This window comes from Solanum dulcamara, chromosome 1 (assembly GCF_947179165.1).
Source record: "Solanum dulcamara chromosome 1, daSolDulc1.2, whole genome shotgun sequence".
NCBI lineage: Eukaryota > Viridiplantae > Streptophyta > Magnoliopsida > Solanales > Solanaceae > Solanum > Solanum dulcamara.
The window spans coordinates 86,998,922-87,071,010 of NC_077237.1; the positions used below are offsets into that span (position 1 = coordinate 86,998,922).

The following is a 72,089-nucleotide window of genomic DNA, read 5'->3' on the forward strand; positions in this document are numbered from 1 at the left end:
CTACAAATAATTTTCATGACAGTTATGTTGTTGGTAGAGGAGGTGTTGGGACAGTATACAAAGCCGTCATGCAATCTGGGCGAAAGATCGCTGTTAAGAAGCTCACATCTAACAGAGAGGGTAATAACATAGAAAAGAGTTTCCGAGCAGAGATTTCAACTCTGGGAAATATTAGGCATCGTAACATTGTAAAACTGTATGGTTTTTGCTATCATCAGGGTTCTAATCTACTTCTTTACGAGTACATGGACAAAGGTAGCTTGGGTGAATTGCTTCACGGTGTATCTTGTAGCTTGGATTGGCCTCAGCGCTTTATGATAGCACTTGGGGCAGCTGAAGGCCTTGCTTACTTACATCATGATTGCAAACCACAGATCATCCACCGCGATATAAAGTCCAATAATATTTTGCTTGATGAGAAGTTGGAAGGTCATGTTGGTGATTTTGGTCTTGCTAAAGTTTTTGACATGCCTCAGACTAAGTCGATGTCTGCAATTGCTGGATCATATGGCTACATAGCCCCTGGTACGTACATGTCATTATATTTTCATCAGAACTTTAGTAGTATAGCCCGTCTACTGTCTGGAACAATGTAGGAAACATATGACCGGGTAGATTGCTCTAACAAGGCTAATATATTTAAGATAAGCGATGATTATAACTCTTCACGGAAAATCAGTGAATGTACATGAGAAGTTTCACGTATAGTTCCTCCCATGAGCTGACTAGTGTTTGTTAATTTTCCTCGCACTTTGACTAGCAAACAGTATTTGTTTCCTTGGTGAATGTTTTTTCTTCTTTTTTTTGTATTCAACAACATACACAGTGAAATTCTCACAAAAAGGGATTTGGAGAGAGTAGAGTGTACACAAACCTTACCCTTACCTCTTGGAGGTAGAGAAGCTATTTCCAAAAGACCGTAGACTCAAGTGAAGCAAATAAAAAGAGTAATGGAAAGGAAAAATGACAGTGAGGAGAACATTACAACTAGTAGGAAAGAGTGCATCAACAACATAGTGCGATCACCTAAACATAGTAAACAACAGATGATAACAAATACCAAAAGTTAGAAACTACATGAATAAGTCTAATACTACGGCAAACACAGTGCTCTAGACTACCACCAAGCTCTATCCCGTTGAAAAGCAAGACAATGATACTGATATGTTTAAGCTGCGGTTGTAAACTCTTTCTTACACGTTTAGTCCTTGCCTCAAATAGTAAGGTACAGTTTTGATGTTCAATTTGAGTGTCACTCTAAAAGATTATATTCTTTTTCATGATATGAACAAATACTTTTAATTAGATAGAACTGTACATGACAAGTTTGTTTATTTGATGAACAATTTGAAGAGAGTAAGGAGACTCGTCTGCTTTGTTTAACGGTTCTGCTTTTCCCATTGCAGAATATGCTTACACCATGAAGGTAGCAGAAAAATGTGATATCTATAGTTACGGGGTAGTCCTTTTAGAGTTGCTAACCGGAAGAACACCGGTACAGCCACTAGATCAAGGAGGTGATCTTGTCACTTGTGTGAGGCATTATATTCAGGACAATTCGTTGACACCAGGGATACTCGATATCCGATTGGATTTGACAGATAAAACTACTGTTAGTCACATGCTTACAGTCTTGAAAATTGCTTTAGTATGCACTTGTTTGTCCCCGGCTGATCGTCCTTCAATGCGCGAAGTCGTGTTAATGTTGAAAGAGTCTGATGAGCAAGAAGGTAACTTTATCTTGTGTCAAATTTGATCTCCCTATGACAGAAACATAATAACTTTTCAAATGCTATGTTGTTCGGACTCTCCAAAAATGTTACAGAACCCATTTCCGATCCTCAAAAAATGCACTACTTTTAGAGGATTCGATATATGCACCTGGTGGCATTTTTGAAGAGTCCGAGCAACTTAGGTTAAATGTATAAAAAGTGCCTTCTCTAATAAGCTTTCTAGTGTTAGTTCTTGTATTGTATTATATTCTACAGTTGCATAATAGAAATTACCACATGTTTCTCAAAATGTAAATAATATATTGCTTGGACCCTCTAAACATTGCACCCTTGTCTGATCCTTCAAAAATGCATAGCTTTTGAAAGATCTGACATACACCGGTCAGTATTTTTGAAAAATTCGAACAACATACGATAATTAGGGCCTTCCTTGTTTTCCCTTTTTGTCTCTTCATTGTCATTTTGAACTTTCTAGTTAGTTTAGTTTTGAAGGAATCAAAACTGATAGGGAGCTAAAACTGAGTCACAAATACTCCAACAAACTATAGTCGGCTAAGGGTGGTCAGTTAAACTTTCTTGATCGAAAAATAATTGTGTATATATGTCAAATATGATGTTTGTTATGTATATATTATTACATCTTAACGCCTTTAAATGTCCTTATCGAAATTCCTAGATTCATCACTGAATACAACAATGTTGAGTATTGCCTCTTGGTTCATCATTAACCATGCTCTCTTCTTTCTCCCTAGATCTTCTTTTTTGTGTATTTATTTATTCACTTTTAAAATATTGACATCACTTGTAAAATTTTTGCATACATCGCTGATTTAATTGACAAGGAAAAAATGAAGATAATATTTTACGTCACCATAAGTTCTTTACTCCTCAATAAGAGTGCAAACGGGCGGGTCAGATATTGGCGAGTCAAAATAGGTTAAATAAAAATAAATAAAATATTTGATTCGCTCCTATTTAATACAGATAAAAAATGGATTAACCCATAAATAATATGAATATTCATATATCCATGACTTTTAGAACAATCATCTGAGACACAAGTTAAAAGTCAAAATAAGCTAGACTCCTAGAAAATAAAAATTATTTTTTATCTATATATATTACATATTGACACTCGACTTCTTCATGAATTTATTTTTTTATATTTTAATATTTTTTAGTGAAAATTTTGACTTTATCGCTAATTCGACCCATATCTAATGAGTTGGATTAAGGCATTAGTTAATTAAGAGTACCTTTACTCTAATTATAAACTAGATGCCTATAACTCTACCTTCTTTTTTTTTTCTTTTTAAATTGATATAGGACAAGTCACAAGTGACATAAAACTAAAATAAAGTTGTATATATCTTTGTGGAATATGGTAGCTGTTGCCAGAAAGCATTTGCATGTTTTACTTATCAAGATCAATTAAAATAAACTAAAATTGCTACTTTGGTGATGCATAAGTTAATAAACTTTTTGGCTTTAACACACTTTGAAAGGTAAATTGCACAAGTTGGAACTTGGAAGTTCTATTCAGAGAGACAGATTCAATATTTAAATTATTTCGAGTTTTTAGTACTCAATTTATTATATTTTTAAAATTGTGAGTTTAGACATAACAATTATTACTATTGAAATTTTAATGAAATTCTACTATCATCATATCTAAAAATATGGAGTTCAGATGAATCGCGTCACTGACTCTATGATTGAGAAAGGATAAAAGGAGAGTGTCAATTAATTAATTAATTTCCTTAATTAAATAAGCTTATCACTTAAAAAGAAAGCACTAGGAAAATTAATCAACTGGACTAATTAAATGGCCAAGTTGAAAAAAAAAGAAGGAAAAATTAGTAGGAAAAATACTTTTTAATAAATAATTACTGATTTTAGCGATACTTTCTATTTATTACCATTTATAGCAATATATAACAATATTATGATATATCTGTTATGTATTAAAAGTGATTATGCATGCAATATAAATGTATTATAAGTGTTTTAAAATATATTATACTTGTTTGGTAAGAAATTGACACAATGTATTATAAGTGTATTAAAGTATGTGATAAATATATTATCCATGCATAAAACTTGTATTATATGAGTTTTATAAATTATTCTCGCTAATATGTATTAAAATTGTATTATAATTATATTATAAGTGTTTAGTGAAAAATATTATTGCTATAAATGATAAATATTTTCTTAATGTAGTACATTTATTTAAATCCCCCCAAAAAAAGCTTTATTAGGAGTTTAGATACAAACAAAAAGTGTTGTCTTTTGTTTTCTTTTTAGTTTAAGTGGAATGCGTGACTACTTTATAACCGGCAATTTAATGAAAATATGATATCATATTTTTGGATAATTTAAATAAAATAGTATGTTTGTAGCTTTTAAGCTAATAGGGAGAATCAAATATAGAGCCCGTTTGGATAGGCTTTAAGTTGGTCAAAACCAACTTAAAATTCCTTTTTAGTTTTTGGACGTGTTTGCCTAATGCTAACTTTAAGCCATAAAATTTTTAAAGTCAGTCAAAAATGAAAAGTTAGGATTTCTAACTTTTTTTTTCTAAGTGCTTAAAGCCATTTTGTTTGACCATGAAAATTACTTTTATATCCCTTATATTTTAACTAAATTCTCAAACTACCCTTTTTATTCTTTTAACCCTAAAATTCAAACACTTATTTTCAATATAAGCACTTTTATCCAAACACTGAACTGCTTATTTAAAAAAATAACTTTCAACACTTCAAAATTCTAAAAGCACTTCATACATAAAAATTATTTTTTAAGCTCATCCACACGGGCTCATAATATATATTTATCTAAAAGAAAATCTGCTTTTCTCATTGAGTCCCACAAAGATCTTATGCTATCATAGGGCAGTAGTTTAGCTTTAAAAGAATTGTTTTAAAATAAATATCACTTTAAAAACTAACAAAATATAATAATTTATTTTTTTCCATTTTTCTCTTACTACTCGAGAAGGCATAGAGTTGTTAATTACCCAAATTTTAAATATATATATATATATATATACAGTTTAGTGTAAATAATATATACCTCAGAAGACGAGTGTTGTCAAATTATATTTTTAATATATGTGTTAAAAACTTAAACGACTGATAAAAGAACCAAAAAGAATATTATTATTGTTTTCATTACTTATTACTTATTGTATCGTTACTATTGTTGTTGTCAGTGGCGAAACATTTTTAACAAAGTGATCAACCTGGCGTAGCCACATAGGGTGAAAGAATGATCATCATCGATTGGTTAAAAATAATACACGATAAATATCAATTTAGTTTCTACCGATTAAAATTCAAACTCGTTTCAAATTGAATTATGACAATAGATAGATACACTTGTACAAAACCATGCCTACACACTTTGTTGCTATTGAATATTTGAAAATGACAAGAGTTATCACTAAAAATTGTGCCAATTTTGGAAGATTTTTTTGCCTCCCACAAGTTATATGAAAGCAAGGAAAGGAAAGAGATAGTTCATAAGAATGTTTTCCCAACATGTTGTCTAATTTCTTCAATGGGCAACGCATGCACTATCCTATGATTTAAATACAAAAAAAAAAAAAACCTTCAGTTCTTTTTTTTTCTTTTTCCTTTTTGGGCTAACTTTTAATTTTATATAGCCGCATTTCAATCAACATGTATTAATTAACTATTTTGAGAACTATATTTTAATTTATTTTGAAAAGTTGAATGTGATCATTATGTCCCATCCTACACTGAAACATAAGAAAAAGTACTAAAATTATTAGAAACTAATTGAAGTGGACTAGCAGAAGAGATGGTTGAAATAACAGACAATTTTTTAATTATTATTATTATTATTATTATTATTATTATTATTATTATTATTATTATTATTATTATTATTATATATTAACCAAGTGAAAATTTAGGTATTCAATCATGAGCTATTAAAATCCCTCAGATAACAGACGACTGACTATAGATTAATATGTTTATATTCGTGTCATATAAACTAAAATTATAAAAGTTCGACTTTGCTTGTACACAATTGACAGAAGTGAAATTAATATTTACATGGTCGTGGCAAAACTAGAACTTTCAATAAAAAAAATCAAAAACTCAAAATGTACACAAGTAATTAATTACAATAAATTAATAGGTTTTAACACATATATAGTAAATATACCTAACAAAAACATTTACCCGATCTACATGTAATGCGATTTTTCAGCAAAAAAGGCGTCAATTGACACCCCGACCTATGAACAAAGTTGGCTCCACCAGTAATATATATATAATTTTTTCACTTGTCATCTAAAAATATATTAATTTTTTTAACATGAAAACAATTTTTCAAAGTAAATGACTTTTGTCGTATCAAATACACTCTAAAAAGTTCTTGACGTTAATATAGTGCTTCTCATGAGTTGAAAATACACTCCAAAAAGTTCTTCACGTAAATATAGTGCTTCTCAGGAGTTGAAAACATAAAGAGCACAAGGAACAAAAAGTTGGATTCATTCACATATATATAAAGAATGAAATATTATAAAAAAGATTAATTTTATACAAACGATTGAGGTAAGTAACAAAGAAACATTGTAAAATTTTCAAATTTATGAAGTTTACTCTTCAAAAACTTGGCTTAACAACTCTCACCACAAAACTAGATATACTATCGATATATATAAGTTAAACTCATCCAAAAAATACAATCTCTTACCTTCGTTGACAAGATGAGAAAAAAAAAACACTTCCAAAAATACATCACATCAAATCCAAGAAAAATCCTTTTGCCAATATTTTTCATCATTACTAAAATAAAAACCATCTTCTTTCACCAACCAAAAACAATGCTTTGTAGGATTGCACCTTTGAACATCTCTATTTCCATGAAAAGCTTGAAATTTCCTCCTTTTTTGGTCCAATTTCATTGTACACAAGTACATAGTGTTCTTCCAAAATTTCGTTTCGACACTCCAACTAAAATCATCGCGTTCTTGAAGGGCACGTCCCCCAATGTCACCGGAGTCATCACCAGACGAGCACCACACGATCAACGGGAGGGATGAGTTGTTGGTGAAGCCATTGATAATGTGGATGTTGTAGATGTTGTTGCCAAAATAGTAGTAGTTATGATATGGTTGTTGTTTTAAAGAAATGATAGTAATGTAAGTAGCAAGGCCTAATATGAGGAGAAAAATGTTGTGTGCCTTCATGATTATTTTTATTTTTTGTGGTGTTTTTATTTGGTGATATCAACTGTGTAGTTGTAATAATATATATAGTGAATGGTTATGAAAAAAATTGAAGTTGTAGTGGCTATGTATAGATATATATATATAGGCAACTGGCTACATGATTCCTTTATGGTAAAGTAGTGTAGTATAGGAAAATCACACTTTTCAAGTATATGAAAATATCTGAAAAAGTTAGTATTAAAGGGTGTGATTTAGTGGTAAATGAAATGAATTTTAAGAATTTTAGGTGTCACAATTAAATTCCAGCAAAAATAAAAATATCTGACATTTATACTCGTGGGAGGTGAAAAATGATTATATCGTGTGAAGTCAATCGAATCACACACAAAAATACTAAATAATTTCTTTCTTCTATCCAAACTTTGATAAAGAGAATTAACTACTTACACCTGAATTTGTAAGAGGTAAAAAGTCATACCTCATAGAGTTGGTTAAGTTGCACATGACAAGTTAATTCAAACACCATTATTATACAAAAGGTAATTGGAATATTTATACAAAGAGTGTTGATTTTTGAATTTAATTAAGAAACCCCTTTAAGAAAAATAAATCATACAATTAGCACCTTATGATTTTTGAAGGTTTCAAATTTCTATTACCAACTCTTTGACCATGTCAAACTAGAATATATATCAGGTTTTATCACCTTTTGAGGGACCTTTTTGCAGCATTAACGATAGGTGAATCAGCCATGGTGACATGTCAAGTTAAACTTATCGATTCATCCTAACGCAATAATTCCAATTCAAATTTTATAAGTACATATTAAAAAATCACTCGAACAAGTGTAAAATAATTATTTCAAACCCAAAACATCAAATGAATTTTGATAGAAATCCAAATTCGAGTCACTAATGTTCAAATCTTGAATACATTTTTGATCACGTTAAGCTCTAATTTAAGAAATTAAAAAAATTATTATTTGGCTGAGAGTTTGAATAAAGTCATTTTATATTGATCGTTAATTTATGCCCCTTATAACAAATAATTTTTTTGTGGACATAAGTTTATGTTTTCTTATCTTAATATCTTATAAATAATGCTCGGATATGACTTTAGTGTTTAAGAAACTTATACCCCATCACGCATAAATTTAATTACTAAAAATGCAAAAATTAACGGTCTGCTCATTTAAAGGGAAAAACATGCAATTTTTGCAAAACCTTGAGGGCTACATTGCACATTATTTAGTCCAAGTTTTAGTTTCATTTCTTATTTTTTTTTAGGCGAAATCCATCGGTGGTTCCCTAAAGTTGGCATCAAAGTTTACTTAGACACCTAAACCAGGAGATGTTCATTTTAGACACCTCAAGTAAGGGTCGAATGTGTCATCTTGACACTTTTTACACAACTAGCACCTCGCGTGTTTTCCACCTATCTGAGGTGCGTAGAAGCTGTTTTTTTTTTGTTTTTCTTCTTCATCATTTTTTAATATTGTTACATGTATCCATCAGTTTTGCATCAAACGGAAAGCGACTGTGCTCACTAGTTCTTGTTACTTTTAAATTCTTAAGTTTATTTTTTATGCCCGAATTTCTGTCAAGATTTTTCGGCGACTTAACCATCTTTCGGAAAAAAAAAACTCGAACAACGAAGCATATCAATTTTGGAGAAGATAACGGCGGGGTGGGTGGTGTTGGAAGACCACTGATAGGGTGTGGGGATTAATTAGTGAGTAATTTTAGATTTGTATTAATCTTATCGAAAAAATTGGAGGTTCGTCGAATTTTTTGACCCAATTTGATTTATATTTTTGTTTGCCATTATAGCTCCATATTTTCCTCTTTAGATGATATGGATAGTGTTGGGTGGGTGTTGGAGGAGAAGAAGATCTGGTGGGGTGGGGGAGGGGTTGGGGTTGGAGAAGATGACGGTGGGGTGGGGGAGGGGTTGAGGTTGGGGTGGGTGGGTGGGTGGGGTTAATAGTTGTTAATTTTTATTTTTTTTGGATAAAAAAAAATGTCATGTGTCATCAAATTATTGGTCATTATTTGATAATTATTTTTAATATATATATATATATATATATATATATATATATATGCCGCGTGTCTTTATTTAAGTCGCTGCTTTTGACACGTCAGGTGAGTGTATTACACACCTAATATATTTTGGTGATTGTCAAAAAAGTGTCAAGATGACACATTCGATCCTTACTTGAGGTGTCTAAAATGAACATCTCCTAATTTAAATGTCTAAGTGAAAATTAGTGTCAACTTTAAAAGGTCATCGATGGATTTCACTCTTTTTTTAATGCAATTATGGTCGTTGCTTTCATGCTTCTATTGAGGGTTATGCATTATCGACAGGCTAAAGATATCAGATAAGAACAAAAAAAAAAAAAAAAAAAAAAAAAGGCCAAAACAATATATCCCAAAACTTAGGTAAATAACTAGCACAATTTAATGTGTGCTCTTTTCTGATTAGACTTTTTGAGTGATTGTACTGTTCAGAAAAGCATTTAGGCTTACTGTAACCAATTCAGATTTTAAGTTTATGAATTTTAAATGACAATTTTTTTAACGTATTGAACTCAAAATAAATTCAAAAATATTGGGTCAAAATTATTTTCGTTATAACCTCAAATATAGTTTTACAATCAGGGACAGATCTATAGTTTGAAGGGCACATGATTAGCGGCAAATCTATTATGTTGATTATGAAGTAACTTTATTCTAAATTTTATTTGTTTTAAGAAATTTATTAAATATTTATAAATTATTAATTAAAAATTCAGTTAAAATTTCAAATTCATAAATATTTTTAAATTTTGATTCCGCATCTGCACGTGATAAATATGGATCATGATCAAGCACTACAATAAAGTTTCCTTTTTATCCTAAGATCGATTAGTTAGGTTTCATGACTAGTGATTGAACATATATACATATATATTGAAATCCCCACGTCTGTAATTCATGTTACAAGCATGCTGATCCTATAATATTGTTCAAGATTTTAATAATTGGTCATCATGATATATATGAATTCTTTTTCTGGAATTACATATATAAGATATTAGGGGTGTCAAACAAATAAATTATGTTAATAAATAATAAACAGGTTAAAATTACTAGGTTGAAATGTGTTGTGTTGAAATGGACTAAAAGGCATATCTTAATCTGATCCGTCTAATTTTTACTAAATTTTAATTTGTTTTTTGATTTTTAGTACCTGATAAAAAAATTTGTTATGGTTATATATAATAATAAAAAAAATTCTTTTTAAAAATATTTTGATTAAATTTCTTGTGGGTTAATTTGGACTACACATCAACCCAATTTTTAATGGACTGAAATGAATTGACTAAAATGAATTGAGTTTCGACACCTATTAATTCGTCTAATTCAGTTTCGTGCCGCATAAGACCCATTAAAGGAGAAACCCTTCCTATCAGATATTTTATTTTACTTTTTTAAGGCTCGAATCGAGGACATGACCTTACATAAAAAATAGTGGAGGTCGCGAATTAGGGTAGAAGGCTAGTAGAGGTAGAATGGTATCTTGTCATTTGTCGATTTAGGGTGGTTGTAGGTCTAGACGTGCCATTAGAGTTGCGGTGTTTTATTTTGTTTTGATTATCATATTACATTTTTATCGTTATTGTCCTTGTCTTGTAAAACTTGCATCATTTTTTTATCAATATGCTCTCTCTATCTCTCCCTATATATATATATATATATATATGTATGTATTTATTTACTTATTTATTTTTACTTATACCTGGAAATGTGTCTTTGAGTCGAGGGTCTTTCGAAAACAGCTTTTCTATCTCTGTGAGGTAGTGGTAAGGTCTGCATACACCCTAGCCTCTTCAAACCTCACTTGTGGGATCCCACTGGATATGTTGTTGTTGTTGTTGTTTAAGACTCGAATCGAGACCTCTAGAGGGATCACATCAATCCCCATCACACCCATTTATGATCATTTTATCTATCATTAATAAACGATGTTGATCAGTTCCCCAACAATCCTCACCTCATGAATTAATTACTTCTTATATTGAGTTAGACTCGAGATGTATTTTTTAATATCGTGGTATTAGATTCAGGTCAATCTCAATTTTTTGTTTATTTAATATTGAGTCAGCTCCATATTATATAATTTACGCTCCAGTTGGCAAGTCTGGATATGCAGAGAGATGTAAATAAGCTCCCAATTTGGGTCATTTAAGATAAATATTACGTCTTTTTTGTATGATCTTCGACAATTCCATCTTAAAGAGACGAATTGATGATCGATCGGCACTGGGAAATAAATATATAGATTATATTATGTTCTCTTATGGATGCCAGAATTCTATTATGTGAAAGTAACCATACATAATGATGGAGGAATTTCTATCATGTATCTGAAATCATATTCTTCTATGACTTTTAAAATTTAATCTTTAGCTATAGTAGTGCTGACCCTAGAAATGATCATGTACAATAAGTGGTGCAATATGATTTTATAGCCTCATTACAGAATTATGAGACTAGAATATTTATAGCCTAATAGTTTTGTCTCGAACACTGAATTTATGTTAAAAAGTTAATTTAATATTTATAAATAATTTATTCAAAATTCATTAAATCGCTAAAAGTATTGGCAATTTTTTAAAATATTATTTGATTAGATTTAGGATAAATAGTAGAAACTAAACACATATTTGCATGGGCAAATCCACATCCCCAAACCCCAAACTATAATTTGTTCTTATCAATGAAAACTATTATCCAAACATTTGTGGAGTGGATAATAAAAATAGAATTATTATAACAAAAAATTGGGAGGTGAAAAGATTATCTAGTTAGAGATTTTTAAGGAAGGACTTTAATTTCCAGCACTTATAAATGGTTTGAACCTTTTTTTTCTACCTAAATATCCCATCAAATAACTTCCCTTCTTTTCTTGAGATTAACCAAACAAAAAAAAAAAAAGTTTAACTACCTTCTTTGCTATCTTGATTATCCCTCTTTGCTTTGCTTTAATTACTTTCAATAATTCTCAAATTTGAGATTTGTGTCCTTTGTTGTAGTTCTATTTGTGAGCTTAATTTCCTCTACTTTTTTATTTTATTTAATCACTAAAAATGACTATCCAACTAGAGGGGAAAAAACTCCATGACCAAGACCAATCCATGGTGCCTCAAACCAATGCATTTGGCCATAATTTTAGGGACTACAACAATGCACAAAGTGAAAGGCAAAAAGGGGTAGAAAAATTCTACAAAGCACAACACATAAATCAAACTTATGACTTTGTAAAGAAAATGAGACAAGATTATTCAAAATTGGACAAGGCAAAAATGAGCATATGGGAATGTTGTGAATTATTAAATGATGTTGTTGATGATAGTGATCCTGATTTAGATGAACCACAAATCCAACATTTATTACAAAGTGCTGAGGCAATTAGAAAAGATTATCCTAATGAAGGTTGGCTTCATTTAACAGCCTTAATTCATGACTTAGGTAAAATACTTGTTTTACCTAAGTTTGGTGGTCTACCTCAATGGGCTGTTGTTGGTGACACATTCCCGGTGGGGTGTGCATTTGATGAATCAAATATCCACCACAAATACTTTCAAGAAAATCAAGATTTTGACAACCCAATTTACAACACAAAAAATGGAATATATTCTGAATTTGTTGGACTAGAAAATGTCATGATGTCATGGGGTCATGATGATTATATGTACATGGTTGCTAAAGAGAATGGTACAACATTGCCATCAGCTGGACTTTTTATTATAAGGTATCATTCATTTTATCCATTGCATAAAAATGGAGCTTATAAACATTTGATGAATGATGAAGATGAAGAGAATTTGAAGTGGCTTCATATTTTTAATAAATATGATTTGTATAGCAAAAGCAAAGTTCATGTTAATGTGGAAGAGGTCAAACCTTATTATATCTCTCTAATTGAAAAATATTTTCCAGCAAAGCTAAGGTGGTGAAAAGGAGGTGATGAAGTTATGAACAAAAAATTTAATTTGTGTATGTTGATTAAGTTGTATAATAGTTTGTAATATTGGAGTAATAATAATAAATTAAGGAGTGTTTATTAATAGTCTCTTATGGGGATGGAATGGGAAAAGTTACTATGTAAATACCCATTCTTTTCCTAAAGAGAAAGAATATGCACATAATACATGATATTAATAAAATGTTATATAATATTTATTATATAATATATATGTGGCTCATTTCTTGTTACTTATCTTTCATATTTTTAGGATATTATTTTGGCTTAACATGTTTGCATCCTAAATTTGTGAGATAATTTATTTTGATGCTTGAACTACAATATTTTTCAATTGAATAACCGAATACACGAATTATTATGAATCATAATAAAGTGTTTTTATTAGATAGTTTCATTTTAATCTCTTTTTTTAAAAAAAAAAGTTTGTTTTGTGGGTCTATATCATGTAGTTAATGTAATTTATAAAATATGTCACCTTCTTTATTAATACACATCATCCTCAATCAAAACTGCATAAAGTTATGGCTTATTGATGAGTATATTTAAAGAAGGTGATATATTTTAAGTGGTTAACTTATTTACCTAATGATCAATATTTGGGAACATGCCAAAAAAATATCAAAATATAATGCGAAAGTGTTTAAATAAAAACACTTTATTATGTGTTTAGGTGTTTGAGAACATAATGAGTATTAAAAAAAGGGTCAAAAACATGTACAAACTTAAACAACATGCATGCTAAATAAAGGTTGCTTCATGAGTTGACTTGAAAATTAAACTAGAAAGGAGGAATTAATTCTTGAAAAAAAGTTCTTCATACATTAATTAGAAACAAGTTCAACCAACAAGCCCAATGATTTGGGAACATAATTAAAACACAACTTAAGCTACTATTATATCCTTATTACAATAACTTGGGAACAAGACTAGATAACACAATGATCTAGGAATAATAGTACTAACACTTAAAAAAACATCAAATTTAAATACTAGACACTTGAAACGACACAAGAACTAGGACATGCATGCAATAGAAAAATAAATATTAAAACTAATACTATAGTAACACTTCAAGGAATAATAACTCCCACACCTTTATAACCACCAATTCCACCACCAACACCTAGGCCACCAACACCACCAACTCCACCAACACCTCCGGCACCGCCAACACCTCCAATCCCTTTAAACCCGGCACCACCAAGACCGCCACCGGCTCCGCCAATGCCTCCGGCGGCACCACCAAGAGTTGGCAAAATACCACCTATGCCACCAATTCCGGAACAACCACCTATGCCACCAAATGTTACAAAATTCTTCTCGTCATTAAGTCCTCCAATATTGCTTGGTGTTGGAGAATTAGTACTTAAAATCTCATGAGTGTTTAAATTTTTATCATTGTGAGTTTGAATCTCAGGAATATTTCTTGCTGTGGCATGGACTAGTACTAGTGCAAACATGAACATTATGTACCAACTTGCCATTTTTTGTTAACTCAATAAAACTTATGTTTCTCTCTATTTCTCTATCTCTAATACAACACATGCACAAACAATTGAAAATAGACTAAGGTTGGTGAATTATGGTATGGAAGAAATGGTTACAAGAGGTCTATTTAAAGATACACTTGAGGGACAATTGAGTAATTAATTAAGGAAAAGGCAATAAATATAGTACTTCTCCTCCCTCCTCCGGTTCAAATATTAATACGTTATTATTACTAGAAAATAGAAATAGAGCGAGGTTTTTCACCCCACGAATTAATGAGAAATTTGTGTTATAAAACATGACTATATCATACCGAATCAACTTACTGAAAAAACATACGATGAAAAACATATTCTCGCTGAATTTGTTTCAAAGTATTTGATATATTTATAAAAATAAAAAAGTCATTAATTATTTCATTTATTTTAATATATGTGATATAGTTTGAATCCAATTGAGATAAAAAAAAAACATGAAGACTTTCGAAATTTATGATGAATCTTATTAGATGGAACTTTCGAAGCCATGGCCTGAAACATCTAAATTATAGCATTTGTGTGTTATAAAAAAAAATCTCATTAAAGGTAAAATATGAAGCGTAAAGAAAAATTATTTTAAATTTAAAATATGTCACTCTTTTATAAACGGATTAATTAAAAAAAAAAAGGTGTGTTAATATACTAAAACAATATACAGAGTACTTTCTTCAAATTTCCCCTAACAGTACTAAGTCATAAAGTGTTAATTAAATAAGACGTTTAAAATAGATAAATGATAGTCAAAAAGATAATAGTTAAGCAAATATTCCTTAAAATTAAAATTATTAATCACTATAAGACAAATAATATACATGAGTCAAGGACTCAGAAGGAGGATTTAGAATTTAAATTTTTAAAATTTAATATTTTTAAAATTTTATTATTAAATTTATTATATTTTTAAAATTGTAAATTCATATTTCTTTTAATTATAATTTTAAATTTCTACATATGAATTTATAATTTGATAATTTATATTTTATGTCAAATTATAAATTCATTTTTACTCTTAATTATAATTTTAATTTTTATATATAAATTTATATTTTATGTCGAAAATACTGAATTCATATAAATTTGATATACTAATAATATGCATATATCCGCTCGTATATAGTATAAAAGTTAGACATCACAACTCAACCATATAATATCTCGAGAGTAGCATTATAGATTATAGTCAGAGTTAGGTGAAGGAAAGGAATAGATAATTAATGTTTTTATAAATGTCAACTCATGAATAAAATAAAATTCCATGTATTTATTGTGGGAGTTTATTATTATCACGCAATTCAAGCTGGCCATGCAAGTTCATGCATAATGTTTCATCAACACTTGTAACAATTGTAGATGAATGACACGTGATCAATTAGTCATGCATTTTCTCTATATTACAATTCCTATACACAATTCTATTAGAGGTGACTCTTTTTGGGATCAATAAAAGGAGAATATGTCCAAAATTCATTTAGTAAAATAATTATTTGTATTCAAAATTTACTGATTCGATTAATTCAGAATTATTCGCATAAAGCCTAGTTAAGAGAAAACATTATCTGGTCTTTCGGGATGGTTCGATTGGTTTGGAGGGTGGTCGTTCATACGAATGACCAAGGATCGATCCTTCCTCAATGTCTTCTCAGTCTAGCTTGCCACATAGGGCTTGCCTAGTGCGATTTATATCTAGTATGTGGTTTGCAAGCTATTAGGGGGTTTATCTAGTACGCACAAAGTGTTTACCACAAAATGCTCACCCAATAGGCAGAGGATATGGCAGAGGTAGCAGATGTGGATTATCCCGGAACACATACCCTATCATAGATTTCTTCATATTGCCTCTACATATATTATATTTATTATTGTCTTTGTATATTTACATATTAGTCGATCGTTAATAAATTTTCATACAAATCAACTAATAATAATAATATACTTAATAAAATTTCATAAATAAATCTGAAGATATATACACATGTCTTGCATTGTGGAAATAGAAGTACATTATTTTCAATAGATCCTCGATCCAAATATTTTCTCCCCATTGGCAGTGTTTTGATATAAGAAGGGGAAAAAAGAGAATATTCCATATAATTTCTTGAAGATGAGAGTAGAATAATTGCTCGTAAATATTGACAAAAAACTTTGACTAGACTGATCAAATCAGAAATGAATTAGTTGGACGTACCTAGGGAACTTCAATTTGATGAAGCTAATATGATATATGTTGGGACCAATATTAATGGAACAGGAAATTCAAGTCTTTGCCAGTTTGATGAGTTTATCTATGAAGACATAAGCATTATTAGAAGCAGATAAATGTAATTGCAGTGATGCATAAATTTGATGATTGAAATTGTTCGGATGGTAAGCATTCTTAAATTTTAATTTTGAAATTATAAATTCAAATTATTAAAGGAGCAAAAAGATAAGAATATATATATTTGACGCACTTAAATACATGTATCTTGTATACATGCGAGTTAAATTAGGTGTAATTTATTTCAGATTCATTGTAATCAAGCGTGATTCACATGTATATGAGATACACTAATTCTCTTGCTCGCCTCTCTCTTATCTCGTTCACTTCTATCCTTTTTTGCTCGCCTCTCTCCTCTCTCGCTCGCCTCTGTATCTGGTATCAAAGATGCATGTATCTATTATCAAAAGATATATGTTGAGCCTCTCGCTCTCCTCTTTCTCTATGTATCTGTATATCAGAATGTATATGATATCAAAGATACATGTATCTAGTATCTTTGATACATGTATCTGACTTGAAATTTGAAAGAGAGGTGTATTTGACTTAAAATCTTGTACAAAATTATCAATTAGTGAGACAATATTAATTATTTTAAACTATAGAATGAATTAGTATTTATGATCGATCATGTTACACTTGGTAAAATTATCAAAATACCCCTCGACGAAAAAATGCTCGCACAACTCACCATCCATAACTTTTTTCGATCAATCCGAGGCCGAAATATCGATTAGGAGAAAAATCATATGGAAAAGTGGTCTCGATTGAATTTTAGGCCAATCGGGTCAAAAGATAATTTTTTGGGGCAAAAGCAGCCTAGCCAGAAGAGTTTGCGACAGGTCCGTGACCCCAACATAGTTCATTTTCTCACTTTGTTCATAAAACGCATTTGGCAAGTGCGTTTTATGTGTTGCGCGATTTGTACATAAATCGCATTTGTGTAATTTTTTTCGTACATTTTTCAGTTCAATGAGGGACTTTTCAGTCTTTTCTCCACCCCTTCTATACTTAACTCATGACTAATATAGGTTGTTTTAGACCTTATAAGGGTTTCAAAATCCATTCCTTAGGTTTTTTACGCATTCAAGCAAAAGAAAATATGGCTAAAGAGAGGAGAAAGGGCTAGAGTTCTTGAATTTCAAGAGAGGTCTTCAATTCTTGATTAGATAATCTTCGTTCCATGTATGTAAAGATAAACACAACATTGGATTGAGTTCGTCCATGTGCGCTACATCTAATTTTATCGATTGTTGAGAATGGGTTGAGTTCTTAAGAATTTCCTTAAATTTAACATATTTTACATAATATTGTGTAATTGATATTTTCCACGAACATGTTTCTTGAACAAATGATTTAAACTACTTATTTCATAAATCCTAATGGTATTTTGAGTAATATCGGATGTATATGCCTAAGGATTGAGTCTAGAGCCTTGACCTTGTGAATGCATGATTGTGATTGGGATGTGAGCATGTTGATAGTCTTGATGAAACTTGATGGTCCTTTATATCTTCATAATTGAACCCAATTGAATGGTCTCAACCAAATGTTGTCATAAATGATTCTACCAACTACTCTTAAATGAATGATTGGAGGATTGATTGGATAGGACTGATGAACTGATAAGAGTCCACATGAGCCTTGTTGATTGGTTTGATTGGGATTGATTGTCTTATGAGCATTGAGTCTTGGGAGTAGTATCAAGCACCGAATTTGATAAGAGTAAGTAATAATTCGAACTCAATAACTACGTCGCCAAATGTAGGAGATGATTAAATCATAAAGTCGGATGTTTTCCTATTTTATTATCCTGAAAAGCTAAGACTTGATTGATTATTGGATCCAGATTGATAGGTTTGTCTTTTACCCTGGCAAGGTATTGGATGGTTGTGACAACAGTAAAGAGCTTGTTGTACGATCACTGGTTCATAAGTGATTGTTGTCGGATAAGAAAAACTCTCATATATTTCTTGATAGTACTCTGATTGGATTGTATATGACCCTATTCTTACTTTAGACTTATGACATCCTGATTGAGTTCCTTACTCTTTATTTAGTTACTTGAGTTGATGTTATTCTACCTTGATGCATGTTTTATTTGTTCATATTACATACTCATACATTCCATATAATGACGTCCATTTGGACATACATCGTTTCATGATGCAAAGACAGGTTCTAGAGATCATCAACAGGCGTACCGTTGAAGATCTGTTCACATTAAGCTGATTGGTGAGTCCTCCTCTGCATTCGGATGATACCACTTATGTTATTCCTAGTTTGAGTTCAGTCTTTTCATTTTGATTTAAGGTAGCCATGAATCTGTCATTGGCACCATTTAGACATTGATAGAGGCTTCATAGACTAGATCGTTGATGTGTAGATTGAATATTATCTTTTTTCTAGTTTCATTCATACTAGTCTTGTTGATTAGATTAGATAGACTGTTGGCCTTTGGCCTTATTCTATAAGTTATCTATTTGATTATCATCTTGAGTTATTTTCTTGATGAGTTAAGTCTTCCGCTGATAGAATATTGATTGAATGAATGTGTGTACAGGCCAAATAGTTCGCTTGGGGACTAGCAATAGTCTCTCAGTGCCGCCTACGCCTAAAGTACCCTCCCAGGGCATGACAGATAGGAATGTAAGTGTAATTAAATAGTTTTCCATTTTTTAATGGTGATATTAAAAATAAAAAATTGAAAAAAAATGCTTCTTCAAGTTAGAACCAATATGATAGTTAATTAGCATGAATAGTTATTAACCATGGAAATTTTTCTCCATTATAGCAACAAAAACCTCAAAAAGAGACACGTGGATACATGATTTACTTCCACACTTCCAACTTTATACAACTACTAGCAATAACATAGGAAAGAAAACAAAAACAAAAAAAGGGTAAAATTTTAATCAAAGATTATTGTTATCTTAAGAGAAATAAAGAGCAAATCAAGAAGAAAAAGAAAGAAAAAAAATGGCTCATTTGAAAGTAATTATATCCATCATGTCCAATTGTATTTCTAATAGATTCATGATGGTGCCTGCAGGAAGTGTATGGATCTATAGAGACTTTGTTAGTGCCACAAGACCTTCTCAAAAAGTAAGTTTTAATTTGGTTATTTTATTTCTTTTTTTTATTGTAATCATGTTGATCAGCTTATGCACACATCCATTGATTCTCCATCAGAAAAGGTATCAAGTAACTTTATCGACTAAGACTGAACAAATAATTAAAAAATATCATCTAGTATATTTGTATGCCTCTACCAAAATTTGAACGTGAAACACTCATTTTTTCCTTCTTGAATATTACATTAATCATGTTTATATATACATATACTTTTGTATTAGTGTGAACATTTTCTTGTTTTTGGTTTAAATTTTGGGAAATTAAATGAAGATTGATAAAGAGACATGTCAAAAGATAAAAGAAGCAGCAGAAGCAGTGAAAGAAGGAGCTAAAGAAGTGAAAAGTGTGGGTGAATTTGTCAAAGAAACTGTTTCTTCTAGTGCTGGAAATGTAAGCCTTTTTTCACCTATTTATAGCTACGAAATTTATCGTTAATCCCCACCTATCGTATTTTGTCCCTAAAATAGCAAACATGAATTTCTTTTTTGATAATTCGTCAATAATAAACTTAGTGACAAATTGATTTATTGTAATTCGTCAATAATAAACTTAGTGACAAATTGATTTATTGTTTAGCAACAGAATTTGTTCTCGTTAATTATTTCATTAATGTTATATGTTGATTAATTAGGTAATCTCAGAGGTGGCAAAAGCAGCACTTGAAAAGGCAACTGAAAAAGAAGAAAAAGGTGCATGGGATAAAGTCAAAGACACTGCAAATGATATCACGAATAAAGTCGTTGGCAAGTGACTTAATTAATTAGCCTTAATTACATCAAGTTTTACGTTTTATATATAGTTAATATAAGAACTTATCACAAAGTGTAATTTAATTAATTGTAACAAGTTACCGTCCTATCTATTTCACATTATCATATCATAATTTATACGAAGAATTACATTATTGTTTTGGGTCATATAGTTGATAGTATAGAACTTCTTTATATATATTTGAATGTCATTTGCTACTGAATTGTAATACTCCCTCTATTTCATGTTAAGTGAATTATTGTGTTTCTTATTCAATGCTCAAAATAAGTAAATTGTTCAAAATTCAGTTTAGCTCAATATTATAAAAGAGTTCTAGAAGGTCCGACCCTGACTTTACCCGAAAATGGAATAATCTTAGGAAATTTTACACAAATTCTGTAGTGTTAAGAGTTAATTACAATATCCTATCTCTACTCTTTTCGAAATTATAACAATCCCTTAAATTTGGTGGAATCCGAATACATTCTAAAATGTATAAATACATCGCATTCCGATTTCAGATACATCATTTAACGTCTTGATACATTGCGTCTCGATTTCAGATCCACTAGCCAACGTCATGATATATCGCGTAAAGTGATGTATGATTCGATACATTGCTTAAAGTGATGTATTCGACTAATATATCATGTAAAGTGATGTATCCAAAAACAGAAAAAAGTAGAAATATTTTAAATATTTTTAAATAATTTTTTTTAGAGAATACAATAAATAAATTGTGTATATAGATAATTTTTTCATAATCTTAAGTGAAAATTGAGCTCGGCTCAGCCCTCAAATTTGTGTATGGGATAGTGAAGTGCTCGTCGGCCTACTTTTATTTGTCGAGATGTAATCCAAACAGGTTCAAGTGCATCATTAGCAATTAGGGGTGTACATGGACCGGGTTGGTTCGAATTTTTTACAAATCAAACCAAATTATTTGTGTCGGGTTATTAAATCTATAAACCAAACCAAACCAATAAAAGTCAGATTTTTCGATATCAATTTTTCTCGGATTTTTTGAGTTTTTTTGGGTTTCTCGGATTTTTCATAGTATCTAATAAAAATCACAGAGCAGTGCTTCTTAAAAAGAGTTCTAGTACAAAATATCAACATATAAGATGGAGACAGAACACTATTTGAAGTTTTAACTTTAAAATATAACTTTATAAGATGGGGTTTTTTTAATATTATTTAGATGGGTTTCTCAAGTTCAAATCTAAATGTAAGAAAGAAAACAAAAATTATGAAAAAAAATTTAAAAATTACATTTTAATAAAGATTTTTATGTATAACATAATTTAAAAGTGTATATCTATAATCGGGTCGGTTTGAGTTCGGTTTGATTTTTTTTAGTTAAAACCAAACCAATCCTATAATGGTCGGGTTTTTTTTCCAAACACCAAACCAAGTCAAACCAAATCACTAGTCGGGTTTTTTTCCCGGTTTGGTTCGATTTGGTGCGGTTTTATCGATTTGCCCTGTACAGCCCTATTAGCAATAGAGGAAAAATGGATAAATGGGCTTGGGATAGATAAGAAGTTCAGAATTATCAAGGCCAGGCCCATGAATTAGTTTTCCCTGTCCAAGCCCAAATGAAGGATAGATTGGCCGGGGATCTAGCCCAAGTACTTTCACCTTCAAACATTAGTAGGTCCTAAGTACAAATGAACATGTAATTGAGTTTGTGTAATTTTTCAAAAGTAAATTGTTATTATATACAGAAAGTAAGAAATATTGTATTTAGACTAGCATAATATTTTGATTTTTTAAGGAAAAAAAAAGATAGTCCAGATAATACAATAACTAACACAAGAAGAAAAAAATTAGTTTCATTAAAACATCGGAAAAAAGTCTAAAATGTTCTTGAACTATTGGAAATGGTACAAAAATGTTTCTCATCCATCTATTGAGCCTAAAATGCCCTTTTCCATTAAAGAAAAGGTCATTTTTGGACCTAAAGATGGATGTCAAGGGCATTTTAGGCCCAATAGATGGATGAAAGTCATTTTTGTACTATTTTCAATAATTTGAGGACATTTTAGACCCCTTTTCATAATTAAAATTTTGTTAAATAAATTTTGATTTATAATTAATTTTAAATAATTAAACTGTAACCAACATATAAGCGCCACATTTTAAAAAATAATTTATTCAAATTATTTAATTAGAGTTAAAAAAAATTATTCAAATTATTTAATTAGAATTCTGTTAAACAAAATTTTGAGTTATAATTAATTTTAAATAATTAAATTATAATCAATAGATGACCGCCACGTGTTTAAATAAACTATTTAATTAAAATCCCGGTGGTGATGGGGTTGCATCAAGGATCAGCCTTGAGTCCGTTTCTATTTGCCTTGGTGATGGATGTATTGACGCGACAAATTCAAGGTGAGGTGCCATGGTGTATGCTTTTTGCGGACGACATAGTCCTCATCGATGAGACTCGTAGCGGAGTTAACGCTAAGTTGGAAGATTGGAGACGCACCTTGGAATCTAAAGGGTTTAAGCTGAGTAGGACCAAGACAGAGTACCTAGAGTGCCAGTTCAGTGAGACACCTCAAGAGGTTGACGCGGAAGTTAGGCTCGGGGACCAAGCCATCCAAAAAAAAGTAGTTTTAAGTACCTTGGTTCTATAATGCAAGACAACGGAGAGATCGACGAGGATGTCACACATCGTATTAGGGCAGGATGGAGGAAATGGAGGCTCGCCTCCGGTGTGTTGTGTGACAAGAAGGTGCCACCACAACTTAAGGGCAAGTTCTACAAAGTGGTGGTTAGACCAGCTATGTTATACGGGGCGGAGTGTTGCCCAATTAAGGTCTCCCACGTGCAAAAGATGAAAGTTGCCGAGATGAGAATGTTGAGATGGATGTGTGGGCATACTAGGAGCGACAGGATTAGAAATGAGGCTATTCGAGACAAGGTAGGAGTGGCCTCGGTGGAAGACAAGATGCGGGAGACGCGACTGAGATGGTTTGGGCATGTGAAGATGAGAGTCCCAGATGCACCAGTGCGGAGATGTGAGAGGTTGGCCATGGATGGTTTCAGAAGAGGTAGGGGTAGGCCGAAGAAATACTGGGGAGAGGTGATCAGACAGGACATGACGCATTTACGACTTACCGAGGACATGACCTTAGGTAGGAGGGTGTGGAGGACACACATTAGGGTAGAAGGCTAGCACATAGTGGCTTATCTCCCCCTCATCCGTAGGCGTATTAATGCACTATGATTCCTTGTACTTTGATTTATGGTATTTATGTTACTATCTAATAATACCTACTGCTTTTTGTGCTTTGATTATTTCGTTATCTATTTATCTACTTTTAATATTCTTGTCTGACCTTTTTTTATGCTTCTATTGAGCCGAGGGTCTTTCGGAAACAGCCGTCCTACATTGGTAGGAGTCAGGTCTGCGTACACTTTACCCTCCCCAGACCCTACGATGTAGGATTTTACTGGGTTGTTGTTGTTGTATTTAATTAAAATTATGTTAAATAAATTTTAATTTATAATTAATTTAAAATAATTTAATTATAACCAACAAATGAGCGTCATGTGTTTAAAAATATTATTCAAATTATTTAATTAAAATTCTGTTAAATAAATTTTGAATTTATAATTAATTTTAAATAATTAAATTGTAAAAAATAGATGACAATCACGTGTTTTAAAAAATTATTCAAATTATTTAATTAAAATTCTATTATTTTTTTAATTTATAATTGGTTTTAAATAATTAAATTGTAAACAATAGATGACCACCACGTGTTTAAAAAAAATATTCAAATTATTTAATTAAAATTCTATTAAAGGGGCCTAAAATGCCCTCAAACTATTAGAAATGATATAAAAATGTTCCTAATCTATATATTGGGTCTAAAATGTCTTTTTTCGTTAAAAAATGTCATTTTTGGACTCAAAAGTGGATGTCAAAGGCATTTTAGGCCCAATAAATGGATGAGAGACATTTTTGTATCATTTTCAATAATTCAAGGGTATTTTAGGTCCTTTAAGTAACATTTGATCGCAAAGTATTTAAATGGTTGTGTATTATGTATGTAGGTGTAAATAACTTTAAGATGGTAGAAGAGAAAGCAAGAAAAGAAAAAAAAAGATTATTTTTGTGTTTCTTGTCTCTTAATTTTTTAAAATTAATGTTGGGGTTTACACGATATGATTTGTCAGGGGAGAGAAGGTTTATTAGATCGAAGATCATAATTTTATGAGTGTAATTTTTCACGAAATTTCACTAGTAAAATTTGAAACTCAATGATAACAATTATTTTTCAAAACAAGACAAAAAAATCACCAATAAGCATAGTTTCCTCAAGGAAGTAAGAAGTTGTCCGTATATAAAATTTGAAACTAATTTATACCTATATTTAGTTATGGATATTAATCAAAACCAAGATAATATTCATGCTAAAGTCTTGAAATTATAATCATAATTGCAATAACCTTATTTTGAATAGAAGACATAGTAATTGCACAATGGAATAAAATTGAAAGAAATAATAGGAGTGGAAACAAACAAATGAAGGACTATGTGAGTATGTTGCTACCAAAAAATGAACAAAAATTTGATGGGTCCGAAACCTTGTACTTCATACTGTCATAGTAATAAACTAAAAAAGAAATAAAATATAAAAGATTTTATTCACCAACCTTAAATCTCATAAATATGCTAAATATATTACCCACACTTCAATGCATGTCATGGTTACCTATGGCTAAAGGGCCAAGTACACTACTCCCTTCCTCACAAATTATGTATGGTGATTTTTAAAAATAATTATCTCAAATTATTTAATATTTTTAAAATTTAAGATAAAATTAATTATTTTTTGATCATTTTATTTTTAATAATAATTGTTCAAGAAAATTCTAATACAATTTATATAAATAAGTCAAATCTATTTAAACACAAACTATGCATGCTTCACTCCAAGATTGATAGCACACAAACCAAAAATAAAAACATTTGATGAATATAATATAATTTGTCGATTCTTTTGATTCAATCAATTTTCTTTTGATTTTTTTTATTAAAATCAAATCAAATATTATCAATTTTTAAAATTTTAAAACCAAACACCCACAAAATATGGATTTGATTCTCTTTTTTCGTTTGATCTGTTTTTACACAAATCATGAATTTCCCTATATCCATAATTTAATAAATAGAGTTACTTGATATTTATGCATGCACATTAACTGATTTGAACATCATAATTATAATTTTTATTATCATTAAATTGGATCACATCACAATAAATATGTGCATACAAGCAGTGGCGGACCCAACATGTATCCGAACTTCCTTCGGCAAAAAATTATACTATTTATACATAATTAAAATATTTTTTTATGTATAAATAGTAGATATCGAACCTTCTTTGGCTAGTTCGTGTGTGTACTTTTTTCGATTTTGAATCCCCTTATTAAAAATTCTGATTTCGCCACTGCATACAAGCTGATCCAAACATCACAGTTATGAGAATCTTAGTGGCTCAATTGATTGGTTACCTAAACTTTCACATTAAGAATTTGATTATTTCACTTTATAATTCCTTCCCCTATCCCCTACATAATTTTTTTTTGAAAAAAAAATACCATAATTATAAATTTCTTCATATCAAAGCAAATATGTACACAGAAGCAGATCCGAACATGATAATAATTTTTTATTATTAAAGTAGATCACCTCACAACAAATATCATAGTTCACTGTCAGTCCCCATAAGGTTTTATGCCAAGTGGAAACAGCTAATAACCATCAAAACACTTCAAACTCCATCCCAAAACAATCCTTTTCCCCTTTTCTTGATTCTTGATCTCCAAAAACAAAATGCAAATGCAATACAAGAATTTAGGCAGATCAGGCCTAAAAGTATCCCAGCTCTCCTATGGAGCATGGGTTACCTTTGGAAATCAACTTGATGTCAAAGAAGCAAAAACCCTCTTACAATGTTGTCGTGACCATGGTGTCAATTTCTTTGATAATGCTGAGGTTTATGCCAATGGAAGAGCAGAAGAAATCATGGGTCAAGCGATTCGTGAACTTGGGTGGAAAAGATCAGACATTGTTGTGTCTACAAAGATTTTCTGGGGTGGTTCTGGTCCTAATGATAAAGGGCTTTCAAGAAAACATATAATTGAAGGAACAAAAGCTTCATTGAAGAGACTTGATATGGATTATGTAGATCTGATCTATTGTCATAGGCCTGATACAAGTACACCTATTGAAGAAACTGTTAGGGCTATGAATTATGTGATTGATAAAGGGTGGGCTTTTTATTGGGGTACTAGTGAATGGTCAGCTCAGCAGATCACTGAAGCATGGGGGGTTGCTCAAAGATTGGATCTTGTTGGTCCTATTGTTGAGCAGCCTGAGTACAACTTGTTGTCTAGGCATAAGGTACTTTTTTGTACTCTGGTTCTTGGATTTAGATTGTTTCTACTTTATATTATGGTTTATTTTTGTTTATTTTGTTAGTATGACGATGATATGAAATGAGGTTAAAATGAAGAAATGAGATTCATACGGCTGATCTCAACTTGTTGGGGGCTGAGGCATAGTTGTTGCTGTTGTGTTATGTTTTTTTTTTTTTTTAGTATGATGATGGTATTAAATTAGCTTAAATGAAGGGATGGATTCATACCCCATCTTGTTTGGGGCAGAGGTATAATTGTTGTTGTTTTTAGTATCATGATGATATGAAATGAGTTTAAATGAAGAGATGGGATTCATATCGCCAACCCCAACTCGTTTGGAGCTGAGGCATAATTGTTGTTGTTGTTGTATTATGGTTTGTTGTTACTTTTAGTATGATGATGATATGAAATGAGCTTAAATGGAAAAATGGGATTCATACAGCCGACCCCAACTTGTTTTGGGCTGAGGCATAATTGTTGTTGTTGTTGTGTTGTGTTCTTTTTAAGAGTATGATGATGACATGAAATGAGCTTAGATGAAGAGATGGGATTCATACCGCCAACCTACTTGTTTGGTGCTGAGGCATAGTTGTTGTATTACGATTTGTTGTTGTTTGTAATTTTTTAGTATTGATGATGATATGAAATATGAAGAGATGGGATTCATACCATTGACCCCACCTTGTTTGGGACTGAGGCATACTTGTTATATTATGGTTTGTTGTTGTTTATCTTTTTAGTATTGATGATGATATGAAATGAGTTTCAATGAAGAAGCAGGATTCATATAGCCGATCCCAACTTATTTGGGACTGACTTTTGAGGCATAGTTGTTGTAGTATGGTTTGTTGTTGTTTATTTTTTTAGTATTGATGATTATATGAAATGAGGTTAAAATGAAGAAATGGGATTTGTACAACCGACCCCAACTTGTTTGGTACTGAGGCATAGTTGTTGTATTATGGTTTGTTGTTGTTTATTTTTTTTAGTGTCGACCATGATATGAAATGAGCTTAAATGAAGAAGTGAGATTCATATAACCGATCCCAACTTGTTTGGGACTAAGATATAGTTGTTGTATTATGGTTTGTTGTTGACTTGTAATGTATTTCTTGCACAAATTCCTATTGGGATAAAGAGATAGAATTATTGGTTGCCTGGTTGTTTATGAAATGATGCAGAGGTGCAACCTTAGTTGAATGGTTAAATTCTGAAGCGGATCCAAAGTTTAAAATTGATGGGTTCAACCTATCAGTTCTTTTCAGCATGACTTTATTATATGTATACTCTTAAATGTTTATTTTGAATCGAAAGTAATAGGCTCAGCTGCTCAGTTGGATCACAGCCCACCCTAAATTTGCCTCTGATTACTCCCTTCTCACCTTCTAGGGATTTAGATAGTTTCTATTATATATTAAGATTTGTTGTTGACTGTTAATAAAAGAAAGAAAGAATCTTGGTTGTTTATGAAATGATGCAGGTATGCAACCTTAGTTGAATGGTTATGAATTGTTTATCCTTTATAGAAATTCATCTCCTTCTTCAAATGAATTCGCTCCATGGAGTTTTCTTAGAGATTGCATCTCACATCAGTGAGAGATTTTGAGACCCTGTAGGTTTAGAGAATCTCAATTTTATCTTTATAGATAAATTATTGAGTATTGGAATGGAACATGGCCAATAGAGCAGAATGGATATAGGAAATTCTAGTTTGGGTCCTGGGATTTAGACATAGGTGTTACTGCTCTAAATAAATTTGCGTAGACTTATGACTGAAACATTGCATTCTGCCGTATGAAATCTTAAAATGATCTCTACAAGTAGGTCACATCTTAACTGCTTCATATGTTGCGTCTAAAAATTGTGCAGTGTTTCCTTTTTCTTGTTATCGCATGATAAAGGTGCACTCTACTTTTTATTTTTGTGGGAAGGACCTGCCTCTCCTTTTTCCTTGGCATGTGAATGATTTATTGGGTATAGGTGGTCATGTAATGGCATCTGTGTGAATCTCCACATAAAGGAATTTTAGTTCCACTTCATGTTTCTTGTTGTAGTCAACCCTTTGAATTACATGCTTGTTGATAAATGTAAAAACAATTTGTCAACAGTTCCCAATATAGTAGCATTGTGCTGGTTTGAGAACCGAAGCTTGACCAGATACCCTAGTTGAGCAAATGCCGTGACAGTAGCTTTTGTCTTCTTAATATGGTTAGTATGGATCCTTAATTCTAAGAGTAGTGATATATTCAGATGTTCCGTGACAGTAGCTTTTGTTTTCTTAATATGGTTAGTATGGATCCCTTAATTCTAAGACTCGTGAAATATTCAGATGTTCAATTAAACTAGATAGAAGATTAATCTTTCATTTCATATAACTTGCTGAATGAATGTACAGGCTAGATCCGGTACATATTAGAAATCAATGTCAAATAGCCAGACAAATGAAGTGGAAAAAATGGAGGGAGTGGGTTGATGGCGATAATGTGTTGACAGGGTGTTTGATGTAAAACAAGAAATATTTCCTGACATCCTCTAGCTTTCTCTACGGTTAAACCTTTCAGTGCAAAACTGCGTTCATTTACAGCTGCACGTACTATGTACTGTTGTGACAGCTTCAGTGGAGAATTTTTAGGGTGTTGCAAGTCTAGTATTGCTATTTGTATGTGGCCAAAATCCATCGCCTTTCATCAAACATGTTGTTAACTATAGAAATTTCTGTGGATGTGTTCTCTGACTCTGAGTATAGTGTAGGACAGTAGGAGGTCCAATGTTGTCCATTGTGTCTTCGTCCTCAGGATTCATTATCGATTCAGGCTGTTTTCGTTGAGTGATTCAACATAGCTGGCTGCTAGATATTGGCTGATTGCACTTTTTTATGCTGACATGAATTCATTAACTGAACTTGTCAAATTTTATTGCATTTGGCCTCTGCTTGTAGCTCGAATGTTCTTTCCTACTTACTAACTAATTGCAATTTTGCAGTAGCTTTACAAAAATGTCATTGTCTATGTTTGCAACTTGTCATGTGTCTTTTCTCTAACAATACATGGACTTCACTGAATGGATGCAGGTCGAATCTGAATACCTCCCTCTGTATAGCAACTATGGAATTGGTCTTACCACATGGAGTCCTCTCGCTTCAGGCGTTCTGACTGGAAAATATACCTCAGGGAACATTCCAGCAGACAGTCGATTTGCACTGGAAAATTACAAGGTAGAACCCTTTTGTTGATTATGTACTTTGCCGCTCCTATTGGCTTTTAAGTTAATGCTGTTCTTATATTTATTTGTGATCTTTGTTAATTTCTATTCTTATATTTATTTGTGATCTTTGCTAATTTCTAGTTCACAGCTTCCTAATTTTTTAATTGGTAATGTTATAGCTTCCTAAATAATTATATGGCAAATTTCATTGACCAACTCATTGAGTAGTCAGCTGGTAAAAGTTCTCCAAATTTAAGATCATTCGGTGTTCTTTCAAGCAATTAGTTCTTGTGATTTTTAACCAGTATCTTCGTTCATTCAAAAACGGATGGTTTATTTGTGCCAGAAGGAATTCTTCCCTTTCCTTGGACAAGCAGATAGTTCTTACTTCTTAATGTTTGTGAGCGGATTTCCTAGACCTGTTTCTTGATAATTCTAATCTAGAACATCAAAAGAAGTTTAGCAGTTTCTTATGTGCTACAACCTAGAACTATGAGACAAAAGTCAGCCTTTAGATAACAATAAATGGAAGTGCTATTGACAAGTGGCTTCAGAATTCTTTTATTGTTCCTTATGATTTGTGTTCATATGGTAGAAAAGAATCAAGATTTTTTGAGTTGCTTCCAAGTTGAGGAACCAAAGGTCCAATAGTCGAAAGTGAAAAGCTTTCCATGTAAGTAAGATCAGATATATGTATGTCTAGGCATATCCAAACTTCATGTATTAATGTGTACGCATATGCATACTTTGTTATTTTGTAAACCTTTTCTTTGTCAATTGTCACACTATATTGAAGAAACTTGATTAGTAATCTTATGCATTGCAGAATCTCGCCAGCAGATCTTTGGTGGATGATGTGTTGAGGAAAGTAAATGGATTGAAACCAATTGCTGAGGAACTAGGTGTACCTCTGCCTCAACTGGCAATTGCCTGGTGTGCTGCAAATCCTAATGTCTCATCCGTTATTACTGGTGCCAACAAAGAGTATCAGGTCTGTTGTTTTTTCCCTTATTCTTTTCATGAGCTTTCTCTTTCAGACGACAATTCCTTTCTTCAGTGTTTGCTCTCACTTCAATAATTGATATCAATCTCGATTGGTTGAAATTTTTGTTTTGTCTGTATTATTTCTGTTTTTAAAGCATGCGTTCATGGAGTATTTATCGGCTACCATGTATTACATTTATATCGGTTTCCAACCAATAGTTTCTAATTCTTGCAAGTTTCTCTTTCTTTTTAGATAAACATGTTGGTTTTTTTATACCTTTCTAAGCCTACTTTTTTAGTTTCTCTCTGATTTCATTAACTGAATTCAGTCCTCACAACCAATTCTCTTTACTTTCTAAATTAAGTTCTCATTTTGATTTATTTTTTTACTTTGAATCTCTTTTGATTTAACTTATTTCTATAGATATCTGCACAAAAAAAGAGATTGTAACGATCTTGTTTTTGCGTTGTTTTCTTCTAATGTTTTGATTGAACATAATCTTAACTTCTTGCATTTCATTTATATGACCATGTTCGACTAGACATGGAGTTTAAGAAAGAAATAACAGACTTTAGGCACATACCATAAGTACCCTTGGAATTTGTTGTCTTAAACATGACAAGACATTTCTATAACTATAAGATCATGCCATTAAGGGCAAATTACGGAACAATGTCTTTCTTTTTAGAAGAGACTTGAAAGGAAAGAGTGTCATATAAAATGAAATAGAACGAAATATTAGTCTATGTTGCTCGGACTCTCCAAAAATACCTCTACGTGTGTCAGATCCTCCAAAAGTGCAATGCATACGACGCAACATCATTTTTGAGGGTCCGAACAAATTTTACGTGGCTTATCTCATGTTTGATCTACATTAATGCAGATTCAAGAGAACATGAAAGCTATCAATGTGATTCCAATGTTAACACCTGCTGTGATGGAGAAGATTGAAGCTGTTGTTCAAAGCAAACCAAAGCGCCAAGATTCATATAGGTAGGCAAATTTGTGAGATCCATTAGTTGTTCCAAGAGCACTGTTATTCAGACTGAGTTTTTATCTCATTATGTATTTGCATCCCCTTTTTCTCTTCATATGTGGAGACACTATGTGAGTTGTTTCTGAACCAAACCTTTATTGATGGTGAATTTTCTACTTTTCTTTAAGTGGATGATGATTTTATTGGCTTTTGAAGTTGCTTGTGAGTAATAACTTTTAACTATATTTTTCATATACTTTGGGGTCATTTGGTGTGATAGATATGGGGAGTTTCTTGTGGGATAAATTTTGAGTATCCTTTAATTCCTTGTTAGGTTAAAAAGTATAGGATAACTTATCTCAAGATTAATTAGTATTAGGATAAGTTATTCCTATTTTTTGGTGGAACAGTAATATAGGGATAAAATAGGTAAAATGGCAAAAAAATCCTTTCAAATTTTTTTATGATAATTCACATTATTTTTAATACCATGTATAATGACATTTAGAACCTTCATTACTCCTTATTTTTATGATAATTCTTCATATTTTTTCATTAAAAAATTACACAATATAAATATAATTTTTATTTATTATTCGACTGATTCTTATATTTATTTATATTTTGTTTTTTTTTACTATAATTACATGGTTTTAATTATATATTCTTTTAGTCACTTGAATGTTTATATTTTGTATATCAATTAAAATGGTTCTGTAAAGATTTTGCAAAAAAAATCATTGAAAACAATATCACAAAAAATTCATGGGCTAATATATACGAAAAACTGAGAAAATCGTCTAATTCTTATTGAGTGATCCCTAAATGATAAGAAAGTGGCTTGGATCATGTCGAAACTACACATAACCTTCCCCCAAGTGATTACGAAGGGTCTTTGTAATAAAAAAAATTGACTGAAATTCATATTACTAAAAAATTCACAGGCGAAGACACGAAAAACTAAGGATATCATCTAATTTCTATTAAGAGACCCCTAAATACTAAGAAAGTAGCATGGATCATGTCGAGTCTACACGTATTGTTCTCTCGGGTCGTTATGGATGGTCTTGTAAATGTTTTGCAAAAAAATTGATTGAATGTCATATCCCCAAAAAATTCATGGACTAACACAAATTAAAAACTGGGTGGCCCCTAAATGCAAAGAAAGTGGTGTAGATCTGTCGAGGCTACACGTACTATTCTCCTAGGTTGTTATGAAGGATTCTATAAAGGTTTTGCAAAAACAATAATCGAAAGTCATATCAAAAGAAAACTCACATACTAACACACAAAAAACTGAAAAAATCATCTAATTCCTGTTGAGTGACCCTAACTACTAAGAAAGTGACGTGGATAAAGCCGAAACTACACATAATGTTCTCCTCAAGTCGTTATGGATGGTCCTGTAAAAGTTTTACAAATAAAATGACTGAAAATCATATCATGAAAAAATTCATGGGTTCACACACAAAAAATTGAGAAAATTGTCTATTTCTTATTGAGTGACCCCTAAATGCTAAGAAAGTTGCATGGATCATGTCGAGACTAATTCTTGTTACATCGCCCCTAAAATGCTCTTAGATACCGTAGAAGCCACGTTGGGGCTCCAAGAGTCATTCTACGGGTCGTTACGGACTCTACGAAAAGAAAATCCAAGAAAATTCGATTCGAACCCGACACTTAAAAAAAATTATGGGCTAACACACACGAAAAACTGATAAAATTATCTAATTCCTGTTACGTCGCCCCTAAAATGCTCCTAAAGATCATAGAAGCTGCGTCTGGGTGACTGTAGTTGTTTTCTAGGTCGTTATGGACGCTACGAAAATAAAATTCAAGAAAATTCGACCTGGACCCTTGGCACCTTAAAAAATTGTGGGCTAACACACACGAAAAAACTGACAAAATCATCTGATTCCTATTGCGTTTCCCCTATAATGCTCCTAAATGCCGTAAAAGCTGCGCCGGAGCTACTGAAGTCATTCCGCAGGTCTTTGTAGATGCTATGAAAAGAAAATCCAAAAAAATTCAACTTGGACCCTCGACAACTAAAGAATATGTGGGCTAACATACACGAAAAACATACAAAATCGCCTAATTACTTTTCATCGCCCCTAAAATGCTCCTAAACGTGTAGAAGTCGTACCGGGGCTACTAGAGTCCTTCCCCAGGTCGTTATGGATGCTAACAAAAGAAAATCCAAGAAAATTTGACTCGGAGCCCCGACACCTAAAAAATTCGTGAGCTAACATACACGAAAAATTGACAAAATCACTTAATTCCTGTTACATCGCCCTTAAAATGCTTCTAAACGCCGAAGAAGCCCTAAAAAATCCATGAGCTAACATACACGAAAAATTCGCCTAATTCCTGTTACATCGTTCCTAAAATGCTTCTAAACGCCGAAGAAGCCGCACCGGGGCTACTAGAGTTGTTCCCCAGGTCGTTACAGACGCTAGAAAAGAAAAATCCAAGAAAATTTGAACCTGACCCCTCGCACCTAAAAAATTCGTAGGCTAACAAACAAAAAACTGATAAAATCGCTCAATTTCTGTTGCGTCTCCCCTAGAATGCTCCTAAAGGCGTAGAAGACGCGTCGGGGCTACTGAAGTCATTCCCTAGGTCATTACAGACACTATGACAAGAAAATTCAAGAAAATTCGACCCGAACCCCCGGTACCTTAAAAATCCGTGGGCTAACACACGAAAATTTGACAAAATCGCCTAATTTCTGTTGCATCACATCTAAAATTCTCCTAAACACTGTAGAAGCCGCGTCGGGGCTACTTGAGTCGTTCTTCAGATCATTACGGATGCTACAAAATGAAAATCAAAGAAAATTCAACTCAAACTCCCGGCACTTAAAATATTCTTGGGGCTAACACACACGAAAAACAAACAAAATCTCCTGCCCATATAATGCTCCCAAACACCGTACAAGCCGCGCCAGGGCTACTGGAGTCATTTTCCAGGTTGTTACGGATGCTAGAAAATAGAATACAAAAAATTCAACCCGAACCCCCGACACCTAAAAAAAACTGTGGGCTAACACATACGAAAAACATACAAAATCGCATCATTCCTGTTGCATCATCTCTAACATGCTTGTAAACGTCGTAGAAGCTGCACCAAGGCTACTGGAGTTGTTCCTAAGGTCGTTACAGAAGCAACGAAAAGAAAATCCAAAAAAATTCGATCCAGACCCCGGCACTTAAAAAATCTGTGGTCTAACACCCATAAAAAATTGACAAAATTATCTAATTCCTGTTGCGTCGCCCCTAAAATGCTTTTGCACGCCGTAGAAGCCGCTTCGGAGTTACTGGTGTCGTTTTCCAGGTCGTTACGAACACTACAAAAAGAAAAATCCAAGAAAATTCAAACCAGACCCCTTGCACCTAAAATATTTGTGGACTAACACACACAAAAAACTGACAAAATCGCCTATTCTTTTTGCGTCCCCCCTAAAATTCTCCTAAACGGACGCCAAGGCTATTTGAGTCGTTCTCCAGGTTGGTACAGATGCTATGAAAAGCAAGTCCAAGAAAATTCGGCCCAGACTCGCTGGACCTAAAAAATTCGTAGGCTAATACACAAAAAAGCTTCTAAACGCCGTAGAAGCTGCACTGGGGCTACTAGAGTTGTTTCTAAGGTCGTTACAGTAGCTACGAAAAGAAAATACAAGAAAATTCGATCCGAACCACCAGCATCCAAAAAATCTATGGGCTAACATACACAAAAAACTGTCAAAATTGCCTAATTCCTGTTGCGTCGCCCCTAAAATGATCCTAAATGCCATAAACATCACGCTGGGGCTATTAGAGTTGTTCCCTAGGTCGTTACGGACTTTATGAAAAGAAAATCAAAGAAAATTTGACCCGAACCCCGATACCTAAAAAATCTGTAAGCTAACACACACGTAAAACTGTCAAAATCGCCTAATTCCTGTTGCCTCGCCCATAAAATGCTCCTAAATGCCGTAGAAGCCGCGCCAGGGCTACTGGAGTCGTTTCGAGGTCATTACGAAAAGAAAATCAAGGAGAATTCGATCGTATCCCTGGCATCGAACAACTCTATAGGCTAACATACATGAAAAACTAACAAAATCGACAAATTCCTATTGTGTCACCCTTAAAATGCTCGTAAACGCCGTAGAATCCACGCTGGGGCTAGCAGAGTCATTCCTGAGGTTGTTATGGACGCTATGAAAAGAAAATCCAACACAATTCAACCCGGCTCCTAAAATATCCGTGGGCTAACACATACAAAAAACTAACAAAATTGCCTATTTCTTATTTTGTCGCCCTAAAATGCTCCTAAACACCATGAAAGTCGCGCTAAGGCTACTTGAGTTGTTCCCTAGGTTGTTACGGATGCTATGAAAAGAAAATTCGACTCGTACCCCCGTCACCTAAAAAATCTGTGGGCTAACAGATACGAAAAATTAACAAAATCGCCTAATTTCTATTGCGTCGCCTCTATAATGCTCCTAAATGCCGGAGAAGTCATGTCGGGGCTACTAGAATCATTCAATAGGTCATTAAAGATGCTACAAAAAGAAAATCCCAGAAAATTCAATCGGACCCCCAGTACCTAAAAAATCTATGAGCTAACACACAAAAAACTGACAAAATCATCTAATTTCTGTTGCGTCGCCCTTAAAATGCTCCTAAACACCATAGAAGTCGCGTTGGGGCTACTTAAGTCATTTTCATGGTCATTACAGACATTACAAAACGGAAATCAAAGAAAATTTGACTTGGACCCCTGACACCTAAAAACTGATAAAATTGTCTAATTCCTGTTGCGTCACCCCTAAAATGCTCCTAGACACTATAGAAGCCGCACTGGGGCTATCAGAGTCAATCCCATGTTGTTACAGATTCTACGAAGAAAATCCCAGAAAATTCAATCAAAACCCTAACACCTAAAAAATATGTGGTCTAACACACACGAAAAACATGCAAAATTGCTTAACTCCTATTGTATCACTCCTAAAATGCTCCTAAACATCGTAAAAGTTGCGCCACGATTATTGGAGTCATTGAAACTGTCATTACGAACGCTACAAAAAGAAATTTTAAGAAAATTTGACCCAAAACCTCAACACTTAAGAAATCTTTGGGCAACCACACACAAAAAGCTGATAAAATCGACAAATTCCTGTTGGAATGCTCCTAAAATGCCCCTTAACACCGTAGAAGCCGCTCCAGGCTATTGGAGTCAATCCCCTAGTTGTTAGGGACTCTACAAAAGTAAAATCTAAGAAAATCTGACCCGAACCTCCGTCACTTAAAAAATTTGTGGGCGAACACACGAAAAACATACAAAATCTCTTTATTCCTGTTGCATCACCCCTAAAATGCTCCTAAACACCATAAAAGTCGCATCGGGGCAACCAAAGTCATTTCTCAAGTCCTTACGAACGCTACAAAAACAGAATCCAAGAAGATTTAACCTGGAACCCCGGCACCTAAAAAATTAGGGGCTAACACACACGAAAAACATGCAAAATCACATAAGTTTTGTTGTATCGCCTCTAAAATACTCATAAACACCGTAGAAGCCCCATCGGGACTACTAGAATCGTTCTCCAGGTTGTTACGGAGGCTACTAAAGAAGAATCCAAGAAAATTCGACCCATACCCTGACACCTAAAAAATCTGAGGGCTAACACAAATGAAAAGCTGGCAAAATTGCCTAATTTCTGTTGCGTCGCCCTAAAATGATCCTCAACGTCGTAGAAGCCGCACTGGGACTTTTGGAGACGTTTTCTAGTTCGTTACGGATGCTACGAAAAGTAAATCAAAGAAAATTCCACCGGACCACCGACACCTAAGAAATCCATGGGCAAAGACACACGAAAAACTAACAAAATCACCTTATTGCTGTTGCGTTGCTCCTAAAGTGCTTCTTAACATCGTAGAAGCCATGCCGCGACTACTGGAGTCGTTTCCTAGGTCCTTATAGATTCTACGAAAAGAAAATCCAAAAAATTTTGACTCAGACCCCCGACAACTATAAAATCCGTAGGCTAACACACATAAAAAACTGACAAAATCACCTCATTCTTGTTGGGTTGCTCCTAAAAAGCTTCTAAACACCATAGAAGCTACACCAGGGCTACTAGAGTTGTTTCTCGGGTCGTTACGAAAGTATGAAAAGAAAATTTGACCCGGCCACCCGCCACTCAAAAAATCTGTAGGCTAACGCACACGAAAAACATACAAAATTGCTTTATTTCTGTTGCATCTCCCCTAAAAGGCTCCTAAAATACCGTAGAAAATTCTATCTGGACATCCGGCACCTTAAAAATTCATGGGCAAATATACGAAAAACTAACAAAATTGCCTAATTACTATTGTCTCTCTGCTAAAATATTTCTAAACGCCGTAGAAAGCTGTGACGGGGCTATGGATTCGTTCCCCATATCTTTACGGACTCTAAGATAATAAAATCTAAGAAAATTAAACCCGGACCCTCCGCACCTAAAAAATCTATAGACTAACACATATAAAAAACTGTTAAAATTGCCTAATTTTTATTGCGTCACCCTAAACTGTTCCTAAATGCTGTAAAAGTCACACCGGGGCTAATAGAGTCGTTCCCTAGGTCATGATAGATGCTACGAAAAAAATCCAAGAAAATTCAATGTAGACCCTCGGCACCTACTAAATATGTGGGTTAACGCACAGAAAAGACTGACAAAGTCGCCTAATTCTTGTTGCCTCGCCCATAAAATGTTTCTAAACGCTTTAGAAGTCGCTACGGTGCTACTAGAGTTGTTTCCTAAGTGGTTACGGAGGCTACGAAAAGAAAATTCAAGAAAATCCAACCCACACCCACGCTACTTAAAAAATCTGTAGTCTAACACACGAAAAATTGGTAAAATTGCATAATTCCTATTGCGTCGCCCTTAAAATGCTCCTAAACACCATAGAAACCGTCCCAGGTCTAGTGGAGTCCTTCCCAAGTCGTAACGGATGCTATGAAAAGAAAATCCAAGAAAATTCGACCAGGACCCCAGGTACCTTAAAAATTCGTGGGCTAACATATATTAAAATAGGTAAAATTGCATAATTTCTATTGCGTTGCCCCTAAAATGCTTCTAAACACCGTAAAAGTCGTGTCGGGGCTAATTGAGTTGTTTATAGGTCGTTACGGAAGCTACGAAAAGAAAATCAGAGAAAATTTGACTCGGACCCTGGTGTCTAAAAAATTCATGGGAACACACACAAAAAACTGACACCATAGAAGCCGCGCTAGGGCTGCTGGAGTCGTTCCCTAGGTTGTTACGGATGCTAAGAAAAGGAGATCCCAGAAAATTCAATCCGACCCTCGACACCTAAAAAATCTATCGGCTAACACATACGAAAATCATACAAAATTGTTTAATTTTTTTTGCGTCTCCCCTAAAATGCTCCTAAACATCGTAAAAGCCGCATCGGGACTATTGGAGTGATTCATCAGGTCCTTATGGATGCTAAAAAACAAAAATCCAAGAAATGTTAACCAGATTCCCGGCACCTAAAAATTTATGGGCTAACACACACGAAGAAAAGACAAAATTGCTTGATTTCTGTTGCGTCGCCCCTAAAATGCTCCTAAATATCGTAGAAGCTGCGCTGGGGCTAATAGAGTCCTTCCCAGGTCGATACGGACTCTACAAAAATAAAATTTAAGGAAATTCAACTAGGACCATAGGCACCTTAAAAATTAATAGGCTAACACACACGAAAATCAAAAATATCACATAATTCTTGTTGCGTCGCAATAAAATGCTCTTAAACACCCTAGAAGCCGCGACGGGTCTATTTGAGTCATTTTCCAGGTCATTACGAATTCTATGAAAAGAAAATTCGACTCGGACCCCTGAAACCTAAAAATTCAATGGGCTAACACATACGAAAACCTCACAAAATCATTTGATTCTTGTTGCGTTGCCTCTATAATGCTTCTAAACACCGTACAAGCTGCACCAGAGCAATCAGAGTCATTCCCAAGTTGTTACGGACTCTACAAAAAGAAAATCCTAGAAAATTCAACTGGACCCCGGCAACTAAAAAATCTTTGGGCTAAAACATACGAAAAACATAAAAAGTTGCTTAATTTTTGTTGCGTCGCCCTTAAAAAGCTCCTAAACACCGTAAAAGTCATGCTGAGGCTACTGGAGTTATTCACACGGTCATTACAGATGCTACGTAAAGAAAATCCAAGAAAATTGCACTTGGACCTTCTTCACATAAAAATTTGTGGCCAACACACATAGAAAAACTTACAAAATTGCCTGATTCTTGTTGCATCGCCTCTTAAATGCTCCTAAAGATTGTAGAAGTTGCGCCAGGGCTTCTGGAGTCGTTCCCCACGTTGTTACGGACTTTATGAAAAAAAATCCATGAAAATTTTACATGGATCTCGGGCACCTAAAAAATTTGTAGGCTAACATACATGAAAATCATACAAATTTGCTTCATTCCTATTGTGTCGCCCCCTAAAATGATTCTAAACGCCGTAGAGGCCGCACCGAGGCTAATAAAGTAATTCCTTAGGTTGTTTTGGATGCTACATAAAGCAAATCCAAGAAAATTTGATTTGGACCTTTGACACCTAAAATATATGTAGCTAACACAGGCGAAAAACTATCAAAATCGCCTAATTACTGTAGCGTCGCCACTAAAATAATTCTAAACGACGTGGAAGTCACGACGGGGCTATTAGAGTCATTTTTTCAGGTCATTAGGGATGCTATGGAAAGAAATCAAAGAAAATTCAACTGGACCCTCGGCTTCTAAAAAATCTGTGGGCTAACACACACGAGAAACTAATAAAATCGCCTAATTTATGTTGTTTCACCCCTAGAATGATCTAAAATACCGTAGAACCCGCACCAGGGCTGCTTGAGTCATCCCTAAGTCGTTACGAATATTACGAAATTAAAATTCGACAAGACACCCGACACCTAAAAAATTCGTGGTCTAAGACACACGAATAACTGACAAAATTACCTGATTTCTGTTGCGTCACCCCTATACTGATCCCAAACAACGTAAATGCCACGCCGGGGCTAATAGAGTCGTTCATCCGGTCATTATGGATGTTATGAAAAGAAGATCAAATAAAATTCAATTGGACCCTGGACACCTAAAAAATCTATGGGCTAACAAATGAAAAAAATGACAAAATCGCCTAATTTCTATTGCGTTGCCCCTAAAATGCTCCTAAACACCGTAGAAGCCGCACCAGGGCTACTTGATCGTTCTCCAGGTTGTTACGGACGTTACGAAATGAAAATTAAAGAAAATTTGACTTAGAATCCCGGCACATGAAAAGTAAGTGGGCTAACAGACACGAAAACTGACAAAATCCCTTGATTCTATTGCGTCGCCCTTAAAATGCTCCTTAACACCGTAGAAGTTGCGCTAGGTTGTTACGGATGCTACAAAAATAAAATCTAATAAAATTTGACCTGGATCACCGGTACCTAAAAACTCTATAGGCTAACATATGAAAAACATACAAAATTATCTAATTCTTGTTGCGTCACCCTTAATTTACTCATAAATGCCATAGACGTCACATAGAGGCTACCAGATTCTTTATCAAATTGTTATAGATGCTAGGAAAAGAAAATACTAGAAAATTCAACCCAAACCCCCGACACCTAAAAAATCTGTGAGCTAATACACACGAAAAATTAACAAAATCTCTTAATTTCTTTGCATCAACTCTAAAATGCTCTCAAACATTGTAGAAGTTGTGTTGGGACTACTAGAGTCGTTAGACAGAATGTTACAATGCTACGAAAAGAGAATCAAAGAAAATTCAACCGAAACCCCGACACCTAAAAAATATATGGGCTAACACACACGAAAAATTAACAAAATCGACTAATTGCTATTGCATCACCGCTAAAATGCCCCTAAACGCTGTTGAAGCTGTGCCAGGTCTAGTAGAGTCGTTCTCCAGATCTTTACGGACATTACTTATAGAAAATCCAAGAAAATTCAATCCGGACCTCTAACCCTAAAAAATCTGTGGGTAAACATACACGAAAAACTAATAAAATCGCCTTATTCTTGTTGCGTCGCGTCTAAAATGCTTCTAAACACCATAGAAACCGCATCGAGGCTACTTAAGTCATCATTACCTAGGTCGTTATGGATACTACAAAAAGAAAACTCCATGGGCTAACACACCAAATAATGACAAAATCGCCTGATTCCTATTGCGTCACCCTTATAATGCTCTTAAATGCCGTAAAAGCCACACTGGGCTACTAGAGTCATTCACGCGATCATTACGAAAGCTACGAAAAGAAAATCCTAGAAAATTCAACTGGACCCCGACATCTAAAAATTTTGTAGGCTAACATACATGAAAATCGGGGTTACCAGATTTCCCTCCAAGTTGTTACGGACGCTACAAAAAGAGAATCTAAGAAAATTTGACCCGATCTCTTGTTAGCTAAAAAATCTATGAGCTAATACCCACAAAAAACTAACCAAATTACCTCATTGCTGTTGCGTCACCCCTAAAATGCTCCTAAACACCCTAAAAGCCACGCTAGGGCTACTGGAGTCAATCCTTAGGTTGTTACGGACACTACGAAAAGAAAAATACCTAAAATTCAATCGGACCCCCGGCACCTAAAAAATATCGGCAGGCTCACATGTTAAAAACTAACAAAATTGCCAAATTTCTATTAAGTCATCCCTAAAATACTTCTAAATGCCATAGAAGCCACACCGGGCTCTTGGAGTTATTCACCAGGTCATTACGGACGCTACGAAAAGAAAATCCCAACCAATTCAATAGGACCCTCGCCACCTAAAAAATGTGTAGGCTAACACACGCAAAACTGACAAAATCGTCTAATTCTTGTTGCCTTGCCCAAAAAATGCTCCTAAACAACGTAGAATTCACCCCGGGTCTACTAAAATCATTTCCTAGGTCATTTTGAACGCTATGAAAAAAATCCAAGAAACTTCCACACGTACCCTTGGCACCTTAAAAAAATTATGGGCTAACACATATGAAAAACTAACAAAGTCGCCTAATTCCTGTCGCCTCATCCGTAAAATGCTCTTAAACGCTGTAGAAACTGCTCTGGGCTACTGGCGTCGTTCTCCAAGTCGTTATAGATTCTCCAAAAAAAATCAAGAAAATTTGACCCGTAACTGCGGCACCTAAAACTCCGTGAGCCAACACATACAAAAAATTGACAAAATGGCTTAAATCCTGTTGCGTCGCCCTAAAATGCTCTAAACGAAGTAAAAGCTGCACTGGGATATTGGAGTCATTCTTCAGGTCATTACGGACGCTACAAAAAAAAATCTAAGAAAATTCGACCAGGAACCCAGGCACCTTAAAATTCTTGGGCTAACGCAAACGAAAATAGGCAAAATCACATAATTCGTGTTGTGTTCTCCTAAAATGCTCCCAAACATTGTAGAAGCCGTATCAGGACATTAGAGTCATTCCCAAATCATTACAGATGCTACAAAATCCAAGAAAATCTGATTCGGACTCCCCGGTACCTAAAATTTTGAGGGCTAACACAAAAATCGATAAAATCATTTTATTCCTATTGTGTCATGCGTAAAAAGCTCCTAAAAGCCGTAGAAGTCGTGTCAGGGCTAACTTAGTCATTCCCCAAGCTTTTACAGACGCTATGAAAATAAAATCCTATAAAATTCGAACCGAATCTCCGGCACCTACAAAATCCGTGGGCTAACATATAAAAAAAACTGATAAAAATGCCTAATTCCTGTTGTGTCGCCCCTAAAATGCTTCTAAACGTTGTAAGAGTCGCGCCTACTGAAGTCGTTCTAAAGGTTGTTAGGACGCTACAAAAAGAAAATCTAAGAAAATTCAACCAAAACCTTCGGCACCTAAAAATGTCTGGACTAACATACACGATGAGAAAATCACCCAATTTATATTGTGATCCCCTAGGTCATTACGGACGCTATGAAAAGAAAATCCAAGGAAGTTCGACCCGAACCCCCGACAACTAAAAAATCAATAGGCTAACACATATGAAAAATTGAATCCTATTGCATTGCCCCTAAAAAGCTCATAAATATCATAGAAGCCGCGCCAAGGCTATTGGAGTCATTCCCCCGATTTTTAAGATGCTATGAAAATAAAATCCAAGAAAACTCAATACGGATCACCGGCACCTAAAAAATATGTCGGCTAACATACACGAAAAACTTACAAAATCGCCTAATTCATGTTGCGACGTCCCTAAAATGCTCCAAAATGTCGTAGAAGCCTCGTCGGGGCTACTAGAGTCGTTCCTTAGGTCGTTATGAACTCTACAAAAATTTGGCTCGAACCTCCGAAACTTAAAAATTCATGGGCGAGAAAATAGCCAAATGACGACCCAATCTATTACCGGATTTTCAACTACATACTTATACTTTACGGGGGTCCTATCACCCTCTAAACCTCTTAAACATGAAATATACACCCCATCACAAAGATATACCTAGATTTATATTAAGTAGTGGCGTGCACGCGCCATGCCACGTAGTAATGCCTTTAATTATATATAAAAAATTATTTATTTTCTTTTTCCTTTTCCATTCCTCTCTCTTTTGGACTTTGATGAATTACTAATCCTGATTGATGAGGAGAATACTATCCACGACTCCACTTCCTCTTCGATCCTCACCGGAGTTCTAAACACCAACGATATCTCGAAATTCTCTATTGAAGCTAAAAGAGAACAGAAAACTCTATCGCCCAAACTGCTTCTGCTTCCATTTCTCTAGTATTATGACTAGAGAACGAAGCTTCGATGAATCAATTGTAAACAACACCAATTTGTCGTGGTGAAGGTATCGGTGTAACGAATAGACTAGTGTTGATTTCGATTTAGCAATGTTGAGATGAGAAATTTGATCTATACTTGAAACAATTTCAATAAATAGGTCTTCTCTGTTAGTGGATCTGCTACTAAATGATTTCATTAATGATTTTTTCTCCATTAATGAATTTTTTACCAGATGAATTCTTCTTCATTAATTAAACTAAAGTTAGATTCTTTTGACTTTTTATTTTTATTTTGATTTTGAGCTACCCATAAATTTTTAAATTGATGAGAAATGAAGCTACAATAGAAAGTATGTGATTTGAAGATGAGAGTTCGCTAAGTGGTCAAAATTTGATAATGACGGGGATATGGTTGCGGAGGTGAGGGTAAGCTGTTGCCGATGAAGCTGATTAGTAAAGAGAAAAAGAAAGAAGAGAAAGAGGGTAACAAAAAAGAAAAAATAAATAAGAATAAAAGAAAATATAATTTTTCTAATTAAAAAAAACAGAAAATTAATAAAATAAAAGAAATCTATATAAATAACGCCTAACACCTAAAATATCTGTCGTCTAACACGCATTAAAAACTGACAAAATCATCCAATTCCTGTTGTGTTGCCCCTAACTATCGTACAAACCACACCGAGGCTATTGGAGTCGTTCCCCAGGTTTTTACAAACACTACCAAAAGAAAGTTTGACCCGGACCTCCGGCACCCAAAAAATTCGTGGGCGTTGCAAATGAAAAACTGATAAAATTGCCTAATTTTTATTTCTTCGCACATAAAATGCTCCTAAACATCGTAGAAGTCACGCCGGGGCTACTGGAGTTGTTACCCAAGTCATTACGAATGCTACTAAAAATAATTCAAGAAAATTAGACCCAGACCCCCGACACATAAAACAATTATGGACTAACGCACACGAAAAACAAACAAAATCGTCTGATTCTTGTTGCGTGCCCCCTAAAGAGCTTCTAAACGTCGTAGAAGTTGTGCCAAATTAATAGAGTTGTTTTCCAGATTGTAACGGATGCTACAAAAAGAAAATTCGACCCTAACCCTGGCACCTTAAAAATTTATGGGCTAACACACATGAAACATTGATAAAATCACCTAATTCATATTGCGTCGCCCTAAAATGTTCCTCAATATCGTAGAAACCTCACCGAGGCTATTGGAGTCGTTCTTCTGATTCTTACGGATGCTAAAAAAAAATTTAAGAAAATTCGACCCAGACCTCTGACATTTGAAAAATTCGTGGCCTAACACACAAAAAAATGACAAAATTGTTTAATTTCTGAAGCGTTGCCCCTAAAATGCTCATTAATATCGTAAAGCCGCGTTGGGGATACTTGAGTCATTTCCTAGGTCATTACGGACTCTACGAAAAGAAAGTCCAAAAAAATTAACCTGAACTCCCGGTACTTAAAAAATTTATGGGCTAACAAACGAAAAACTGATAAAATCTCCTAATTCCTCTTGTGTCGCCCCTAAAATGCTCTTAAACATCGTAAACATCGTACGGGGCTACTAGAGTCATTTTCCAGGTCGTTACGACACTACGAAAAGAAAATCTAGGAAAAAATCGATCAGGACCCCAACATCTAAAAAACTATGGGCTAACACACACGAAAAACTGATAAAATAACCTAATCTTGTTGCGTCACCACTAAAATGCTCCTAAATGTCGTAGACGCCACTCCAAGGCAACTAAAGTCATTCCTTAGGTCGTTATGGACGCTACGAAAATAAAATCCAGGCAAATTCGATCCGGACACCCTGCACCTAAAATATCTGTGGGCTAACACACGAAAAAAATGAGAAAATCGACTAATTCTTGTTGTGTTTCCCCTAAAATACTTCTAAACGTTGTAGAAGTCGTACTGGTACTAATGAAGTCGTTCCCTAAGTCGTTACGGATGCTACGAAAATAAAATCTAAGAAATTTAGACACAGACTCCCGGTATATAAAAAATCTATGGCTTAACAGACACGAAAAACTGAAGAAATCGCTTATTTCCTATTGTGTTGCCCCTAAAATGCTCCTAAATGCTGTAGAAGTCGCGCCGAGGCTACTGAAGTCGTTCCTTAGGTCGTTACGGACCTTATGAAAAGAAAATCCAAGAGAATTTGACTTGAACACCTGGCACCTAAAAAACTCATGGGGTAACACACACGAAAAACTAACAAAAAATATTCCTAAACACCGTAGAAGCCGCACCGGGGCTAATAGTGTTGTTTCCCATGTCTTTACGGACACTATGAATAGAAAACCCAAGAAAATTTGACTCAGACCTAAGAACCTAAAAAATCTATGGGCTAACACACACGAAAAACTGACAAAATTGTTTAATTGTTGTTGTGTCGCCCCTAAAATGCTTCTAAATATCGTAGAAGCCGTGTTGGGGCTACTAGAGTTTTTTCCGAGATCGTTACGGATGCTACATCCAAGAAAAATTCGACCCAAACCCTCGACACCTAAAAATATTATGGGCTAACACATACGAAAAACATACAAAATCACATAATTCCAGTTGTGTCGCCCCTAAAATACTCATAAACGCTGTAGATGCTGCATCGAAATTAATGGAGTCATTCCCCAGGTCGTTAAGGACTTTACAAAAAGAAAATCCAAGAAAGTTTGACCCAGACCCCGGCACCTAAAAATTCTGTGAGTTAACACACAAAAAAAATTGACAAAATCATGTAATTACTATTGCGTGGCCCTTAAAATGCTCTTAAACATCGTAGAAACCGTGTTGAGGCTACTAGAGTCGTTCCCTAGGTCTTTACAACCACTAACAAAAGAAAATCCAGGAAAATTAGATCTCAACCCCCGGCACTTAAAAAAATTATGGGCTAACACATACGAAAACTGACAAAATCGCCTAAGTCCTATTGCGTTGCCCCTAAAATGCTCCTAAAGATCATAAAAGCCACACCAGGACTACTAGAGTCGTTCTGCAGTTCGTCACAGACATTACAAAAAGAAAATTCAAGAAAATTTGACTCGGACCTCTAGCACCTAAAACAACTGTGGGCTAATACACAAAAAAAACTAACAAAATCATCTAATTCTTGTTGCATCGCCCCTAAAATGCTCCTAAATATCGTAAAAGTCGCGCCGAGGTTACTGGAGTCATTCCAAAAATTGTTACGGATGTTATGAAAAATAATCTAAGAAAATTCGACCCGTACCCTCTACACTTAAAAAATTTATGGGCAAACACATACGAAAAACTGACAAAATAGCCTAATTCCTATTGCGTCGCCCCTAAAATGATCCTAACGCCGTAGAAGACGCGCTGGGGTTAGTTGAGTCATTACTCCGATCGTTACAGACGCTAAAAAAGAAAATTCAAGAAAATTCAACTTGAACCCCTGGTACCTAAACAATGAGTGGGCTAACATACACAAAAAATTGACAATATCGCCTAATTGTTGTTGTGTCACCCTTAAAATGCTTCTAAGAGTCGTAGAAGCCGTACCGGGGCTACTGGAGTTGTTCACCAGATCGTTACAGAGGCTATGGAAAGAAAATCCAACAAAATTCGACCCAGACCCTGGGCTCCTAAAAAATCCGTGTGCTATCGTACATAAAAAATTGAAAAAATTACATAATTCCTATTGCGTCGCCCCTAAAATGCTTTAAAATGTTGTAGAAGTCGTGCCACGGTTACTAGAGTCATTTCCCAGGTCGTTACGGATTCTACGAAAAGAAAATCAAAGAAATTATAAACCTGACCGCAACACTTAAAAAATCTGTGGATTAACTCAGACGAAATACTGACAAAATTGCTTAATTTTGGTTGTATCGCCTCTAAAATGCTCCTAATCATCGTAAAATCCGCACTGGGGATACCGGATGTTCCCCTGGTCGTTACAGACTCTACGAAAGGAAAATCCAAGAAAATTAGACTTGAACCCCCTACACCTAAAAAATTCGTGAGCTAACACACATGAAAAACTAACAAAGTCATCTAATTCCTGTTGCGTCGCCTAGAAATATTTCTAAATATTGTAGAAGCCGCTCCAGGTCTATTGGACTCGTTCCCCAAGTCATTAAGACGCTACGAAAATAAAATCCATGAATATTCGATCCAGATCACTGGCACCTAAAAATCCGTGAGCTAACACACAAGGAAACTTACAAAATCGCCTAATTCATGTTGCGTCACCCCTAATATATTCCTAAACGTCGTAGAAGCCGCGCCAAGGCTACTGGAGTCACTTTCTAGGTCGTTACGGACTCTACGAAAAGAAAATCCAAGAAAATTCAATCCGAACCCCGGAACCTAAAAAATTGTGTGCTAACACACACGAAAAACTAACAAAATAGCTTAATTCCTGTTGCATCACTCCTAAAATGCTCCTAAATGTCGTAAAAGACGTGTCTGAGCTACTGGAGTCGTTCTCAGGTCGTTACGGACGCTACAAAAAGAAAATCCAAGAAAATTCAACCCAAACCTCCGGCACCTAAAAATTTTGTGGATTAATGCACACTAAATACTGACAAAATCGCCTAATTCCTATTGCGTAGTGGAGCTGCTAGAGTCGTTCCCAAGTCTTTATGGATACTATAAAAAGAAAATCCAGGAAAATTTGACCCGGACCCCAAGCGCCTAATAAGCAGTGGGCTAATACACAAAAAACTAATAAAATCGTCTAATCTAGTTGTGTCGCCTCTAAAATGCTCCTAAATATCATAGAAGCCGCGTCGAGGCTATCAGAGTCGTTCCCTAAGTCATTACGGATGCTACAAAAAGAAAATCCAAGAAAATTTTATCCGGACCCTCGACACCTAAAAAATTTGTGGATTAACATACGAAATACTGACAAAATCGCTAATTCCTATTATATAACCTCTAAAATGCTCCTAAACGCCGTAAAAACCATGAAGGGGATAGTGGAGTCATTTCCATGGTCATTACGGACTCTACGAGAAGAAAATCCAAGGAAATTTGACCAGAACCTCCGACACCTAAAAAATCCGTGGGATAACACACAAAAAATTGATAAAATCACCTAATTCCTGTTACGTCACTTCTAAAATGTTCCTAAACGTTGTAGAAGCTGCACCGGGGCTACTAAAGTAGTTTTTCATGTCATTACAGACACTAAGAAATAAAAATTCAAGAAAATTTGATTTGGACCCCCGGCACCCAAAAAATTCATGGTTAACTCACATGAAAAATTGACAACATCGCCTAGTTCTTTTCATAAAATGCTCCTAAACGCCGTAGAAGCTGCTCTAGGGCTACTAGAGTCATTACGGACGGTACTCAAAGAAAATCCAAGAAATTTTAATCCGATCCCCGGCACCTAAAAAATTCGTAGGCTAAGACACACAAATAACTAACAAAATCACCTAATTCTTGTAGCGTCGTACCTAAAATGCTTCTAAACGCCGTAAAAGCCGCACTACGGGTAATAGAGTCGTTACGGACTCTAAAAAAAGAAAATCTAAGAAACTTCGACATAGCACCAGTACATTAAAAATCTGTGGGCTAACACACATGAAAAACTAACAAAATCGCCTAATTCCTGTTGAATCGCCCCTTAAATGCTCTTAAATGCCGTAGAAGCCACATCGGGGCTATTGGAGTCGTTCCCCATGTTTTTACGAATGCTACGAAAAATAAATCCAAGAAAATTCGACCCAGACCTCTGACGCCTAAAAAATTTGTGGGCTAACACACGAAAAACTGACAAAATCGCCTAATTCCTATTGCGTCGCCCCTAAAATGTTCCTAAACACCATAAAAATCATGCACGGGGCTATTACAGTCGTTCCCAAGGTCATTACGGATACTACGAAAAGAAAATCAAAGAAAAATTGACCTGAATCCTCGACACCTAAAAAAATTGTGGGCTAAAACGCACGAAAATTGACAAAATCATCTAATTCTTGTTGCATTGCCCCTAAAATGCTCCTAAAGGCTGTAGAATCCGCGTCGGGGCTACTGGAGTCGTTCCCCAGGTCATTACGGACTGTACGAAAAGAAAATCCGAGAAAATTCAACCCGGACCTCTGGCACTTAAAAAATTCGTGAGCTAATATACACGAAAAATTGACAAAATCGCTTAATTTTTATTGCGTCTCCCCTAAAATACTCCTAAACGCTGTAGAAGCCACTTCTGGGCTATTGGAGTCGTTTCCTAGGTCGTTACGAACGCTATAAAAAAAATCCAAGAAAATTCGATCCAGACCCCCGCACCTAAAAAATCCTTGGATTAACACATACGTAATATTGACAAAATCACTTAATTCCTGTTGAGTCGCCTCTAAAATGCTCCTAAACGTCGTAGAAGCCGCGTCGGGGCTACTGGAGTCGTTCCTTTGGTCATTACGGACACTACGAAAAGAAAATCCAAAAAAATTCAACCCGAATCTCCGACACCTAAAAAATTTGTGGGCTAACTCACACGAAATACTGACAAAATCGATTAATTCTCGTTGCGTTGTGCCTAAAATGCTACTAAACATCGTAGAAGTCGCGTCGGGGTTACTGAAGTCGTTCCCTAGGTCGTTACGGACACTACAAAAAGAAAATCTAAGAAAATTCAACCTGGACCTCCGATACCTAAAAAATATGTGGGATAACACAAACAGAAAAATACAAAATCGTCTAATTACAATTGCATTACCCCTAAAATATTCCTAAACGTCGTAGAAGTCGTTTTGGGGCTACTAGAGTGTTCCCTAGGTCATTACGGACGCTACAAAAAGAAAATCCAAGAAAATTCAACCCGAACCTCCGACACCTAAAAAATCTATGGGCTAACACACACGAAAAACTGAAAAAATCGCCTAATTATTGGACCGTCGCCCTAAAATAGTCCTAAGCGTCGTATAAGTCACGCTGGGGCTACTGGAGTCATTCCCAGGTCGTTAGAGACGCTACGAAAAGAAAATCCAAAAAAATTCAACCCGAACCCCAACACTTGAAAAATCTGTGGAATAACACACACAAAAATTTGACAAAAGCGCCTAATTGTTGTTGCATCGCCCCTAAAATGCTCATAAACGCCGTAGAAGCCGCGTCGGGGCTACATGAGTCGTTCCCCGGGTCGTTACGGACACTACGAAAAGAAAATCCAAGAAAATTCGACTCAGACCCTCAACACTTAAAAAATCCATAGGCTAACATAGACGAAAAAATTAACTCAGAAAAACTAAGAAAAATTCGAATTTCTATTTCATAACCCCTACACGCTAAAAAAATAACATAGATCTTGTAAAAGTTGTAGATACTGTTCACAAGATCATTGCTCAAGAAACACTTCTTATTTTATTTTTACAAAATTTGTAGTGTGTTGATTGTGAAGTAATGCCTAAAGCATCAATTATATTCACATCAAATAATAAAGTCCGAACACCCTTGGGAAAACTCTAATACGTCTTTTATCTGTGAGTAGAATCCCATAGAAAAGAGATGTATAATGCCTATACCAAATAAGTCTTTAGTTTATAGGTTGACAACTTAGGTGAGGTGGGCAAAATAAACAATATTTACATTAAATCAACGAACGAAACGAAAAGATGTGCATCTTTCGAACTCACAAAATAACCATAATCATTTATCGTAAACACCGGGAACGTTCAAAATAGTTCCTTCAAAATCTGTTGACTTCACAGATTTCTTGCAGTTTCATGGTAGCTTACCTGGAATTTTGCTGAGGGTACAGTACCAAATCCATGTCAAGAATGCATATTTCATTTGGAAAAAAGATATAGAACAAAACTAATTTTCACAAAGAGGAAATGGATCAAGTTTCTTGGACAAGAAGCTCAATTATAAGGATAATCCAAAAAAAAAAAAAATCATCATGTCATGCCTCTTAGAACTTGCAAGCCAATCCATTAAAGTTATTATCTGCATACTGAAGTTACAAGATGTAAAAAGAAGAGAGTTGATACTAACAACACATGGTCTACGTTGGTACCAAAGACAGAATTTGGTTTCTTATGATTCCCATGCACTTTTGTATTTCACTGTAGATTGAAGAGTTCTGCGAACAACAGGGTTGCAAGCTTGCTACAGCGGAATCAAGTACTTTTGCTACATCAGCAGGTGGAAACTGCCGTTCTGTACACTTCTGCAATAGTATACAATAAATGTCAAAGCATAAAGATGGAAAATCGAAAGGAATAGTTGGGGATCACAGAATGCCCAGAGAAATATTTACATTTAAGATAATGGGGATAAGAGGGGACCAATAATTTTATGTGGAAGAAAAAACTAGGGGGAAAACCACGGCCCAATAAGAGCAAAACTATCACTTCAGTGAGATTAGATGCACTCTACACTTGAGTATCACAATAATACAATCAAAAGAAATGCCCTCTTTTGAACTTTTTTCACAATAAAACCACTCAACTCTATGTTTCCCCGCAGACATATTTCTCTCATTGAATTGAGGTGATAGCAAACGAAGGAAAATCCCATCTGCAGGGTTGCAAGCTTGTCTATGACCAATTATAGTTGAATATCTTATTTTTTTGGTAGTTTTACCTATCGTTGAAGCGGTCTATTGGTTCTGAAAGACTTATTTTTCCATTTGAAGCAAAATGAAAGGAAAGTTCCAAGACATTACTGCTCTTCTTGAAGCTAATCTTCAAGCCATATTTTCACTCTTTCGGCCAAAACACATTCCCCATGACCTCACCTGGAAAATGCTCGAGTGCACACACTTCTTTCCATCCTTCAACAATGGATTAACCTTCCTATCTAAACCCTTTCTTCAACCACCATACCTTAACACTCGATCATCACCAGACAAACAGACACCAAAAAATCGACAGAACTCTTCCGATAGATAAAAGTTTTTGACACCCGAGTCAAAACACCAGTAAGATCAGGGTTTTGGGTGCTTAAATCTAACCAAAACGAGTCTAGTCAGCAAGGTTGTCTGGTCAAAGGTTCACAGTTTTCGTTTTGGGCGCCCCGGTCTCCGTATGCCTTGTATTTCTGTTTTTGAATGTGGTGAATTGCAATCTGAAGTTAAAGAATCTGTTCAGTTCTTGTTTCCATAATCAACCTTGTGATAGTGGTATTGTGGTGGTTGGAATTGATAAACACAAACTGAAGGGAAGAGGAGAAGAAACAAGGGCTTTTTTTTTCTTTTCTTACTTTACATGTGTCGCTCATTTATTGGTTTCTTTTCAATTTTCTGGATTTGGTTGGATTCATTGGTTTCTTTTCCATGTCACGATGCACTTCATTGCGCAATAGTTACATTTTGATGGGTGTCTAATAATGTACAAGGTCAATTGAGGTGCCAAAATGAAAATTGGGGCCAACTTCAAGGGGCTGTTTATGTATTTACACAAGCGTTTTAACTGGAGATCATGATTATGTAACACACAGCCAGAGACTATAACTTCTTTTTTCCCCTCCTCTTCCAAGGCTATCTAGCAATCACTGTTGGGGTAAAACTTGGTGAGGAAAGAAGGATTGCACTTCTATCCATCAATATGTTGTATGAGTCTCTCCTTTTCCCTCTATTTATCAGTGATCCAAAATCACAATACATTGTCTACTTAGCCTGTATAGATATGTAATCAAAATTTTGGGAAGAATGGGAAGCATCTCTTGGATGTTATGGAACATTTTATGTCATGCAAAAAAGAGGCACTCAACATGGAAATCCAAAGTCCAGTAAAGGACAGAAGTGATAGGTAATCCAAGCAAGACAATTTCCATCTCGGACATTCTAAGGCAATAATCATTTCACAATAGCCAGTCAAGAAAAAGATAAAAGCTTGGAAAATGTACTGGAATTATGGAATAAAGGAACTTGTCAACAGAAGACTGGAGAAGAACTGAGGCTATAAATTGTATATACCTGAATCATAAGCAAAGTAGCAACGCATTTTGAGATAAGTTCGGAAGGAATTTCTGCTTCATTTCTATCTGACATATTCTTTGACTTAGGATCAAGGCGCTGCAGAAGATCAATAATGCACTTCAAATAAATTTATATAGAGAAGCAAATATAGAAACTAAGCGAACATGAATCTGTAAGACATCTTACAGTGGGCATGCAAGAGTCATCTAGCAGAATCCGATCATTCACATAATCAATAGTCGCCTCAATCTTCTCAGTGGTGTTCTCTCTACCACTAAATGAAATCATCGCCTACACAGATAAATTAATCAAAATCAAAACAAAACTACAACACAAAGAAGAAACTGACGAGGTGTTGAGGTCACAAAAACGACAGAAGAAACATAAATAATATTAGGATGCAATACACATACATAGTATTTCCTTGATCCTGATGTATTTTTTCAAGATATTTTGATCTGGTTATATACATGAAAATGATAACACATTTATGCAAAATCACTTCTTTTTTTGCTAACCGTGGTGTCCAGGCGAGCTTGCACGCACCTCAACTAATTCCACGGGATATGTGCCACCTCCCACCAACAATAAGTACTAGGTAACTCTGTCCACCAAGGCTTGGACAAATGGGAAGAAATCACCTAGTGTTTTTTGTCTCAGTTGGGATTTGAACTTGAGACCTCATGGTTCTCAACCCACTTCATTGACCACACAACCACACCTTGGGTGCATATCACATATTACTTTTAAATGGAGTCGAAGGGACCAAAAGTTTCAAAAAGCCCCTGACAAAACAATTATTTTATTTACAAAGATTAAGATATCACCAACTGATCTAGCTAAATTAAAATGAAAAGGTATCCCACAACTCTGGCAATCAGAATAAAATGCCATTCTTAGGACTTCCAAAATAAGATGTGATACAGGATAAGTATTAGAAGTCTGGAGACATTGCAATATAAAAAACCACATTGAGTAAGCAATATTATTGACACGAAAGGGAAATAAATTAAGTGTAGACCAAAACCCTAGAGAGCAAATAAGTAAATCCCAGGAAATAGTAACTTATGCAAAAGTCTCTCCTCTAAGATTATAGAGGGACAAAAGCATACTACCATCAATTTCATTTATACTAATTAAACAATGAACAAGCATCATCACAAAGTGTGGTGTTTGTTATGTTGTAAATGCTATTACTGAATGGATGACTGCATTTGAAGAAACGCATCCCCAATCTACTGAGGTCACAACGACTCAACCTGGCAACCATGTGAATGAGATTTCCGAAGAAACTAATAAATATCGACATGTTATGAATCATAACCCGCTTTAGAATCTTTTCAAACATCATCTTAAACCTGATTTGGGTCACACCACCACTGCTTTTAGAAAGAATTCCAACAAAGTAACAGTTGATTGACTGTGTACCTGCACAGCTGCATCTACCATAGTCCGTGCTTTGATTTTTGAACTTTCTATGATTTCGTTGACAAGGAATCCTGATTCCTGCTGCTGACTTGTACAATGATCAAAAGTGCTCAACACACTAGGATCAACGTAATTTGTAACTGGCCTTGGCCATGCAAGTGGCATGCTTCCCGGATAGTTATTCCTCTGTCTCAAACGATAGAGAGCAGAAGAAACCTGCCAAAGAAAATGAATGCTATAGCGGACTTTGTGCATCTTAGAAATTTAAATTCATAAGAGGACAGACATACTTGCTGATTGACTTCATTTAACTGTATTAGCACGGCCGCATATTGCTTCTTGAAAGGCTCTGAGTCTTTAAGAGAACAGTCATTGCTCTTTTGATTTTCCAACACATCATCATTCATGCGCCTCAACTCTGAAATCACTGCATCCTACAAGTTCAACCCAATGTCATGAGCTCAGTGCACATCTAACACAAAATATTCATGCCTCTTATATATATACAACATCAACTAGAGAAATACATCTTTTGACAGAAGACCCAAACACATATGTTGATATACAAGAACAGCCAAACTTAACAGCCACCTCAAAAAACAAAAGACAAGAAGCAGTACAACTCTAAAACCGAAGAAACTAGTCATCAATATGGTTGCAGCATCTGTTTAAATTAGCTCACCACTACCTTAAATATTCCCAACCTCAAACAAAACATTAAACACAGATTTTCTCATAAACAAATACAGGCTCAATGAAAACCTCCACAGATTTTCTCAAACTAGCATATGCCTGTATGTAGACTAAGTTATATTAAGCTTCTTTGACATTTGTATTTTAAAAAGTAAATAAACCCTGGTAATTCCCAACCTCAAACAAAACATTAAACACAGATTTTCTCATAAACAAACACATGCTCAATTTTTTCCTGTTCTTCTTTCTACGCAAATAAACCCTTCAATTTCGGAAAAGAATTATATTTCTCCATCATTAGCTTATACTGGTAAAGTTGTTGTCATGTGACCAGGAGGTCATGGGTTCAAGCCTTGGAAACAACCTCTAGCAGAAATGCAAGGTAAGGTTGCGTACAATAGATCCTTGTGGTCAGGCCTTTCCCCGGACCCTGCGCATAGCGGGAGCTTTAGTGCACCGGGCTGCCCTTTTTTTTTTAGCTTATACTGGTAATTTTGACATGAACGCCTACAAGTTTTATTGTCATTCTATTTGGTTGAATAAAAGAACTTATTTTTGAATTTTAGGATCATCTCATTCAATAGTTTTAAAATGTTAAAAGGAACACATTTATTTATTAATTATAGGTTTGGAGCAAACTTCCTCACATTTGAAAACTTATTGTTCACCAAAGAGTCAAACACCCTACATGGTACAGATTAGGGAAGCATATTCACAAATTTTCTGAAAGTTCTGGTTTTCACACAAAAACGGCAGAAAAATAGATTTTGGAAGGACGTGTGGTTGGGTCATTCACCGCTCAAAGATTTTGCAGCATCTCCTCTCTTCAAAATGCAGTGATCACTGATTTATTCACTGATTAAGGTTGGACTCTCTCAGGAAGAATTTAAATGATTTGGAAGTGTCTAGGACTTGTGAGTTGTTATCTACACCAAATATCTCCCTGGACCACCAGAAAGTGGATTCCATAATGTGGCGAGGACACAAAATGCCTGTTTTTGGTGAACTCATGCTACAAGATGTTCGCTTCTATTTTATTTTATTTTAGGAATACAAAACGCTGTATTTTAATGATAACAATGATTCTTCGCCTTGGAAAAAAAATGGGTCAACAATGCTCTAACCTCTACTGTTTCTCCTGGTTAGTGGCAAGGAAGGCCTGCCTCGCGTTTCTCCTTATTAGTGGCAAGAAAGGCCTACCTCACCCAAAGCAATCTTCAGTGAAGAGGATATCAACTTTGTTGCAGATGTCCTCTCTGTGAAGACCATCCTGAAAATGTCAAACACCTCTACCTCCACTGTGAAACCACATTTCAGTTGAGGAGTTCAAATTTTTCCTATTATTGGCATGAGTTGGGCTATGCCTTTCTCCACTCCAAAGTTTCTCATGTAATGGAACATAAGTGGACTAATGTGTCCCTCAAAATTTGGTATATTATACCCCAAAAAATTGGTGGATTGTCTAGACAAAAGAAACAACAGAATTTTTAAACGCAAATAGTGAAACTTTCTTAACCTTAGTGCCTCAACTTCATAGCTATTCGTTGCTAGCTTTTTGGTGTAAATTAGTTGTTGTACAGTGGTAGAATTTCGTGAATAGCTTGATTTGCTCCCTGTAATTATACTGTAATCATGCAATTGATTTTCTTTTCTAGAACAGGACATGTAAACTTAGGTATTTAAACCCCAATAGCTTGAGAGAACAATCAAGTTTCTTTCTCTCTCGGTTACTCGTTCTTTCTCACATACAGATATCTTGTTAGATATGATTGGAGAATCGCACAACTTTTAACTATGTTTGTCGCACCAACTTAGAGTACCTCTTCTCATTTAATACAATACCTAATCACTATCAATAAAACAAAGAAAAGAAACACACTCCCTCACATGAAAGCCTAATTAGTTTACTTGAGTCAAGCACGTGAAAATATTTCTGACTTTGGGTGTCGGTGAGGCTTGAATTCAGGATCTATGTTGCTATGATACCATGTTGAATTGTGTGACCACCTAATATAAAGGCTTAAGTTGGAGAGAGCATATACATTTATTTAGGTCCACAACAATCACATAAACAGATCAAGATAATATGGAGAGAAAGAGAGGAGCCACCTAGTTTTCATGTGTATAATCTTCTTTCATGGATCATATAAATAATGAAGTGAAACACAATTAATTTTGCTACCTTTTTGTCTAGTGCACGAGTGAACTCAACAAGAGCTTGAACATCAGCTTCCTTTGCTAGAATTTGAGCAGCAGCAGAAAGCTTTGAATATGTCGTCTGTTGATATGCGGCAGTTTCCATGACTCCAGATTTACATTGCATATCAGCTTCTGCTGAAGCCACCTGACCATCAAGGTACTTATAAATTATGTGGAAGGATAATATAAAGAAGCATAAAGAAAAAACTATTTGACCTTCTTAATTATGTGAAAAAGAAATTGGCATACATAATAAGGGGGAGTAATGATCAACACTCTAGAGGGACTTCTCAAGGTATATAAATTATGGTATTACAGAGATTTTGAGATCATATATAAAATTGATAATCATGAAATCTATCAACTCCCACATTGAATATAGCGTTTTCCATTATAAGGTAAACCGAATAAAATTCATCTTTCTAAATCGAAAAGCTTAAATATATACCCTTTCTGTTTAGGTGGCCTACTTTGATGTAGTATTTCGCCTCAATAAACCAATTGGGGTGTTTGATGAATCTGAAAATATACAAATAATAAAAGGTACATAAGGGAGATTATGAGGAGAACCAACCTTTGTCTGCATTAGGAGATTACTGATGGGATGACTTGGTGGGGAGAAATGAGAATAAACATCTCCATTCTCCATGTCACCAACCGGAAATTTCATAAACTCATTTGCTCGTACATTCACCTTGAGCTCATTGAAACTCCCAAAAAACTGATCAACACCATCTGCATGCCTTTTAAGTGATGTGGGCATGTTTTCAAATGGATTTAGAGGCATGCATTCGAAGTCCTGCCAGAGCATTAAATGTTCCAATAAGCTATCAGTTCAGAAAACAACCCCCTGAGAACCAAAAGTACTGAAATACTAATTCATACACACAACATGTTATGAACCAAGGACCCAAGCTATTTACAAGGGCACATAAGGTTTGTCTTCTAATAGATAAAAGAGATTAGACGCAAGTGTGTAATACATCAGTTCGGTTGAGTAATCCATTTAATTTGGTTATGTAATTCTTTTTCTTCTTTCTCTCATTCAGAAGCATCCTCAGAAGCGGTATTAGACTTGCCATATTTGGAGGATGGGACCAGTGTGAATACATTGGGCTAACTTTTTTTATTTGGTAAGTAAATTGATTTTATTTACCAAAGAGCTTTACAAAATAGAAGATAGCAGACTTGGACATGCAGCCCCAAGTCTTACTCAAACACCTGACCCACGCATTTCATCCCTATCTAACGATATCTATCTATATTGTCTATGGAAAGAGAGAAACTGCAGAATCTTCCAAAAGAAACAGAGACCACTGGAAAAGTATTGTACGACAAGTCATACAGGAGGTCCATGGAAGAGGAACCCGGCATCCTAGATTAGCAAGCAGACTACACTGGGCTAACTTTAACATAGGATAACTACTATTTTTATTTCTCCCACGTCATGAGATGGCTCCAAAAGGGACAGAAAAACCAATAAACTACTCCTAAAACCAAGCTAGTTGAAATTGGCTATATGAATATTTGTATCTGTTAGCTCTATCCAAGCCCACCTTATTCAAATAGTAAATCATGTCTTAAAGAAGGCAAATGAGAGTTCTTCAAAACCTAAAAGATTTCTTTAAATCTTACACTTACTCTTGTACAGTGAACCTACAACCAGAGTAGAACTCTTGTCAAACTTCGGACCTAATGCAAGTGTAACCCGGATAAGGATAGTGGGAGTGGGAAGAGACTCAAAGCACTTTCCAGTTGTGATGGGGTTGCACCAGGGATCAACTCTTAGCCCATTTTTATTTGCCTTGGTGTTGGATGAATTGACACAACACATCCAAGGTGAGGTTTCATGGTGTATGTTATTTGCGGATGACATAATTCTAATTAACGAGACTTGAGGAGGAGTTAACGCTAAGATGGAGATGTGGGACAAAAACCTTGATGTATAACGGATTTAGGTTGAGCATTAACTCCTCCTCAAGTCTCGTTAATCGGATTTAGGTTGTCTTGCTTATATTTCCTTACTTGTAGTAAAACTCAGAGAGTTTCTTGTCCTTTGATGTTTGTTATTACCTATTTTTAGTATTACTCAGAGAGTTTCTTGTCCTTTGATGTTTGTTATTACCTATTGTTTCTTGCACTTCGATTATCGTGTTATTTTTTGTAGTTACATTTCTTTTTTCAGCATGCTTATGGTTTGCGACTTTGCGTACACCCTACCCTCCCAGACCCCGCTTGTGGAATTACACTAGGTATGTTGTTGCTGTTGTCATCAACATAGATTTCAAGAGATTATACACCCTTTGATACAACTTCATCCATATGATATTAGATCTACTGCATCCTTTTCTATCATCTTCAATGATCAAAGTGTTGCGCCTAAGGAAAATTGCATATGTTGGTCTAAGTAGGATGTCGGTCAAACCATCTAAAGATATATTCTCATTTTACCCTGTGTGTGTGTTACTTGCACCGTGGTAATCATTTCTAATCTTGTTCCAATCTTGATGCCAGAATATAGTATGAGCATATATTAAGCAATAATGAATTACCATGACAAACTCAACCCCAAACTCAGGTCGGTCAAACTGAACACGACATCTGGAGCGATCAACTGTTAGCACACTTCCATCATGAATCTCTCTTGTTATTGGATGAATGGCAATGACACGCTGGCCAACTGACAAAGGCTTTGCAAGATCTGTGGGTAGCCCTTCTCTTGTACCTTCACGAAGTTCATTATAATGTGTTCTGACAGATTCTCGGTATTGATTAAGCTTCTCCTTTTCTTCATTCAAAAATTGCTCAGAGAATCGCCGCGGTCTTCCCAGAGAACTACATAAAGGTGAGGATTCAATGGACCATCATAAACATAAAAATAACAAACTTCATAATATTTAGGACTTGCCCAGGAAATAGACTTCCAAATTTCAGTGAAGTTGAGAAACTACCTTCTTATGACACCCCACTCAACACGAGTTAACCTTGGAACATGTCCCAATCCAACATGATACAGGTACTCCACAAATTCCCTTTTGGCAAACCAGGGGTAGTCAATTGCACTGTAGAACCACTCATAGATACACCAGCTTCGAACCTGATGTTTGGAAAGGCAATTGGAAATCTTTTCCTGCATGCGATGTCTTCAAGTTAAATAGTGGTCATATCACGAAGATGTACTACAACGGACAAAGGTGCATAACTAACCTTAAGACTGAATGCTCTGTCATGAAATGCAGTGATGGATGCACTAGTATCATCCAAACTTCTATCAGAAATCTTCAAAAAAAATTGTCTTTGAGGTTTTCTCAGGTCCATCTTGCGCCTGCTTCTGACTTTAGCAGGTAAATTAACCTGGTTTTCCACAGGGATCTGTGCAGTTGATTGAGCTGAATCACTTCGTTCTGATCTTGGATCTGCACATGATGCATGCTCCTGATCTTTGATTAATTTCAGTGACATGCCCTGATTGGATCGTTTACCCTTATTTGTTGACTTCTTTGGTAATTCTTTCGTCTATAGGAGAAAAAAGATCAAGTCAAATTAGAAACAATGCAGCTGATTAAGGTATCCAATCTAGCAAAATGTTTAAGGCAATGGCTCGAACATCTGTCTAAATCTCTAAACAATCATTTGAAATAGACAAAAATAAGAAAATCACCTCAGCTTCCAGAGAGTCGGTGACTTCATTGTTAATATGACCTTCAGTTTTTCGAGCCTGAAAGATTATCGTCAGAATTGTTACATGTCATTTACCTCGTCAGAATATTGAGTAGGGATGCAAAGCTGCCTCCTAATACCTTAGATGACATTGCTTTCTGTGCCCTCCTCACCTGCTTTGCTTCAGGAACAGCAGTAACATCAGTGGGTCTAACTTTTCCATGCTTTGATGTCTTACTGGAAGCAACTCCAAACTTTGATACAGGTTGACTCCATCTCGATCTAACCCCCGCTGATCCATGTTTGTCTCTTTTTTTGTTTGCAGGCAATGCTTCTAAGGATCCAGATTCATCAACTTGATCATCAGTTTCATCCTTGGCCAGGGTCATTGACTCTGAAACAACAAAAAAAGGTCAAATATATTCGCAATTAAGACAGGGAATAACAACTGAAAAATCAAGTGGAAACATATGAACTGTGATCAAGACACGGGGTAGTCAGCATATCCAAAGCTTCAATTTTTAATATAAAAAAAAAAGAAATAGTAAAAGAAAAACAAACCCAAACACCTGAAGTGAAAACACAAGCAGAAAAAATTGCAGCATCACAACATGACGAGATGGAAAAACCCACACTTGGGTCTACGAGTTCCAGGTTTTTATATCCAGAATTCAACATACTTAAGTGATGACTTACCATCAAAAATCCTAAATTTGTGACCTCTTTAACTTTTTCTGTTAAATAATTCACAGGAAAAATCCTGATACCTGAGACCAAAGTAAATTTAAAAATCTAAAGTTCCAAATAACAAGATAGAAGACCTGAAATGCATAACCACCAATGGTTGTGGCGGTGGATTATAAAGGTTCCTCCATCTTTAACCATAGTCTCGGGTTCGATCCTTGTCCTCTTTGGTAGGGAATGTTAACCCCCACCCACCCACCCCAATAGTGGGGTTTCTATCAGCCAAATATGGATTAGTCGGGCCAACGGGTTCCAACACCAAATGGTTAACCAAAAAAATTAAATGCATAGAGGTTAAAGTCGTCAAAAAGCCAGGCTAAGACAGCGAGAATGTGAAAGGGGGAAACAGAGATACTAGTCAAACAAGCAAGCTTCCATACAAAATTCTATAGCAACAGAATTTATATCCTTACCATCTTCATTTTCTGTTGTTGGCATCATTAGTGACAAATCAGCCAATTTTTGCAGAGCATCAAAAGGGGAGTCTTCGTCTACAAGAAGAAAAAAGAAAAATTAGCAGACTTATCCTCTAGTTTAGATCATTCTTCCAAGATATATAACAGCTTCAATCAGAGGTGGCATAATTAGTGCATGAAATCATAACCCGCCCAACCCACCCAAGTTTGGGCTGATTATTGACCCGCCCATTTATTAGCTCAGCCCATCAAAGTTTGGGCTAATATCTTGCCAAAATTGATCTATGAAAAATCTTGTCAACATATTTTCAAAATACATTTTATTTTATTTGATATATTAGATATAGTAATAAGGGCAACCTAGTGCACTAAAGCTCCCGCTATGCGCAGGGTCCGGGGAAGGGCCCGACCACAAGGGTCTATTGTACGCAACCTTACCTTGCATTTCTGCCAGAGGCTGTTTCCAAGGGTTGGGTTATTAACCCGCCCAATTATGAACTTAGCCTATTTGACATGCCCAAATTCTGCCCAACCCACCCATTGCTACCTATAGTTTCAATGACATCATAACAAGTTTACTTTCTTTTTTTTTGAGATTGACATGATAACAGCTTTACAGTCAATTTTTTAACCAAAATAGCATCTAATTTGCATTGAAATAACAAAACTCGAAGAAATAACTCTAGCTTTACAACTTGGAAAACAAAGACAAACTAATGAGACAAGAAGAAACAGTATTTTTGAAATATAACAGAATATTAATGGATCTCCCAAGCTCTAAGTTGTCCAGAACTTGTAATTCCGAGACCTTCCTTTAGGCTTTATCTACCTTTTCCTGGCGTGTCTAAGCCTTTTGCAGATGAAGCAACTCCCTAAAGATTAATGTCATGAAAGTAATGTTCTGATCTAGTGCCAGCCAAGCCTTGTCAGGTGAAAAAGTGGAGAAAGGGAAGAAATCCCCCGAGAATGGCTATACAGCTTAGCTTAAACAACTTTGACAGCACAGAAGTAAGAGAGTGTTGAAGGCAGACTTGGGCAACTTTATTTGATGGTTAAGTGTTAGGGTTTAGTTTTAATGATGATTAAAGTAATGTATGCGCGTGTTTTACATGTGCAGGAATACAGGAAAATTCTATAAAGGAAAGTTGACTTGCTAAAAAAGAAATTTAAGGAGAAGAAAATAAATGAGTATCTTCCAACACTCATTTATGGGAAACTTTCAATCAAGATCACCGAAGGAAAGAAAAGAAGACTCAGCAAGGATTCACATGCAAGCGCCAAGGAAAGAAGACAATCAGGAATTTAGTGTATCAATTAAGACAAAGTCCCGAGGGATGTTCTCTGGAGGTGTTTGGAGGCTAAAGGTGTCCCGATGGTGTATATTAGGATGATAAAGGACATGTATGATCGAGCTAAGACTTGGGTTAGGATGGTGGGAGGAGACTCGGAGCACTTCCCGGTTGAGATGGGGCTACATCAGGGATCAGTTCTTAGTCATTTTCTATTCGCCTTGGTGATGGATGAGTTGACATGGTCTATCCAGGAGGAGGTCCCTTGATGTATGTTTTTTGCAGATGACATAGTACTGGTTGATAAGACACGAGACAAAGTTAATGCTAGGTTGGAGGTTTGGAGACAGACTTTGGAGTCCAAAGGGTTCAGGTTGATAAGGACTAAAACAAAGTATTTGGAGTGCAAATTCGGTGTTGTGTTAGATGAAGTGGACGTGAAAGTGGAAGTGAGGCTTGCCACACAATCTATTTCCAAGAGAGAGATTTAAGTATCTTAGGTCCGTACTCCAGAGTAGTGGGAACATCAACACACATCGCATTGGGGCAGCATGGATGAAATGGAGGCTTGCTTCTGGAGTCTTGTGTGATTAGAAGGTACCACCCAAACTTAAAAGGAAAGTTTTACAGAGCGGTGGTTAGACCGTCCTTGTTGTATGGGGTGGAGTGTTGTCTAGTCATGAACTTTCATGTTCACAAGATGCATGTTACAGAAATGAGGATGTTGAGATGGATGTGTGGGCATACTAAGAACAACAAGCTTAGGAATCACGTTATCCGGGAGAAGGTAAGAGTGACCTCTGTGGCGGACAAGATGAGGTATGCAACGTTGAGATCGTTTGGACATGTGCAAAGGAGGGGAATTGACGCCCCAATGAGGAGGTGCGAGAGGCTAGTTGTAGGGGATAACCGGAGGGGTAGAGGTAGGCTGAAGAAATATTGGGAAGAGGTGATTAAACAGAATTTGACACAACTCCATATTACCAAGGACATGACCCTGAATAGGAAGGAGTGAAGGACGCGTATTAGGGTAGAAGGTTAGTAGGGGTGAAGGTTAGTGGAGGTTTAGCGTATTATGTTGTGTATCATGTTTCTATTATCACCCTATTTTGTTGTTGTTATTGTTTCTTTCTTGTAGACTACATTTTCTTTTCTTATTAACTGTCATTCTTTCTTCATTGTTTCTCCTTCCTTTTACTTGGGTTTGAGGCACTTGAGCCGAGGGTCTTTTGAAAATAGCATCTCTACCTCCTCAAGGTAATAGTAAGTTTGCGTACACTCTACCTTCCCCAAACCCCACTTAGTGAGATTTCACTAGGTATGTTGTTGTAATTAAGGCAAATCAAAATCATATCGGTAGATACAAGTACCAAGAGTTCAAGTTCGTCAAAACCCTAGAAGGCAATGAGCTACAACAAATCAAGTTTGAAGATCTACTCAACGGCCTTCCCAAGTCCTTTGTTCTATTCTTAATAAGCATTGTATTTTATTCCAGATTTACTGTGTACTCAAAAGAGAGAAGAGAGGAAAATATTGCTCGTGATGCATTGTATCAAAAGTCACGAGAAAAGAGATTGAGTGTAGACGTAGGAATTACACTCCATCACAATTGTACAAGTCAAACCTCAAAATAACTCACAGAGAACACCCTTGCAACACAATGAGACTAGACTAAGATTCTCATTGGATCTCAACCGGTACAAAAATATTTGGTGTCACTTTACTTGATGCTCTTCAAGTTCTGCAACTTTTATGATATGCTTATCGCCCATCTTCTTGAAGCTAGCTGCATCTGCCTCGATGATCATCCTAATATCACTATCAAGAAATGCTACAATTCCAGAGCTTTTGGTAGTATGGGCTTTACATTGTCCAGTGATACTTAGCTCAAAAAGGATGTTTCTGACGGTATGATAATCGTTGCTCCTTCCAAAACCAAAAATTCATCTCGTGCTTCTCCTTCCACAACCTCTGTTGACTGCTCTCTGGATGTACTTGCTAAGCTGGCTACTCTAATGCTAAATTTGAGTCTCTCAAGCAGGATCTTATGGCTTCCACCCTGTGCAATGTGGAGAAAAACCGTGATACTACAAAGCAAACAGGTGCTGATGTTGCTCGTCTCAGGATAAAGCTGGATAAGGTGATCAAAAAAGATGTCAAACATTTTGGAAACCTTCCAACCAAAATGTCTAACAAGTTTGAGGAGATCTAAGGTGTTGTTGGCACAAAGTGCTATGAAGGAAGCTATTGTTAACACCCTGGTGTACTTTCTTAGGCCCCATTAGATGTTTTCTAGATTGTTCTAAGCTTTGTGTTGTCAAAAAATAAGTCCAGCTGACTATTATTTTGCTTGTTTTGCTGCTTTGACAATTACCTTTTGCTCACTTTATGCATCGTATAAGATCTATAAGTCTATATTTGTGGTAATTGCTTCTGTGTTATTTGTGATAGCACGAATTCCCTGTTTGTTGATGACAAAGGAGATAAAAATGAGTGTACAAATGAGTCAAAACTTCAAGGGGAGTATACTAAGTGCTTTCATTCAGGGGGAGTAACCTATGGAGAAATCTACCTAGTATACCATCTCAAAAAGCCACTTAACATATTTTAACATCGTTGTATTTAAATTCCATCTGCTAAAAAATTTAAGTTTTAAAATTACATTATATATCATCTTCAAAAATAAATTCTTATATTAAATATTGTAAGTTTGAATATTGAATACTATAGTTTGTAATTGAATACTGTAAGTTTGATTTGAATATGGTAATTAATTTTCTAATATTAATTACTTCACTTTTGACTTGAATATTGTAGCTTTTTTAATATTGTTGTTTTTATTTGAATGTTGTGATTTTGAATTGAATATTGAAGTTTTTATTTTAATGTTGTAGGTTTTTCTTTGAATATGCTAATTGTCATTTGAATGCTGTAGTTTTGAATTGAATACGATAATTTTAAAGCTAAATATTGTATTCTTGAATCGAATATTGTAAGTTCCAATTTTGAATACTGTAGTTTGTAGTTGAATATTGTAAAGTTTGATTATTGAATATTGTAGCTTGTTCTAATATATTTCTAATGGTGGCATTGATTACAGTGTCTATTTTTAGGAATCAGTTGTTGATTATTGGTAAATTTTCGGAATATTAACCCATAAAACATGTTGCCACCGTTTTTTTAATTTCACTATGCTTGGTATAGGATGTCAAACAATATTTATAGGATTTTCTATGTAATTACTATTACTATGGTATATTGAGAAAAGAGGGTCAGTAGGATGTATAATTATTTCTTTTGTCTAAACTAAGTGCTTAAATTTAGGGGGAGTCAACTCATTGCAAGTCTAGAGACATTACAAACAGGGAAGTTGACTATGAGTTATTAATTTTTTTGTCATCATCAAAAAGGGGGGAAATAATTAGGGTTTAGTTTTAATGAAAGACGGAACTAATGTAAGTATATGTTTTACATGTGCATGTGCATGGATACAGGAAAATTCTATAAAGGAGAATTTTAAGGAGAAGAAACTAAATGAGTATCTTCCAACACTCATTTATGGAAAACTATCAATCAAGATCAGCATAGGAAAGAAGCCTCATCAAGGATTCACACGTAAGCGCTAAGGAAAGAAGACCCAACAATTATTAAAGGCCAAGATTCACATCTATGGAAACAAGTACTAAGAGCTCAAGTTCGTAAACCCTAGAAGGTAACGAGCTACAACAAATCAAGTTTGAAGATCTGATCAACGTAGCTAACGGAAAGCTCTAAACTTATTCTTGGAAGAGATCAATCTAACTCCTCTTTCCAAAGATCAAACTCTTGGATTGTCATCTCTGTCAAGAAGTTTAACGGCTAGTTCAAAGACTACATGAAGTTAATCAAAGAAAGATGGAAGATATACTTCTATCCAAACCTTCTCAGGCTCCTTTGTTCTACTATTAATAAGCATTGTATTTCATTCTAGATTTATTGTGTACTCAATAAAGAGAAGAGAGGAAAATTATTATTAGTGAGGCATTGTATCAAAAATCACGAGAAAAGAGATCAAGTATAGATGTAAAAACTACACTACATCACAATTGTACAAGTCAGATCTCAAAAGAGCTTACAGAGAATACTCTTACAACCAAGGGGACTGGACTAAGATCCACTGGATCCAACCAGTACAAAAATATATGGTGTCACTTTACTTTATGCTCTTTTAAGTGTTCTTTATTGCCTTCCTAAATAGTTGACTAGAAAATCGAATAAGAGTTCAATTCACCCACATCCCCCCTCTTGCACTTTCATTAAGCAATTGGGAAACCTATAGATGTGTATTCTTTTGTAAATAACTTTTCTATATCCATTTTAATGGCATATCAAGAATACCAAGAGAAGGGTGAAGGGAGGAGTGATTTGTACTAGACATGAAAAGGGAGGGGGTGGTAAGGAGATTATATTTGAGGCTATCTGTAACACCCTAGGTGAATTTGTGAATTCCACACCAATAAAATACGGGAGAGATGTTGGATATATAAGGAAGTAAACCTTGGACCCTGGTGACACGTTTTAAACCAGTGCAGGCCGAGGCCCAAAGCTGACAATATAACTAGTGGGTTGGGTTGTAACAAACATGGTATTAGAGTCATTCTGCGTGCAACCATGAACAATGGTGGGAAAACCCTAGGCAAATCCCACATCGACAAAACATGGGAGAGATGATGAGTGTATAAGGAAGCAAGCCTTAGAACCTAATGACGTGTTTCAAAGAGAACAGTATCACTAGTGGGCTGGTTGTTACATTAACAATAGCTTTCAACTAAAGAACACAGACAGGATATGGTATGCACGCATGTACATTGAAATTGAAAGAATAAATGGTCACTGTAAAGATTGTCATTCTCCTTCCAAGGGAATTAGCCCTAGTTGGAGTTGGGCGCACAACTCAAACTTACTGATCAGCCCTCCCGTCAAACTTGGTTAAATGTCCAAATCCTATTAGGGACTCGACTTTCCTTTTGTTTCCAAGAGTATATCCCCTTTACCCCTTTTAATGGCAAGAGATAAAATAGAATAATCAAAGAGGACTAAAAGGAGCATATATAATGCTGTTAGAATTACTGGAATGGGAACTTCTGATGAACAGTAATCTACAATTATAATTTTTTTCGGAATTCTGTAATCTATAGAAATTTGTAATACCTCTCCTGAAAAACATCTTTTTGCTCTTCTTTTTAGGGCCTTGTAAAGAGGTCCTGGAATTCTTTTCATCTGAGGCCTCCATTTCAAGTTTACCCCCCACGGCGCCTAATCTTTGACCTTCTTCTGTACCACTACATGCCTCTTTGATATCATCAAAATGGTATTCACCACTATCAACTTCCAACTTTTCAGCAAGAGGTCTTCTTCCCTTCTGTGCTGTTCGACTAATGGTTCCAGTTTCCGCCAAATCATTTTTATACCGCAACAGCTCTCCAGTATCTGCTTCCATGCTTCCCTCTTCTTCGTCCACTTCATTACTGAGAAGCTTTCCATCGCCCATACCCATTTTAACACGCTAGTTGAGAAAACGAATAAGAAAATATCAAAAAAGTTGATGTCACATAGTTTATAGACATAAGTCACAATATGAAATGAAAGTTGAGCAATACCTTTCTTCCAGCAGTCTCAACAGGTGAGGACATAGCACTGTCCGTCCAACGGTTTAGTGTCTGAGAGACCTGAGGAGAACCACCTCTTTGTGAAGCTTCAGTTAAAACTAATGCTATCTTCACATCATCATCAGTGTCACTGTCATCTGCCTGAAGTTTCAAACTCCGCCTACTTGGAGAAATATACTTCTCACCCATGGGATTTTCATGTGTAAAAGAAACAGGAAAGCGTGGAGTTCTTTTCCCAACAGCACGAGGCCGGCTCCCTGAAAGGAACTCCAGCAAAACTTCAACAACAATATCACATGACAAGGGCTCAATCCTTAGAGATAGAGAAGAAGAAAATAGGCTCCTATCCCTAATTACAGATAAATAAATGAAAAGGAATATTTTGTTTGTCAACATTCAAAGAGGTCAAGCCTCCGCTCAGTACGTAATAGATCATGTGGAAGACAGCTAAAAAAATGTAACCCCAAGAAAAGATACTACACTGCATGAAAGTAAAATGTATGAAGAATAACAAGTAAGAAAGATCCTAATCTAAGTCCAGCCGGGAGATTCTTTAAAGATATTTTATTTTATTTTCCATAGGAATAATTCCTCATTTATTTTAATTCATCCTTTTTTTGTTGTGGGAGGGTTAGAAGGGACAACACACCTCCTGAACGCTTCTTCTTCAACAAAGGTAAACAACCATGAGTAGCTGCTAATGTTGGGGATGCCACCTCAGATGTTTTAGAAACATTAGGCTGAATCTTAACGCGAGCACGTTTTTGAGGTTTTCTAGACGTTCCAGCATCCTCATTACTTTCTTGCTCACTGTCGCTTGCTGCCTGAAATCCCATAGGGAAGTTACTTCAATAGAAAATACACAAAACTAAGACTCGGGTACAATAAATAAACACTGGGACTCGGAAGCCATGAACAAATATAAGAGAGCATCGAGCAGATATTCGCTTCTCTTTAGAAATGTTTTTCTTGTCGATAGTCAAAAGTCAGAACAATGCTTTGCTACAGCCTAATGCGCAGAATCATCTTTCCTGATGTTTATTTAATAACAGCTGGCAAAGAGCTTTCTGTTCAAGACAAACAGCATT

General features: G+C 35.0%; 6 protein-coding genes across 8 annotated transcripts in view; 4 read left to right on the top strand and 2 right to left on the bottom strand.

Moving 5' to 3' along the window:
• The window catches only part of LOC129882882 (probable leucine-rich repeat receptor-like protein kinase At5g63930), a 5,293-nt gene extending 3,166 nt beyond the window's left edge, over positions 1-2,127 (top strand). Inside the window, exons 2-3 of the mRNA XM_055957374.1 lie at positions 1-525; positions 1,407-2,127. The exon at positions 1-525 is cut by the window's left edge and continues 2,473 nt beyond it. Coding sequence (XP_055813349.1) covers positions 1-525; positions 1,407-1,756 — 875 coding nt within the window. The 3' untranslated portion in view covers positions 1,757-2,127. The remainder of the gene's footprint in view (positions 526-1,406) is intronic.
• A 9,769-nt stretch (positions 2,128-11,896) lies between these two features.
• On the top strand, positions 11,897-13,108 carry LOC129890568 (inositol oxygenase 4-like). Its single transcript, XM_055966100.1, has one exon. The coding sequence runs from the start codon at positions 12,080-12,082 to the stop codon at positions 12,947-12,949; it is 870 nt and encodes a 289-aa protein (XP_055822075.1). The 5' UTR covers positions 11,897-12,079; the 3' UTR covers positions 12,950-13,108.
• Positions 13,109-13,899: 791 nt separating this feature from the next.
• On the bottom strand, positions 13,900-14,525 carry LOC129890575 (glycine-rich protein 23-like). The gene has a single exon (XM_055966106.1). The coding sequence runs from the start codon at positions 14,460-14,462 to the stop codon at positions 14,049-14,051; it is 414 nt and encodes a 137-aa protein (XP_055822081.1). The 5' UTR covers positions 14,463-14,525; the 3' UTR covers positions 13,900-14,048.
• Positions 14,526-19,740: 5,215 nt separating this feature from the next.
• LOC129890584 (uncharacterized) lies at positions 19,741-20,647 on the top strand. Its single transcript, XM_055966112.1, has 3 exons — positions 19,741-19,866; positions 20,167-20,286; positions 20,528-20,647. The coding sequence occupies exons 1-3, from the start codon at positions 19,741-19,743 to the stop codon at positions 20,645-20,647; spliced, it is 366 nt and encodes a 121-aa protein (XP_055822087.1).
• A 5,723-nt stretch (positions 20,648-26,370) lies between these two features.
• Positions 26,371-32,470, top strand: LOC129882890 (probable voltage-gated potassium channel subunit beta). Its single transcript, XM_055957380.1, has 4 exons — positions 26,371-27,073; positions 30,161-30,304; positions 31,121-31,285; positions 32,163-32,470. Exons 1-4 carry the CDS (start codon positions 26,504-26,506, stop codon positions 32,274-32,276), a joined length of 993 nt encoding a protein of 330 aa, XP_055813355.1. The 5' UTR covers positions 26,371-26,503; the 3' UTR covers positions 32,277-32,470.
• A 20,368-nt stretch (positions 32,471-52,838) lies between these two features.
• LOC129882899 (protein ALWAYS EARLY 3-like) overlaps positions 52,839-72,089 on the bottom strand; it is a 25,287-nt gene continuing 6,036 nt past the window's right edge. For 2 of the 3 annotated variants that reach the window (XM_055957398.1, XM_055957390.1), the window contains exons 7-22: positions 71,651-71,825; positions 70,993-71,258; positions 70,544-70,898; positions 64,062-64,139; positions 63,045-63,298; positions 62,906-62,962; positions 62,452-62,760; positions 62,196-62,374; positions 61,797-62,079; positions 59,819-60,043; positions 59,228-59,389; positions 56,643-56,786; positions 56,353-56,568; positions 55,111-55,215; positions 54,922-55,020; positions 52,839-53,172 (exon numbers count right to left, since the gene is read on the bottom strand). In XM_055957398.1, the coding sequence (XP_055813373.1) occupies positions 53,008-53,172; positions 54,922-55,020; positions 55,111-55,215; positions 56,353-56,568; positions 56,643-56,786; positions 59,228-59,389; positions 59,819-60,043; positions 61,797-62,079; positions 62,196-62,374; positions 62,452-62,760; positions 62,906-62,962; positions 63,045-63,298; positions 64,062-64,139; positions 70,544-70,898; positions 70,993-71,258; positions 71,651-71,825 (3,072 nt within the window). In that variant the 3' untranslated portion in view covers positions 52,839-53,007. The remainder of the gene's footprint in view (positions 53,173-54,921; positions 55,021-55,110; positions 55,216-56,352; positions 56,569-56,642; positions 56,787-59,227; positions 59,390-59,818; positions 60,044-61,796; positions 62,080-62,195; positions 62,375-62,451; positions 62,761-62,905; positions 62,963-63,044; positions 63,299-64,061; positions 64,140-70,543; positions 70,899-70,992; positions 71,259-71,650; positions 71,826-72,089) is intronic. The other variant, XM_055957406.1, reaches the window with a different exon arrangement.

Bases quoted from the DNA above. Each gene is read 5' to 3' on its own strand.
- LOC129882890 (XM_055957380.1), top strand. From the start codon at position 26,504: ATGCAAATGCAATACAAGAATTTAGGCAGATCAGGCCTAAAAGTATCC. The intron at 30,305-31,120 runs GTAGAACCCTTT...TATGCATTGCAG, and splicing joins TTGCACTGGAAAATTACAAG to AATCTCGCCAGCAGATCTTT. The intron at 31,286-32,162 runs GTCTGTTGTTTT...ACATTAATGCAG, and splicing joins GTGCCAACAAAGAGTATCAG to ATTCAAGAGAACATGAAAGC.
- LOC129890575 (XM_055966106.1), bottom strand. From the start codon at position 14,462: ATGGCAAGTTGGTACATAATGTTCATGTTTGCACTAGTACTAGTCCAT.
- LOC129890584 (XM_055966112.1), top strand. From the start codon at position 19,741: ATGGCTCATTTGAAAGTAATTATATCCATCATGTCCAATTGTATTTCT. The intron at 19,867-20,166 runs GTAAGTTTTAAT...AATTAAATGAAG, and splicing joins CCACAAGACCTTCTCAAAAA to ATTGATAAAGAGACATGTCA. The intron at 20,287-20,527 runs GTAAGCCTTTTT...TTGATTAATTAG, and splicing joins TTTCTTCTAGTGCTGGAAAT to GTAATCTCAGAGGTGGCAAA.
- LOC129890568 (XM_055966100.1), top strand. From the start codon at position 12,080: ATGACTATCCAACTAGAGGGGAAAAAACTCCATGACCAAGACCAATCC.